The sequence below is a fragment of the Octopus sinensis genome, unplaced genomic scaffold (genome assembly GCF_006345805.1).
Source record: "Octopus sinensis unplaced genomic scaffold, ASM634580v1 Contig12302, whole genome shotgun sequence".
Lineage (NCBI taxonomy): Eukaryota > Metazoa > Mollusca > Cephalopoda > Octopoda > Octopodidae > Octopus > Octopus sinensis.
The window spans coordinates 138,875-203,717 of record NW_021832590.1 but is presented as its reverse complement, the minus strand read 5'-3'; the positions used below and the strand labels follow the sequence as shown (position 1 = coordinate 203,717).

Genomic DNA, 64,843 nt, shown 5'->3' with positions numbered 1-64,843 from the left:
AAAGTCGAGGATTCAACTCTTGCTTATGTTCAGACGATCGAGATTAAAGAATGCGTCCGGTATACAAAGTCTCAGCGACGAATCACGTAACAAGTATTTCAATGAATGTTGGGGCAAGCAATGAACGACTGAATGGAGAAAGTAGCCATCATAAGACATCAATAGAACCTGTCGAGGACACGGACGCTTTATCCCGGTCCATGAGTCTGGCAGAGGAAAGCGGATTGGAGGGGAACAGTAGGAAGCTGGAACCAATATTTTCTGGATAAGATACTTCTTCACTTTAATTAATTTACGTTTCTTTGATGTGAATTTAGGTATCCAATTCGAATCACCACGTAACAGCAAGAAATCCAAATAAAAGATTCCAGACTGATCATATTGATGTTAGAACAAATAAAGACGTATTTTTGGGATTAACACGTGATTCATGAAATACCAGGTTTATCTTACTTATAATTTAAATGAAAATAATGAGGCATCGTTTCTTTAAGATTAACTCAGTGATTCTCAAGCTTTTTTGCTCAGGGGCCGCAAATTAAAAAAAAAAATTTACAGGGGCCGCAAATAATTTTTAAGAATTATTTATTAACCAAATAATCAAAATTAGGTTTAATTCTACTTGTTGAAGTACGTAACAAATCACTCAGATGAGTATCAGTCAATCTGCTGCGAAACTTTGTTTTAATTCGAACGAGTTTACTAAATGTCGATTCGCAGACATATGTTGATCCAAACATTGCTAAATTTTTCTTTGCATTATTGACTAAATTCGGAAATCGGTTCTCTGGAATTCTCGAATAAAAGTCAATTATTGAAATGTTGTTGAACAAACTTTTCAGTTCAACATCATTTTGCAAATCAATCAATTCCAGTTGGTAAATCCCGGAAACCTCCTCACTTTTCATAATTAATGGAGATGCAAATAATCTCATTGAATTTGCACCTTCTTTAAAGCTCTGTCAGCTTAAATTAAATACTAAAAACCTGAAATCTTGCATCAAATTGCAAATTTAAATCTTCAATTATTTTTAAATATTTATCAGTTGAGCCACTTTCGGAATTTTCTGACAAATAAGGAAAATGTGTGTAATCATTATTTGATATCTGCGCTTTCCATAAAATTAATTTCTTAACGAAGGCATTTATATATCCATAAATTTGATAATTTAGCTTATTTTCCCCTTGTAGTTCGACATTTAGGGCAGACAGATGCACCGATAGATCCACATAAAATGCTAAATCTGCTACCCATCTATTGTCTTTCAATAATGCATTGTCCACTTTATTTTCAGTGAATAAAATAATTTCAGGGAGAAGTTGATAAAATCTAAATATAAAAGAAATTAACCTTTTGAGACAAGAGCTACGGCTTAACCATCTTACTACTGAGAAAAGAAGGACATCGCCATAATCCGAATCGGTTTCAGTTAAAAATGTTTTAATTTTCGGTGATTCAAGGCGTTCGCCCGAATCCAATTGATAATTTTTATCACTACTTCAGAAACATTTTCCATTTTAATATTTTTGGAAATTAGGTTTTCCTGATGAATAATGCAATGATGCCATAATACTGGAGTCCAGTTATTATCACACCTCCATTTATTCATACGTCCACGAAAACCAGTTTTACTGCCAATCATATAAGGGGCTCCATCAGTTGAAATTGAAACTAATTTTTTTGGATCCAGTTGATAATCTTCAATTAATTTCACAATTGGAGAAAAAATCTGTGTTCCTTTAGTTTCTCCGTGAAGTGAATTCAATGAAAAAAATTCTTCGTATACTCGAAAGTCAGATGTTACTCCCCTTATAAACACTACTAATTGTTCGATATCTGAAATATCTTTGGAACAATCAAGCGCAAAAGAATTTTCGTCCGAGAAACACCAGTGAATTTGTCATAAAGAATAGAGTGGAAACGGTAGTGCCGTTCGATTGTATACGTTTTTAGAGTTGCAATAATAGAATGGCATATTAGGCAAAGAGCCTTTCCATTGATCTCAATAATGAAATATTTTTCTTCCCAGATGTGTTGAAAAATCCTATTTTCCTCGGAAAGTTTTCGACAACGTTTAGAATCAGACATCACAACAACAAATAAAAAACGTGACATTTTTTTATTCATAAAATTTAAAAATATTAAATTAAAAAATAAAACATTTATAAAACCTAGGGGCCGCAAATTAAATCCTAGGGGCCGCATGCGGCCCCAGGGGCCGCACTTGAGAATCACTGGATTAACTTAATAAATATACGATATATTTGTTTTTAGAAATTAATAAATATGAATTTTTGTTTTAAATGAATGAAAAATGGGAATACAGAAGTCAGAATATGATTTGGAAATAGGAAAAGAAATATAATTAAATATTAAAATTTAGGCTTGAATTAAATTATCAAGGAACTAATTGAATTCCCATATGAGGAAAAAGGAAAAGTAAAAAAGATTAATTTTTAGTTGTCTTTAATAACATTTAAATCAAATTCTTAAAAGAAACTAAAATATTACTATGAATAAAGTTAAAAATGTTAAGTTTTTTTAAATGCTAGTAATTATCGTTTGTCAAATTGATAAAATGGACATATTAAGGTGAATTCGGTTCACCCCGTAAAGTTTGTAGGTCATCTTAGTTGCCAGCGTAGGTCATATATAATAAAAAGTTCTCAAAATTTTCTGTAGGTTTACCATATCTAAAAAAATAATTTGAATACAAAATTTAATAAAAAGTATAAAATAAAAAAAATTTAACATGAAATAAATAGATAATCTCTTTAAAGGATTACCTAAAATGAGCCAAGATGGAATCACAAAAGTGGCTATTGTATGCCAAAACAGGAACACACTTTTCCTTGGAATTAATGACGTACATAATTAGCATTTACTTCTGATTTAGAATCAGCAGATCAATGAACTAAAACGAGACGTCTCTCGAAAGTTGTCATTTTTGTTTAAACTGTGTAGTTGGTCCATTGAAAATTACAAATCCTACGAATTTTTTCTCATGGGAAAGACCAAAACTCTCATAACCGAAAAAGTAGGTCAATTTGCTAATTCCCGATAAATTCAAATATAAATATGAGTAGAACAGAGAAATGGTCCAAAACGGAGATATCATCCACTTTGAGATTCCGATGGTCCTTTTATTTCTTATTCCAAGGAAGAACAAATCAGCCAAAACCTTGAAACCCTCAAAAAAAACGACAAAAATATAAAACTTGCAGCACTCGAAAACATTTCGGCTTACCTTGAGAACGCCGAGTCTGTCAAATATTTCCTTAAAGTCGGAGGATTTGCTGAAATCCTTAACGTCCTGAAAAGCCTAGAAATGTGTAATTTCTTTAAATAATGGCAGTGTTCAAGAAGAGTATAGAATCTGTCTTCGAATCATCTCAGACGTACTCGAAGTGGACTTTAAATTATGCGAAAAAATAAATAAAAATATTATAACCAAAGTGACCAACTCTTCTCCTGAACTATAGATCGCCGGGACTTTAAAATCAAGGACCTGTCTGACCAATTTGTCGCTGATGAAATACAGCGTCGAGATCTTGACGGTCTTTACTAATTAGTAAGAACATTGCTATATTTAGTCCTGCTCGAATTATGGAGGTGAACTGCTCGGATTTTATTCAAGACGCGTTTTCGGTAGCCCAAAAGTATTATTTTCATAGTCAGTTATAGATGTCTGAAACTGGGACTTGCAGATAAAAATAATGCCTTTTCAGGTTTAGAACACATTCTGACTCTGATCATTACATTTGTCAAGAATTTGCTGATAAAGTCAAATCAAGAAGACCGAAAAGTGTGATTGTAAATTGAGTTTAGACGATCGTTGATTTGTCCAAAGAAAACTTGATTCGAAGTTTGGTTTGTTCTCTGTTGCGTGAGGAATGACAGGTCGTGATCACCGATAACCTCAACATATCCAGCGAGACCGCGGACGTACTGGTTTTTCTTCAAAAGTTCTATTTCGAATCAGAATTGGAACTCGCAGAACTTACTCTCGACGGAAACGTTTTATGAAGAAAAATTGTTTTAGACTTTAAAAGAGAAATTTGAGAAAATCAAAAAAGTGGTTTCAGACTCTCTGGAAAACTCGTCGTATTCTAAAAACTCCACAAATCTGAGCAACATAAACCTGGTTTTGTCAGTCTTTTTATTGCAGGACGATTACTTTGACATTGTGACTTTCAAAGACGCCCCATATGGAGGACTGGCACTGGAGTGTCTCACAAGATATGCGCGGATGCATCCAATTCCTCTAATCAAGGCACTCCTCCAACCCAAAAATAGTAGTATTTGTACGACTACTCACCAAAAACCGACGACTTGTCATTCTCGAATTATGTCGTCGATATCGTAGTAGTCATTTTTGAGTTTCTCAATCTTGATAAAAGAGGTTGGTTGTAAATAAATCAAAAATCAGACAATTCACAAGAGGCATTTTTGGCAATAGCCTTCAGTGAGTTTTCGATATATTCGCTCTTTAATGTCTGCCTCCACGTGTATTTACGGAACTGGAAAGACATGAAAGCCACCAGCAGTGAGTCAAAAAATGTCTTTTTTGTCTTTTAATTTAAGGTCATGCGGGTCTTTAAGGAACAACTGACGAGATCCTGTCAAAACGTGAACTCGTTTGAAACCATAAAAAGAAAACTCAATGCATTTCCGTACTCAGAAATTGCAAAAATTTGGAATGCGGAAGAACAGGCTTTGGCAGAGATACAAACCTCGGCCTTTCCAGTCAAGTGTTTTTTGTTTTTGAATGTTTGAGAGAATTGAGGACCATAATTGCTCCAAAAATAACAAGAGTCATAGAGGACAATCGAATCTCCCATATGCATAAGGGAGCCCAATTTACAAGAAATGCGAAAAATAGATTAAAAGGTTAATTATTATATATTTTTTGTTTAGAAAAAAATCTTTTTATTCGGTTATCCATGAATAAAAAAATTCTTCATTATGTATACAGTGCACAAGTATTGACCGACTGGTCTTATGAACAACTTTCAAAAAAAGGTATTCTATACATATACAATTTAGCTTATATATCTAATATTAAAAATCTAATGATTGGAAAAGAATGCTTCCCACAAGACTTCAAAAAAGTATAAAAATAATAAAAAAATTAGTTTCCGCCAAATTTCCACTTATATATAACATTAATTGTTGACGACGATGAAGGGGAAATTTCTTTTGTTGCTCCAAGTAAGAAAGAGCACGATTTGTGGACCGATGGAATAAGAATACTTATGGGAAAGAAAGTTAATTCTAAATAGATTAAAATAGATGGAAAGTGACGAGTACAATCAGGACTTAGAGGCGTGGACGGATATTGAAATACAGGTTCGATTGGTAGAGTATTCCAACATTACTTTTCCGACGAAAACACCTCCAATACCAGAAGAGCCCCAGAACTTGCCAATTTGAACTTCATTTAATTCATAATTATGGATTTTTAAGGAATTAATTAATTTTTGATTTATTTGCTAAAATAGCCTAAAAAGTTTAAAAATATTTTAAAGAAACTACAAATTCAATGTTGACGTTCGACATAATTTCCAGTTTAGAAAATGATAAAAATGGTGACGATCAACTAGAAGAAAGTGAAAAAAATATTTTATTTTGTTGTAAATAATAATAGTAAACCACAAAATTTATTTTTTTGGATTCTCGTTTCGGCTATTAACAAGACTTCGTGAGGTCTACAATAAAAGGACGCTCATTTGGACATACATTTCACTTTTTGAGATGACAATTTTTCTTTGAGAACTCCCCTTTATATGACTTTTAGTTCTAAAACCCTTGTTCCATTCCGCTAGTTAAAACAATGACTTGATTAATTACTCCGAATTAACTCTATGTGATTTTTTTGAGCTGACCTCTAGGCTCTTTATAAACTCGTGTTAACTTTTTCACCTTTTGGGAATTATATTTGTTCTTCTAAAAAAATTAATTAAAAATAGCTTGATAATGGAATTAAGTCGATTTATTCAATTTTTTATCAATTTTTTGATTAAATGAATTTTTCCAAGAGTCGGCAAAAACCGGCATCACCAATTTTTCCGAATCAATAACGTATTTTATTTTTTTTATTTTTTTTTTCATTTTTTTTATTAAACTAAAATAATTGTTAATTAAGTAAATTAATGATGTTAATTCTTTGATTGAGAGGATGCGCGAATAGATAGGCAGTTTCCGCGCAATATCGCGAGCGAAATGCGCTGAAAAAGCCAACTAGACTCACGTCTCTCGTGACTCTTCCTTGAGATCATCAAGCCGATTTCCGAAAGGAACTCAAGAGCTTTTGGGCCGATTATCCCGCTCGTTTCGAAAGCCAGGGGGACGAAAAGGCAGGTGTTCTCCAATGAGGCATACTTTGTTATTTTTTTTGTTTCGGCATGTGCGGAGGCTGAGCCAGGGCGGGAGGCAGAGTCCATGAGAGATGACGAGGAAAACGAGTCGACACAGGTCACGTCCCAAACGAGAGCGAGTCCCCCCTTGAACGGGAATAGCGTGGACCCGTCGGGACGTTTTCCGTCGCCACGGTCTAAACCAGCGGTTCTCAAATGCGGCCCCCGGGGCCGCATGTGGCCCCCAGGATTTTTTTTGCGGCCCCTCTAGAGTAACTAACTTTTTTAATTTTTTAATAATGTTTATTCTTAAGGTTAAACATATCCATAATTGGTGATTTAATTAATCAATTTGAAGCACGTTTTGGGGTACATTTATATAAATTTAATTTTTAGAATTTTAAAGAATTCCTTCCTTTAATGAAAATATTCGCAACTCTATTCAGCATGGAAATTAAGGATGCGCCTGCAAAGTTTCAACTAGAACTCATTAATTTACAACATGATATAGAACTGGCGGCATTGTTCAAAAATGCGTCCATTATTAATTTTTACGAATTAATTCCTCAAGACAAATTCAAAAATATAACCACAATGCATATATTACATCAATGTTTGGATCTACATATTTATGCGAATCAATATTTAGTAAAATGATTCGAATAAAAATAAATATCGTAACAAACTCACGGATAATCACTCGAGTCAGCTTTTACGAACTTCTTCGACTTTACTTATTCCGGATTTCAAAAACTTAATAAACAAATAATACTTTCTTTTTAGTTACAACGCCTTTTGTAGATTTTTTAACTTTTATTTCTTTATAAAGGAAATGGAAATTAAAAAAAAAGAAAAAAGAGTCCAAAAAACTCATTACGCATCAGCAGTGGCTGCACTTCGGATTGCAAGCGAGTTACCGGCTTGGAAAATATAAAAATATTTTTTGTGCGGCCCGCGAAGCTAATCTTAATTATCGATTTGGCCCTTGAGCTAAAAAGGTTGAGAACCCCTGGTCTAAACCAACCGGCTCTAGGACCGAAGGGAATCCAGCGGCGTTGAGCGCGCGCTTGACAATATCATTCAAGGCGGCACGTATTTTATTATAATTACTCTCTGTTTTCTTTTAAGAAATAAAAACATTTCAGGATAAAAAAAAAATTATAATTATACAATTTTTTAGGTCTACCATTTAAAAACAAATATTAAAAATTCATGAATTTTTATTATATAAAAATTTTTTATAAGAGTCATATTTTTTATACGACTTTTGTGTACATGTTTGGATGATTCGTCATTCAGATCTTAGAGTCCACTTATGTCTATGATTTTCAAATCATTACAATTGTTTTCATACATTTGTTCTTAAAATCTTTCCCATTGGACAGAAAATAACCGTCTGTAGAATAAATGTATGACCAATCATGTAAAAAATATTCTTTAATCTTCTATTAATTTCCTCCGCTGATTTCCGCTTGGCAAGTTTTACAACTGCAAATTTAGAAAATGAGTCTATAACCACAACCAACTACAATTTATACAAAAAAATACCCATCCATTATCGCTATTAAGGCTAGCATACCTTTTTAAATCCACTAAATCTGCAATATAGCGATCTTTAGGCCCTTTTGCAATAATAGGAGTGATTGTTGGCTTAGTCGCCATCAACTTTTTTGACTAAAAATAATTCAATACATATGCACCTGACAGTGAACGCATTTTGAGATCACAGCAGTAATTTCGTCTCGGGTTACTGCATAAATTTCCTTTCTCAATATCGAAAGCAACTTATCTCTTCCAAAATGTGTCCTCATATGTTCAATCTATAATAATTATGTAACGATCACCTCGATAGTTTTTAGTTTAAGTTCCTTTTCTTCTTTGGGAAAAAGCGTAACCTCTGGTTTTTGTATTTTATGTATACTATCTCTTCCTCCTCGAAAATTAACTGTTCTGCTAATTTTCTGTATCTTTTTTTCAGATTTCTGAAATCGGTCAATATAAAAACATCTATTTGAATATTTTTGATTACTTCAAGTTCATCTTTGGTAACCAGCCGGTGACATAAAATACGAAGGATTCTTATTTATTGAAAAATTCTTTTAACAAATTTTTAAATGTTGCCATTTAAAAATTTTGAATTCCAATCTTTAAATAATTAGATAATCGAATTAAAAACATCCACAATGCAAGTAGACAAAACACTTAGGTTTTTTGGTGCTGATTATAGAAAAATTTTCAATTCGTATTGAATTTTTAAAACTATTGATGGACCCATTGGAAGAAGTAAAAAATTAATATCATTTAAATAACTTATTTATTGATTAAAAAATTAAAATATTAAAAAATTACCAAGTGAATATCTTAAAAAATTGAGCAATCTAAATTTATAATTCATTGACCGTAACTTTGTTTAAATAATTTAATTCTTTTCCATTTCTAAATCTATTAAAATGAAAAACGTTTTGAATATTAATAAGAAAGTAGAAAGTATTCAAAGGGCAGGTTTTAAAAAAGGTATTCAGGTAAAAGAAATTAAAACGAAATTTTTTTAATACGTCTGTAAATAATATATTAAATGACATATATGCTGAAAATAATTGACAAAATGTTAAAATTGTTAATGACAAGATGATACCAACAATTGACAAGTCGTGAAAATGTGGTAAAAATTATTTTAAGTATTGATTAAACGTTAAAATAAGAAATCAAATATGTAACACCACAATATTTTATTTTGCACATTTATGATTATGCGATAATTGTGGAAAAACTGCGCAAAAATTTCAATTATTTTTTAGAGAATGTAAAATGCCATTTCCTAACGCGCAATATTTTTATCTGATCTGTAGGATTTTTGCACGAATTATACAGAAAATTTAGTGCGCAGAAAATGTATTTTGATTTAGATTTTTAACTTTTTAATAGTTTTTTGTATTTTTTTAATTAAAGATATTTTTTTATGTATTTGAAACGTGGATAAAGATTTTTTATCAATGATATTTGCTCCCGGCATTACTCTCGGTTAACTAAAAATAAGTTTTTTGACCATATCTGAATTATTTTTTCCATTTGATTTTTGGTCGTGAATAATTCAGAAATTTCATAAATTGCATCAGTCGTAAATTTACCACGATATGTAAGCCTAATAAAAATAAAAAATATTTCCTGGTTTATGTAACAGTTAAAATTGAATATTAAAATCGAAATTTGGATGTCTGACACGTGTCTATAACAAAAATATTGTTTTAAACTTAAGAGTGTTTATTCTTTTGTATTAAGCTCAAAAGTCACCAACAACCAGTTAATCAGCCATCTTGGGAAAAAATCAATTAGGCAGCATACTGTTGATCAGATCCACTTATTATAACTTCAAGTTTGGTGAAGAGCTGTCTTAGCTACTTAAAAAAAATTCAATATTTACAAATTTAAAAAATTTCAATTCAATTTTTCCATAAAATTACAGTTTATTTGGATTTTACAGCAGAACCAAATGAGTTAAATTTGTAGTGTCCAAAAATTTATTTTTTAGATTAAAAGAGCTCAATTCAAATAATCTTGTTTGAGTACAAGCAAGCTCGTTAAAAAAAATTTTTCATCGAAATTAGTTTGCTATTAGTTAAAGTCCTTGGGATGATGATTAAAGCAAAAATCATTAAAAAAATTTAGTTTACTTAATTATACGAGTTTTTATTCCTGAAATGATTTATTTTAAACCACTAACCTGTCTCCACAGGTCATCTCAGCGAATGACAGAAGTAGCCTCAGTGACAACTAAGATGCAATTTGTCAACCCCAAAACAAGGAATCATTGAATAAGTTATAATCCATTAAAATACTCAAAGAAGAAAGAAGAGACTAGTCAGAAATTATCCACAAATCTTGATGGAACACGCTGGACAGAAAATATTGAAAATCGTGAGTAACGTCCATGTAGCGCTTTTTCCTCAGTATTAAAATGCCGTATTTCGATGTCTAACAATACAGAGTATTCCGAGTGGCTGACGAGAGGTCTCAAGATATAATGTCTATAAGTCCTCGAAACATGTACTACTCAAATCCAAATGATTCAAACAAAGACAACGACACTTCAAACCACTCGCATTTCCTTGAAAGTGGATTTCAAAGTTCGACAAATGCATTATGCTACCCTCCGCTCTTACAATCCACTCCAAGCCAGCTCCGCTTAGAATATCCAACAAATCCAGGAAATCCAGCAAATTTGTTATCCAATTATTACCCTTCGTTCAACATGGGAAATACCTACTACAATGATATCAACGTCCCATACTACGGGCCACGAGGGACTAATGTTTACGCTCAAAACTATTTCTTTGAACCATGGAGAACATGTATGATTTTACTAATCTAGCGTAGATTCCGAAGCTAGACTTCCACAAAGAACCGGTTTTATGGGCTTCCCGGCAACTTATGCGGGTAGTTTTGGAAATGTATATTTCGTAGATTTTGCTAGTCATGGGAATAACGAAACCTTTTTTTACGACCCAACTACTCAGTTACCAACACACAAACGAAAGCGACGCAATTTGTTCACTCCTGCTCAAAATTCAGAACTTGAAAACCGATTTAAAGTCCAGAGATATCTGTCGGCTACCGAAAGAGACGAATTCGCACGGAAAATCAACCTGACTCCAACTCAAATAAAAATATGGTTCCAAAATCATCGCTATAAACACAAAAAAATGATTCAAGAAAGAGAAAAATCAATCGACGATTCCAAAAGTAAAAATTTTAAAATAACCATAAGATACAGAAGACAATTTCCTCTTAAAAACTGAGGTCGAATCGTCTTTCGAAGTAAAAGACTCGTCAAGGGAGATTGAGGAGTTTAAGATGCCAGAGTCGCTCAAAATAAGCCACGAATTAGACTACGAAACTATAGAATATATACAAAAATATAATAATTGGTGATTTTATATTTTATCCGGTCAACAAAGTTTATTACAGACATATTATAATCTTATAAGGAGATTTATTGAGATAGAATTTTAGACTTTGAAGATGCTTTTGCTGATTTGTGAAATCAATGTGCAGGTGCGAATCAATTTCAGCATTATCCGAGGCTGTTATAATCAATCCTGTTGAAAATAATCTGTATTAGATCTGGCTACTTGACATAAACGCGTTTCTTTTTGTCGAAAATTGACCACAAGGGGTATTTAAGACAGTTAGTTGTAGATAAAGCTTATATGCAGTCAACTGTTCTTTAAAGAACTCTGGTGAGTATCTCGTTTGATGATAGACGATCTCGTCCTTTCAGCCATTTTTTCAGCAAGAGGCGCTGGACTGCACCTTCTCCAAAGTCTATAGTGCCAGAGAAAAGGATGAAAAAGGGAAGGAGGTGCACGGAGTGTAATCCTCTGTTCACTTCAAAGGCTCTGTACTTAGTTAGGCGATAAATTAATTGGTTTTTTTTATTTTATAATCTAAAAAAACATGCTGCTTTATTGTATAAAAGTTAATTGAGTAACAAGGCCGTAATGCACTTAAATAATATTAATTTCTAACATTTTTAAAGTAAATATCGACCTTGTTTAATTCAAAAATAACATTTAATTTGAATTTTTTGACATGAATGTTATATATCGAAGAAACCTCCAAAATCCACGTTTTTTATTTGCAAACTTGTATTTAAGTAGAAACAAAAAACAAATACATTTTAGAAAAAATTCTGTATTTATTTGGTAACTACAAAATTCACGAATTCAAAACTGTATGTTTTCTATCTGTTTATACATGTCGTCTTAGCCTATAAAATGTATTAGTTTCCGGACTATTTTCTAAAGTTTGTTGGCTTGCTTCAATTTGGCTGATCGTAAAACCGATATTGAAAAAAATGATAATAACCGACTTACACTCAACCACTATAAATGTTCTATATTTAGATAGAACATACATATTGAGATGTCAGTTTTACGAGCAGCTCTCTGTTAGAAATTCTTTTAGATAACCCAAAAAGCATTCGAAAGTAGAAACATGCCCTATGAGAAAAGCCACATTAAACGTTAGTTAATATAGTCAAAATTTTGTTCCTGTTGCACGTTGTTGATTTCTCAATGTTTCAATTTGGTATATACATCTTATTAAATTGTTTCAATCTATTAAATCTATATTTTATATCCTTTTCATTGTCTTATCATTAGGACGAACATTTTTAGCCTTAAAAATTAAAAAATTATCATTAAAAAGTTAACTTTATTAACCTGTAAACCCAAATTTGTAACTTTAAAATTAAAAAAGTTAAATTTATTTTTTCTCAACTTAAACTTGAAAGGTTCTCAGTTTAAACTTTTATACGAGACAATAGAAGGAAAAAGTTATTTTAAAAAACTATTTATTAAAAATTTAACGTAATTTTCAGAATTTTGGGTATTAAAGTTTCTATTTGACCTCAAGAAACTCCTGAATTGCAAAAAGCATCTTTCAATATATGCTGAGGATGCCTGATAGTTTTGAAAAAACAAATAATATTCAGGAGAGATATTTTTATATTCCATATTAATAATTTTAGTTAAATCGCTTTTCAAAATTCTCTTCTCCAAATATTTTAATTCCTGTTTCACCTTTCCCGAAATCTACTACACTAATCGTCGATTATGCAGTGTATTGTAAATTTTTTGATAAAAACAAAAAAATGATTCAAGAAAGAGAAAAATCAATTAATAATTCCAAAAGTAAAACTTTCAAAATTATAAATTAATTTTTTGATTTTGACTTTATTTAATTTTCTGCCTTGAAATAAATATAATTAATAATAGTTTCATGGTTTGTTCTTGTGTGCCACTTTAACATCAATGTAGACATCTGTTCTACGGACTATCACTCAGCGAAGCACTGCCTTTCTTAAGCCAATAGCCACCAAATCTCTTACTCTGGCATGTGCCGGCGTACAAAAAGTTCAGGCAGTTGCAACTGAGGCTCTCAAACCAACACTTGACAGTAAACTAGGGAGGGCGGTAATTGGCGTTTTGAGGTCTCCGAAAATTACAAACTCATGGAATTGTGCCAGGACAGAGCTAAGACCTCCAAACTTTTCAGAAATTTCTAGATTTGGAAAAGAATTGTCAGAATTTGTCTTTTATATGAGATCTGGGCAGTACAAGGAGTTGACCGTCACCCAATTTTTTGTTGGATTTTTAGTTTTCCTTGAAGTTATTTGCTGGTTTTTTGTGGGTGAAGTAATCGGACGTAAATCACTTATTGGCTACGACATTCCTGGTTGTAAAATCGTCGGTCACTAATTTAAAAAATACTAATTCTTTCTTGATTGCATTAATACGAATTAATTTCTTAATAATTATAGATAAAAATACTTTTTTTAATTTTATTGAAACCAACTTGTCTAAAAAAGCTCGTAAAATATATTTTTTTTAATTTAAAGATACTATTCAAAAAAATTAATGGATAAGTTAAGCGAGAATTTTTAGGCTCAGCGAATTGCAGTGCAGTTTCAGCTACAATTCCAAAGAGACAAACTGAAACAACCTGCTGGTCTCTACTGGCATAAGTGTCAACCAGAAGTTTTCACTCTCGCTGAGAATAGGCAGATTTTACTAGATTAGATTTTCAAAGTTCCCATACAGGTGATATCCCAGACGAGATATTTGTTTTGTTTAAAAGGAAATAGCCTCATCATTTCTGGGTTTTTTTTCCCATTGAAACTCGAAAACTCTAAATTAGAATCAAAGCCTTCTGAATCTAAGGCTTTCGTGATAATGCCGTTATATGTGGAGTGCCTGGGAAATCTACCCGTTTCAGTTTCAATAGATAGGGTGAAAACACTAAGAATCGACAATTTTCCCTTATCGACAGTCATGAGACTGGTTCATCTTAAGGGCCAGACGAAGGCAAATCCCGATCCAGATGACCAAAAGAACTAAAATCATTGATTGACTATACCATTTTCTGTTCAATTTTGACAATTTTATATCAATTTTGACAATGCGATGTTCAATTTTGACACCTTTTGCATCAATTAGATTGCGGGAATCGTAAAAAAGGCCAGTAAGAACAAAAGACCCAAGTCTTTAGACATTGGATACCAATTCCTCCAACCGACAAAACCGTTCTGTTCGTACAAGGCCATCTCCAATTGGAGATTCAGCAGAGAACTAAGACCAAAAGAAATTACATCATCAATTCTAAACAAAACCTCAAAGACAACAAAAAAGCAAACGATTGCAACAGAAAAGTGACTAAAAAATAATTTTTAGAAAAAAAGTCAACTGAGCCTCCAGAGAGGAGATCCTATTGAGAATACAATCCAGAACGAGTTTCTTTTTAACAAGGAGTATTTTGATTCCTTTCATGTGAATTGGAGAACCAAGAATAGTAAGATCTTCGGTCTTTATAAATGGAAGTTTTTGATGCTACTAGAAAAAGCAAAAAAAATTTGTTAAAATTAGAAATGTTTTCGCTAACCCTGCTTACCTCAGACATATTCTTAGTTAATTAATAAAAATAAATCCATAAATCTGGAAATGACCTTGGAAAAGTCGCTCAAACCACGTCATGTGAGCTCTCCCAAACAGTGACGTTGTCGAAATAAAAAAATCCATTATTAGATCAAATAATACTATCCCTAAATAAAAAGTAGTTGGGGGTGGAGTAGGAGAGTGGGGGATGGGATATAAGAAAGAAATGAATGTGAACAACTTCAAGGAAATTATTAAGGAGGACTGAGTTAAACACATTTGAGAAATCAAAAAAATGAATTTTATTTTAAAAAACATTCTGACGGGTTTAATTTTCCGATTTTGGTAGAAAGTTTTCCGAAAATGTTGACAGCCTCAACAGAAAAAAGCAAGGTCAATTTTCTGGACTGAATTTTATTGAGCCCGTTGATCCTTCACTGCTGTTAAAGAAAAAAACGTTAAAGCGGTGAGAAAATCTCTAAATGAAATCACAAAACCGTCTGAGGGTGCAACGAAGCTACATTGCTATTAATATAATTACTGTTATAACTAGATTTCGCGAATATTTCATTTTGTTGTTTTTTTATTTTAAATAATAAATTCTTAGCTAGATAATAAAAATAAATTTTAAATTAATGCCTCGTTGATCTCCAGAAAATGGAAAATATATCTGAGACTAGGTCCCTTGGTTTTGAATTTAATCCCAATTGTGAGGCAGCCAAGACATTCCACTCAAAATACGAGATCAAGAACACTCTCGGATAGTAAATCCACCTCCTCATATTCCTTAGTGGAGCAAGCAGTAGTGTGATCCGAGTACTTGAAAGATCCTCTGGGAGATTTTTTGCTGCAAAAATCGTTGATTTGAGCATGGAAAGACACGACAAAGAAGAATCAGAGTACTACCGCCAAGCAGCCCTGTCTGAAGTAAAAATCCTTAAAAAATGTCAGAATGCCCCACACATAAGTAAGCCGATGATTGATTGTAGTACAACTCGAGGACTATTTTGAGTCTGATACATATGCCTACATAGTCCTACAACTGTATGTGTGGCATTTAGTATTAGTTTAGCTGTTCTGGTGGAGAGTTATTCGACTTTCACACTCGGCAAGTCACTTTTTCGGAAAAACGAACTCGGTTGACTGTAATTTATATTTTTAGTAATTTTATGGAGCAAATATTGGGAGGGGTTAAGTATATGCACTCGATTGGCCTTATTCACAGGGATTTGAAGGTTATCGTGTTTTTAGACCAGACAGTTGGAGAACATTTTGCTTGATGATAATTTGGAATTGGTGATCTCAGATTTTGGGTTTGCCAAAATGTTGTCTTCTACGGACCGACTATTCGGTATCCCCAAAGCTTTAATGTCAGAGACATGTGGGACTGTAATGTACATGGCCCCCGAACTGATCAGGTGCAGTATGGACGATGACCCTGAAGGATATTCCTTCCAAGTCGATTTGTTAGTATTCCTCCCTTCTTAACCCTCCAGATGGGCGTGTGGTGTGATTTGTTATACTCTGTGGGATGTTTGGTTACTATTTCTAGACTGTTCGGACAGCCTCCCTTCACTTCGGAAGCATCCCCTCACCGTCCTCGTCGGAGACTGAACCCTCAAATGAGTCTTATTTGTCGAATTATGGACGGAGAATATGAATTTCCGTCCCATTCAGCTGTGAGTGAGACTGCACGTGATTTTGTATGAGTTGTGTGTACTCAGGCACAGATCAGTCGACTGCTGGTTGTTGATCCTCGTGAAAGGATCAGTGCAGCAGAGGCTCTGGAACATCCGTTTATTCGATCCTCTTCTCAGGGAATTGGGAGAAGTCATAGAATTTCTCATTTTAAGGTGTTTGATGGTTTTTGAGTGTAGAGATGTGGATTGGTTGTGTTGGCAGTAGTTCGGTTTACGGGCTTGCTAAGGCTGGGATTGCTTCATTCTGAATTGGTGAGGGATCCCTACCGGACGAGGATGTTGAGGCAAATCATTGATAATGCGTCTTTCGACGTGTATAGACATTGGGTTAAAATTGGTGATGCACAGAGTTCTGCTTCTCTTTTTAACGATATTCCTTGATATTTTATATGTCACTTTTGTGTTGAACCTGATAGATTGAGTATTAGGAAACCAACATTAGAGGAGATCATATCAAGTCACAACTTATCTATTTATTGTCACTTACGGGACCAATAAAAATAATGGAAAAAAAGCGATGTGGTAAAAAAAGGAAATTTATCTTTTTTTAACTATTAATTATATTAATCTCGGAGCCCCGGTCGCTGGCAACTCTATCGATGTGGCCCTACGCAAAAAAGAACTTTTCCTCGAAGAATCTTTTGATCGTATCAGACAGCTGGACTCGCACACTGCATTATTCCTCCTACGGAATTGCTTTTCGATCCAAAAGCTCTCCTATTTGCTTCGCTCTTCTCCGTGCTTTGATTTTCCAGAGAGGCTTTCAGCCATTGACCTCCTTTTCCGCACTTGCACTCAGAACGTATGCAATTCCCCTTTCGACGACATGGGTTGGAGACAGGCAACCCTCCCGTTATCTTTTGGAGGGCTCGGCATCCGCTCATGTTCCGACCTATCGTTACCTGCTTATCTCTCTTCCGTCTCCGCGAGCCACACACTTGTCATGGAAATTCTACGCTCCTTTTCTGAATTTTCCTTGGACACAAAAGTGGCTCATTTCAGCGAAGTCTGAAGAGAACATAGTCTTGACTTTCCGGAAAATCATATGTCTCAACGAGCCTGGGATCGAATTAGATGCAAGCAAACTTTCAATCTGCTGCTCGAGTCGTCCAACCAGCACCGCCGCGCTTGCCTTCTGTCGCCAGCATCCCCGGCTAGCGGAGCTTGGCTTTGTGCATTCCCGAACGCCTCATCTGGCACTCTGCTTGACGATGAAACGGTAAGGATCGGAGTCTCTCTGCGACTCAGACTAAGGCAATGTGTCCCGCACACGTGCCGCTGTGGCTGCACTGTTGACCCTTTCGGTCTGCACCCTTTATCGTGCAAGAGGAGTGCCGGACGTTTCCCGAGGCACTCTGCTATGAATGACATCATACGGAGGGCCCTCGACTCGGCGGGATTTCCTTCGGTTCTCGAACCACCGGGCCTTGATCGCGGCGACGGGAAACGTCCTGACGGGATGACCCTTTTTCCCTTTGAAGGCGGAAAAGGCCTCGTCTGGGACGCAACCTGCTGCGACACCTTTTCTGCTTCTCACTTAACTTCGTGTGCTCTGGAGGCCAAATCTGCAGCTAAGAAGGCTGAAGATTTAAAGCTTTTAAAATATTCTGCCCTCTCGGAGAAGTTTTCCGTGGTGCCAATCGCGGCGGAGACGTCGGGTGCTCTCGGTCCAAAAACAGAAAAGTTTCTTCGCAAGCTCGGAGCCAAAATCTCAATGCGCACCCATGATCCTCGGGAGGCGAACTGGCTAATGCAACGGTTCTCGATTGCCATCATCCGGGGAAACAGTTTGGCAATCCGCCAGGCTACATATCTACCATAAACATAATCCTATTGGGGAATTAATTATCGATTTTTCTCAACTTTTAATAAATTATATTAATGAATTAAAGGACTAATGCTTTACTGGGCGAGAGGCTGACGCGATTGAGAAAGAGTTCGAGCGTACCATCGCGAGGGATATCCGCTCAAAAAACCATTTCGATTCGCGGGCGTCGCCTGTGAGTGTCAACATCCGAAACCCGATCTTCTGAACGAAGCTGATTGCCTTTTCGAAGAACCAGACGTCTCAACTGCGAATGCAAGGAATTGATACTTCTCCACGAGTGAAGAGTACTTTCGCATCTTTTTGAAGAGTACTTTCGCATCATCTCTCACCTTCCTTCCGGTCTTAACGTGGCGTTATAGGGTCCACCATGTCAGTTGGAACTTCTAATCTGATATGGAAACGCTCAGGAAGCACTTAATGCCTACCGAAAAAGGACTTCTAGAACTCTGACCCTGAGACATCGTCGTCTCAGTCCGATCATTGTGGGCAGGATTGAACCTTTCAGAAGGATCTCCCTCGCTTGAATCGGGGATCACGGGGGATTATAATTAACTGGCTTAGCCTGGCTGGTCCCTTGGTCAATAAAGTATTTTTTTAGATTCGGCAGTAGTAACGATTGATTCAGGGGCGAATGCGGACAATGTCATCTTGCAATGTTTTTTTAATTAGTTTGCTATTTTTTTGTTTCCAAGATCAATAATATTTTTCCTTTCAACTTCACATCTATATTCATCAACCATAAATTGAATTCTTTTGAAGTCATTCACAAAGTTTTATTGTATAAATGACTACAAAATGCTGAGTAATTGAGGTTTTTGAATTTTCTGGGTTTTTTGAATTTTCCAATTATAAAGGGCATTAGTTTTTCATCCCATCGCTATTACAGCAAATAGAACTGTTATTCTTTCCTTGAATTTTTAATCCCAGATCTGATTTTTGAAACAATACTCTTTAAAAGAGCAATTTTATAAAAAATGGTGCGGTTTCATCACAGTTAAATATGTCTGAAGGCGTATTCGCCATTACATACTCTCATATGAATATTGTGACGTTTTTAAATTTCGACACCCAGCCATTTGATGCTTTAAATACATCAGTTTCATTTGAAATACAAAACACATTTCCATATAATGACTTTGCTTTTTCCTTAAGGATTGCATCATTATAAAAGCCACCACCGACTTCAACCATATCGAGCCATTTCTTTAACTTGGAGTCAATAGTTTTGAATTTCAGATTTCGTGGTATAGAATTCAAATTTTTATTTACAGCAAAAGCGTTTTTTAGCTCTACTTCATTATCAAAATAATTTTTAATATATCGACGTTTTATTTCCTTCTTGAATAGTAAGGCAAATATTTCGGAAACTCTAGTATGTTTTACATGTATTTTTTTTGCAGTATTCAATAATATCGATTTTTTCTTTTAAATTTAGAAATTTAGAACGATTGTTAATTATCAGCGACATAGTTTCAATGGAAATAACTTTTATTTTGATAAACTTATTAAAAAACACAATGATTCACCAAAACACGAGACAAAAACAGGTGATGATTTAAAATTTAAATAAGTCTTACTAAAAAAAATTAAATAAACCTGAAAAAGTGGTCAAATATAGAAAAATGATAAAAAATAGAAAAACATAAGGGAAAACAGAATTTTAATTTCTTGGTAAAAAAAGGAGAGTGGCAAATCATAGAGATGGTAAATTAGAGAGGTTTTACTTACTTATTATGAATATCAATGCCACATTAATTAAGCGACAGTATTCTGTGCATCACGCAGAGCGATTGCGAGCACAGTTGCTTTGTCTACAATCGATTAGTTACGCATACGGAATATGTGATTAATATGCCAGTTTATATTTTAAATGATTATTTTGTCGTCTGACGCTTTTACCCGTTGTGTTTAAATCCTTCCCAAAAGGTTATAATTGAGTAGTCTCCGACATATTTTTTGTCGGCTGGCAACTATAAGTACTCTTAATTTATAATATTTATCGATTATATCAATTATTTATATAATCGCTTCACCATATTATTGTCTAGTCATGAAAGATTCAACTTGGCAGAGGCCTCCTCCTTCCAAAGAGCATTTCATGATCCTAAAGCCACTCAAAAAATCGCCTTGTTTTGCTACGACCAAACCACAAACAAATGTAAGACAAGAAGAAACACGTCCTCTCAAACAATGTGAGATCAATCACATTTCAACGACAGTTCGTCCAATTACTCCAACAGTCCTGTATTTCTTTATATTCTTATTATCTTGCCAGGCCTCAATCAAGACCAGCGACTATCCACCAAGGAGTGACCAAAGCTGAAGACAGTCCAAAAACCCACTTTATCGACATATGCGACGCAGTGGACCATTTGTTCAACCCCAATGATGAGGAAAAGCTCCGAGCCTTACAGTACCTTGAGGAATCGACAAGCCAAAATGCCCTTTCCTCAAATGAACTAAGGCAACTTTGAATATTATGATTTAAAGACTTTTTGGAGGAATTGATAGACTTTTTAGTCTTTTAAAAAGTCCGGTTCCTGAAATGGTGCCTTTTTTGGTGCGTGTCTTGATCAACATCACCTCTGGGTCATGTCAGGCAATTGAAAAGAACAGAGTTAATTTCCTTTGAAGCATTGCAGGTTGTCATCTTAGAATCTAAGTTGAACATGGCATGTATCTACAGATATTTGATTGACAGCAGACTTTCCGATGATTTTAAAGAAAAATTCGTCCGCGTTATACGCAACCTCTCGTTTTCTCAGGTACAAAAACTGTCTCAAACAAGAATTCTTGTAATCAAATGTTTTCGATGGTTGTCGAACCATTTGAGCGAATCATCAGCAGATTTTGTCAATCTTGGGCAAGAGATAAGGGAAGGACCGCTTTTTGTGACCAAGGAAATCTATCGGGAATGGTTGGTCTCATTGCGGAATGTTTTTTGTATTTATTTCTCGACTTAAATTTAGAAACTTTTTAAAAAATGACAATTTAGCAAAATTTTACATCCTCGGTCGCATCTCCGTGCCGACATTGCTGTTGGAGACGTTGAAAATCTCTTCTTATTTCGACGGAATAGACCAGTCCACGGTTTCCGTGACGTTAGATGTGTTGAAACTCTTGTCGACGGATTTCAGCCCGGAAGTATTTCAACCTGAATCCAAAAACGACTTGTTTTGTATTAAAATCATATTTCATGTCCAGCTTGCTCCAACCTGAAGAAACGGAAATTGATCAAATTCGCAGAAAATCCGTGAGATTTTATCAATAACGTTCAGACAAGCCTTGTTCTGGTTAGAAGAAGTACACGACTTAATCATGTCAATGTTAAAAAACAGCTATGACACGTTATATGTGCTGAACATTCTTCAAATCTACATAAATCTGACTTGTAAAGATACTGCGGTTTGACAAAATTAAAATTTTTAGTTTTCAAAATGCTATAAAAATGTCATCAGGAAAAACGACGGGATCCTCCTCATCCTTTCTCAATTGGAGACGGGCCGTGTAGAAATCTTATTGAAGACTCTTGTCTTGCTGAATATTCTTATGGACATCAACTCAAACAGAAATGTAATATCATTTTGTGGCGCAAAATACATTGTTCACTGCATGGAAAGATTTTTGTCGTCAGCAGAGCTTTTAGCAGTGAATGAAGGCCTAAATTTAGTTTTCAAACTGATGAAGGATATTTTAAAACGCCAACACGACATCCATTTTGAAAGGTAATCCCAGATCCCTAATGGTCCAAATAGATCTTTTGTACAATTTGGAGGTATACGCGTTCTTCTCCGTTTTCGGTCTTTGAATAATAGTTTTCTAAAAGAGATCAGTTGGGTTAGTCATTTTTAACTTTGGGTAGATTTTGTCGGTTTTTTGGAACAACAAAGCCACGAGGGAAGAGGCGATTCTCAGTGGTTTGAAAGTCGAGCACATCAAGGAAAAAAAGAGATTTTTTAGCAGAATACATGAAAATGGAATTTTAGAAAATAAACTCGGGTCCCAGGATAATATCGTTGGGCAGAAAGTATGTGAGATTTCTCCAGGCATCCAGTGGAGGGGTCAGTCTATGAGGGACCGTGAGAGAAAGTTCATACTACCGAGTGGATAATGATTCATACTTTATACAGTTTTAGAATAATAAAATTTATAAGATATTTAATTAAGACTTTAATAATTGTGTGATTAAAATGGCAAACCTGATTTACATGGACGTTCAGTGTGGTTACTTGTCTTACTCGCTGTTCTACGTGAATTTATCTCCACCATTTAAACAAAATCATTTTTATTAAATCAAAGACAAAAAAATAAAATTAAGTGCAATACACACCGTTTTGTTGACAAAATCCACATGGTGGATTCTGGTTACTTGATACGGAAAACCAAATAAACCGCAATATTCCACATAAATTATGCTTAAGAGAATTTAATATATAATTATTATTTCATATTAATTATTCAAGATTTATATCACTAATTAGACTTGTGGCATTAATGAATTATTCTTTTCTCGAAATTAATCTCCTAAATTCATTGATTATTATTCTGTGTCTCGTTGTCATTTTTAAATTCTACAAAATTCTGAGTAGAAATATGCCAGAGACCAAACCCACCAGCGGATCTCTCAACCTTGACTTTACCTCTTTGGACTTATCTCTTCAAGAACTGAAAAAATACGACGGAGAATGCAATCCCAGGATACTGACCAGCATCAAAGGGACAGTTTATGACGTTACAAAATCAGCAACATTTTACGGACCTGGTTATTTGGTGTGTCTTTAATTATACAGGTGGTTCATACCACAGTTTTGCCGGGAGGGAGATTGGAAGGGCCTTGGCGACATCTAATTTGAATCCCGACTGTCTTTCAGACGTTTTTGATGACCTGGAAGATCTCAGCGAGGACGAAAAACAGGTCCTTGAAGGCTGGATTCAAACATTTAAAGGTCACCCCTTTTGAGGTTATGTCCAGACAAATACAGCGTTGTGGGGGTTATCAAATATTAATTAATTTAACTGCATTCCTAACTAAATTTTCGTTAATAAAGGGAATTATTTGTTAAAAGGAAAGTAAATTAATTAATCATAACTCGTCATTGGAGGACTTGTCTTGACTGTCGTCGTCCCCAGCGTCTATAATAAGGAAAAGACAAACTCCAGAGGACGAGATTGTCCTTGATGAGTTGAGTAATGTTAGCGGACTCGTCACTCATTGTGTGACCATCCTCGTCGTATTTGGCATATGCCCCAGCAAACGCCTCATTGGCTATTTGAATGGCCTGCTTCTTGTCGTTCATAATTTCGTAGAAAAACACAGAACGGTTAAGCGCAAGTCCCAGCTTTCCAACATGGTCTGCGGGCAAATCCTCAGCCAGGTCACTCGCTGCGGAATATGCCTCCAAACTCTCGGCCACAAATTCGTCATTGGGAGAGGAGACCTCAGCCATGTACCGACTGTAGTCCGCGACCCTACGAATTACGGAATGAAATGACATCTTTTTAGAGAACAGACGAGTCTCCACTGAGGCTGCTGGCATACTGGCAAACAGATCGGCATATCGGCAGACGAATTCCTTGGCCTGTTTTATTTTCTCAACGCACTGTTAGTTTCCTAGCAACATAACATACTTTTTGGCGAATTTCATTAATTATGCTGACAGAATTGCTGTGTGAATTTTCCTCTCTGACAATTAACACGTCCAAAGCTCGCACTGCATTGCGATATTCAGACATTTTATTCTTGCAACAGGAGGAAAAACAGTTTCGAATGTATTCAGGGATATCTTTTGAGTTATTCTTAGAGAATGCTTCAAACAGAATGCATGTGTCTAGAGAGGTTAATGTTTAGTGATCCACCGTTGAAACGGAATATCTGATCGCTTAAATATATCGCGAATTCTAAGGACGACCAGTTGAGCTTATCGACCATTTATAATTAGAATATTTTGTATATTTTATTTGAAATTAATCATTTATGAAAATATTTTTATTTAATATTAAATTAATATCAGCTCATAAGAAATTATTTTTTAGATGTTAGTTATTGATCTATATTTTTACATTCTTCGAATTCCTGTTCTTGGAATTCACTTTTAAGCCTAATTAAAAATCTAATAAATTATTTTTTGGGAAAAAAACAATTCGAGTTATAAAAATAGATGTATATTAAATGTTCTATTTAATAAAATAAATTATTTTAAATTGATTATTAGTTTTCGATGTGGGGTGCAATCAAACAATCAAAAATCGAAGACTTTAAGCAAGCAATTCCACTTATTTACAAAGATTTCCTTTCAAATCAGAACACTGACATAATGGACACACTCTGCCTATGTATGGCAGACTACAACATTGACCATATACTTGAAATGCTCATTTTCGACCAATCATTGCTTAACTTGTCTAAAGTAGAAAACTCACTTAATCCAACTAATATTCCATCCTGCTCTTCCAAAGATCGAATTCACATTATTTCCCGCCAACTAATCGACTTAATCGAAAATACGTCCAATCTGGCCACATGTGAGTACCACGTCCTCGATATTCCTATTTTTGCCGAGTCGTATTATTTCCAGGTGGTGGTGGACACAGTGAACTGCATAATCCACAGAGGTAACCCCAAAGAGTCACTTTCAGAGTTTTTTGAAGCACTTTCCTTAGAGAGAGTGGTTGAGGCCTGCTGCTTCCTTAGAAGTGGCCCGTCAATAGTCAGTTCAATTGCTCTCAACAACCCTCACTCATTCCTGTCTTTGATTGGTCGTATTATGGCTCGCTTTGAGCACACAAATCCACATTTTCAGCGACATATTGAACAGATTTTGATCACATTGTGCAGAGAAGAATCCACGTTGGAAACCCATGTGCTTGATTTGGCGGTATTTTGCCCTTTCTGGTGATTTTTAGATTTTTCTCAGGCGTTTTCCATCCCTTGTGGTCGAATTGATTGAAAGAAGTGGCCAAGATTGGATTTCGAGGATTACACAAGTATTTTGTCACGACACAACCACAAGTGAATGGCTGATAAGTGAATTGACCCATTCGGGTGGAATATCCTCTTTAATAAACAAAATTGTGGACAAAATGCAAGATTTTTCTTGTTATCGACATGTTTTAATACAAGTTTTGACTGCACTGGGTGGTTCAGTTGATGACCGACTGTTCTCCTTAATACTGGCCCGTGTTGTAGACAGTCATGACTGTGTCATCTCAGTCCTCGGGTGGGTTCATGCCAATGCTGTTATAATCAGGTTATATACTCGGGTGACTATCAAACAGTGATTCGGAGAGTTATTCGGCCATGTTTGTCGAGTGGCTGAACATGCAAACAATTTACTATGAGAGAATTCAGACTGTTCTTCTCCTTTGGAGTCTCGTGGTGAGTAGTAGACATTTGGAGTCTTTTCAAAAAAATGTTTCTTCTGTTTTGGGAATTTCTCCGTCCAGAAAAACGAGGAAAATGCGAGTCCTCATGTTTGGCCAATTCAACGTGATAAATTGCTCTCCTACTGCTAGAAAGCCCCTGAATCGGTTATCAAAATACTGGAAAAACTGAAGGATAAATCATGGGGGAGTCTTTCAAACGTGTCCCCACTTTTGGTTTGTCTTCACTGTGTGGCGTCCCCCCAATCAGGAGATTTGCCGTCTTTGGGAGTTATATTTGTCTGTCATTGCAGAGATGTCTTCTTTTGGCCATAAGCAGTGCAGATTTCAAGGACGGGGCAGATATTGTCGAACTTGTTGAGTTTTTTGTGGAACTTGAGTTCAAACAGATTCCTTTGAAGAGACAACTTATCCCTTCTCCACAGGTTTCCTAGTTTTTTTAGTGGAAGGTGTTCATTGAGTTGTTCGATGTGCTCAGAGTATGGACTGGTCATCAGGACATGGAAATACATTTATTCCGCCAACTTCTCGTTTTATATTTCACAGTCCTGGTTTATGGCTATTCCAGGGAGTCTGCATGTCCTCCTGATTTCCTTCAATTCCAATCAGTTGTCGATTCTATGCCAGTCCGGATGCTTTTATGGCATGCTGCTAGTCGACAACAACAATATGGGACTTTGTATTCTTCGTTGTTGAGGTTGGTTGGATATTTGTTGACTGAGGAAGGTTGATGGTCGTACATTTGCCTTATTATTGTTGTGTTGACGACTGGCTGAGAGGGAGATCTCGTCATGATATATTCGCTCAAGTTTTTGACAGATTTTGTGATTTGGGGACTCCGCGTAAGTTTGATGAACAGAAAATATTGTTTTTTGTGGAAGAAATGCTGCGCTGTGAGGATTCCGACTTGCCCCAATTGGCCTGTCTGTGGTGGGATCTTTATTTTGTATGTCCGAAATTGTCCAGCCTCACAGTGGAGGTGTGGCTGAGAGAGAAGGATGTCAAGAATCCACTCCAATTGTTCGAGGCACCTCCTTCGGTGTTCAGGTTGTCTTAATGACTTGATTTTGGTTCAGCAAATCTCCTCTTCTGAAAATTTTTATTAATATTTTGGACGTGTCTCTTAAAAAGGCAAGTCTGGAAATAATTCAGGAGATTCAAAACAAGACCCGCATATCACAAATCAGGCCTCTGACGGACACATTTTTGTTTGCCCAGGACTGTGCAGCATACATTCGACTCCTGGGACTGGCTTCGTCTGATGCTGATGAAAAGTCTCAGTTGATTTGTTCATATCTCCACCGAGTCTTTTTGAGGAACAGAGATATTCTCCAAATAATTCACTACCAGACATATTCCTTGAAATTAGTTTCTTTGACCTGTCGATTGATTCCTTCAATGCATGTTTGTTTTGATTTCCTCCCTGGACTGCTCAGTCATGTCCAAATTGAAAGACACGTTTTTTTGGGAGTTATAATTCTCAGGTGTTTGGAGTTCATTTGTTGGCTGAGCTGAGTCGGAAGTATCGGATTGGAGTGGCTCTCAAAGTGGGGAAACTTGCATTGGAGATTGTGGCTGCGAATTACTCTGATTTGAGTCCAGTCGAGCGTACTTGTTATGTCCTGACTGTGCTTGATCCGCTTTGTATGCTTGCAGTGGCCCAGAAGGAATTGATGTCTTTAGTTGTCGACTTTCTTGTGTTCGTGGCCAGAGGATGTCATTCCACGGTAGTTTCGAGGCCGTTCATGTTCAGTGATGGTGTGTTTTTTGCTTTATATCGGAATAGTTAGTGGCTGGCTTAATGTTGGGAAAAAAATTCCGAGGATCACCACCGACAGGATTTCGGGACTTTTATACTGTCGGATACTTTCAAGTATATCAAATTTGGTAGCAAATTGTGACTTTAACGCTCTCGCTACTGGATTTATTTGAACACATTTTTTATTGACGTTTTATAAAACTACATGCTTTTTATTATTTTATTCCCATCTAAGAAATCTTTTTATTCTTTCCCCCCTTTCTAAAAATACGCTTCTTCAGTTACCAATATTTTAGTTTCTGCTCATTTCGAGTGTAAAGGGAGAAAATGAAATGAAGATTAAACGTAAACAAAAAATCAAAAAGGAACGTGAAAAGCGACAATCACTTCAAATATTTATCTGCGTTCATAGCAAGGCGTTGCGCAGAGGTTTTCGCATTAAGGAAAAGCCCACCGACTTGAGTGACTTCCTGCTCCCCAATTTGATCACTCCCATTCACCCTAGCCAAAACACTGCACGTGGTCATCAACTGAAGTGCATATCTGTCCATAGAACGTCCTCTACCAACCTTAGAGTACTTTTGACTCCACAATGCCCCAACATTTCAACTGCATCGTCGCCAATTAGCAAGTTCTCAACACGTGCCCTTATTCGAATAATCTAGGAATATCTCCAAGCCCCAACCTCCATAATCTCAGGAAGGGCGTATGGCATAGTTCGAATTATCATAATCCGGTCAAGAAAGTCGTTCGGAATTCCATGCGTGGAGGAAAAGTCCGTGCCACGGATATTACAACGTCCGCGATTGGTGGCAAACACGACGATGGGGGCAATCGAACTCTCCAGGGCTCGGTGAAGGTAGGTGAAGCACTCAATGTCCAACATGTGAACTTCGTCCAAAAAGAGCACACCGGGGACCAATTCCGCGATTCCTTGATCGATGTACTTATTGACAATGACGTTGATTTCCTTCCGCAGTTTGTCGGTGATTTCCGTCTTTTTAGGCTTCATAAGCTGACCCATCATGGACATTATGTCGTGTCCTCCCTGCGGACGGGCATTGGCCACATCCAGATCATGAAGAGTCACATCCTGCACCACATCCTTCTTCTTATGAACATCCCCCTTGGGAAGTGGCACATACTGGTCTGCCTCCAAGTCATATTCGGTGGCATACACGTCCGACCTTCCCTGTCTCTGCAAAATGGCCACAACACCCACAACCTTCACGGCGCCGTTGTTGGACTCGATGTAAATCACGTCCCCCACCTCGACCTTCTCTTTCTGGAGGGCATCGTAGATCGAGGGATCTAATTTAAGCTGTTTTGTCCCCTTCGCCGTTTTGAGGGTGATGATCACGTGACTGATTGTCTTGGAATAACCCCCCGAGGCACTCTCAGTCTCCACCGGCTTGAGTTCGACCACTTCTCCTTCGTAGACTTCTTTTACTTCTTTTATTCGGAGACCAATCGACCGGCGGAAATTCTCCATCAAAACTTCGGTTTTTTTAATTTCGGCTGAATAGACTTCACTGCCCACCATTGGACAGAAGGGCACTTTGTTGCCGAGTTCCTGAGCTATGGCCATGGCGATTGCCGTCTTCCCAGTCCCGGGGGGTCCTGCCAGAAGGATTGCTCGTCCAGCCATTTTTTTGCTTTTTATTATGTCGACAATTATTCCACAGGCCTGGTTTTAGTTAAGACAGTACTTCTCGGGCTTGGGTTTGGCCGACCAATCCCTGGGCACATGAAAGGGCGTTTCCTTCTCCGTCGAGTCCAAGTCCCTTGATGTGACTGTGGGAGGCTATTCGCTGTGTTTTTACTGTGCTTGTTACTTCCTCAATCTTCATTCTATTGCCTGGCAACTAAACACGAGGTTTGTTTTTTAAATTATATTAATTATATATTGGATTATAAATTTTATTAAAACTTTTGGCAAACATCAACAATTTTGAATATAAGATCCACGTCGTAAAATGTCTTTCCGGTCTTTGGAAGTTTGGAAAAGTTTATACAAGAGCCTTTACAAAGCGCTGGACTAGATAAATTTCGTTAGCTTTTATGAACATGAAAGCCCTCATGCTGTTATAATGACAAAGATATAATGCAATCGCGGAAACCAGACTACACGTCTAAGACGCACTTACGCGGACTCACGTGAGGAAAATTGAGAAAAGATAAGGACCCTTTCTCGGGATTACGTCATTTTATTTGTTCCGTTTCTTGTGTTCCATTTGAGAAATAATAAAATATTGAAAATAGAGATTATGAAATGTCACAAACTAGGTAGAGGAAATTTGTAATAACATTCACTCATACTAATAAATTCGGCTTTCTACTAGGAAACACCGAAGATGTACTTAAAAGGAAAATACTGGCAAACGCGACAATGCCCACACCGAAAAAAAATGGCTAAGAACGAAAGGACTTGGAATTGAATCTAGATGAAGGATTTAGAACGCGTTCGTGAAACCAATCCTACTGTACAATGATGGGGAACTTCCTCTAACAAACTATTGAACTGGATTAGTTTCATAGAAGGCAACTAAAAAGCTTACTCGGAATGGAGTGGCCACAAAGAATATCAACCATTGGTATCTACAACAAGTGTATGTGTTCCTACATCAGAGGGGATGTGATAGATGTCCGATGGAGGCTATTTGGAGATGTACTAAGAATGAGCCCGGATCCATCCGCTAACAAAGCAGTGGAAAATTACTTTGACAGTTGCGATAAACTCTTCTGCGGACGACCTAGATCGACACTTTCGACTATTTAAAACAGAGCTAAATCGTGTGAGGAAAAATCTCGCATTCGACAAGAAAAGGCGGAAAAATTAACCACTAATATTGTCTTTTTGAGTGTTGCACAAAAACTATGGCTTTCGTGAAAGTGCTAATAATTATTATTCACTCAGTCTTTAAAATGTTAGAATCATAGTGACCAGTTTATTGTGACAGGCCTCTAATCGTTTTTTATTGATGTCATAAAACTAATTGTTGGAAGAGATACCTTTGAGTCATAGACGATAGGAAAACCAGCAGTTACATTATACAATTATTATATCATGTTGATTGACACCTAACTACGTGAAAACATTTTGACAAATTCTTGCATAGACTTGCTTATAATCACCATTTATGGTTTTTGTCATTTTGTGGTTTCAACTGTTTCAGAGTGCTGAGAAATGGAAAAAAAACAAACAAATGATCTCTAAGTATGTGCTAGTTGTGTAATTTGAATATTAGAATTGAATTTATTGGGATTAAATAGACGTATAAATATAAAACTATATTTCTCAAGCCTTTCTAATTAAATTTGGTCCAGAAGGGCCGTGTGTCAAATCCGTGGTAGTACTCTGGACGAATGACTTGATTTGAAGGGATCTCAATTGTGGGCATTGCTAAACATGAGACATTCTCACAAACAAGAAGCATTCATTGTATTTGCCAAAGAAAATTCGTTGTCGCTTGGCATGTATTTACCGATTGAGGAGACATCTTGTAAGTTGTAATTTTTTAAAGCTTCATGTGACTCGGTCTCGTTTTTTGTCCAGTAATTAAAATTATAACGAGTATTAAGAGGTGGAACTAAAAGTGAGTGACAAGTGAAGTACCTGTAACGAATTGGTTGAAATAATCAGGGACTAGACCATCTCTACTCTGCATTGACAAGTCCGGAATATAGTTGTATGGCTGGTACATATTTCTACATTATTCAATAAGTGTTACTGAGAAAATGACCCGAAATTAGTTTGGAATGGCTGAGACATTTCAGACGGTATTTTTTCATTAATTTCGACTTTGTAGTTTCTTTGGGTAGATTCGTTTCCTCTGTCTTCATTTAGTTTTTCCTCACGTCTCCACTTTGCCCGTCGATTGGAAAACCAAACCTTTTTGTTAAAAGTGTTCTTTAACCTGAATCCGGGCCTCGGGAATATTGAGCTTCTCTGAGATTTTTTCTCTGATCGAGATATCCGGGTAGTGAGACTGTTGGAAGTCTAAAATTAAAATTCCACGTTTTACGTTCATCCATCGTCTTTAATTGTTCTGCGGAAAAGGAAGTTCTATTTCTTTGACTCTTCTTTTTCACTGGAGTATCTTGAAGGGCGTTGCACTATAAAATAGTCATACATGTCTGTGCTACCATGGTGGATTGCTCAGCCGAGGAATTAGACAAGTTCTGAGTAAACATTTGCTGAGAAAATGCCCAATTCGTTCCGTAACCGATCTCATGTCTGGGCTGATAGTCAGTTGTATATGTGGAATGAGAATTCATGTCTTTGATGTTCCCTGTTTGTAGGTTTCTCAAAACTCTGTTTATCGAAGATATCTACTGGTAATTATTTAGTTTACAACACTGGGGACGTTTTCTTGTGTACAGACCGCGTTATTCAACAATCGGTCTCGGATTTCCCAAGCAAATATTGAGGGGCATTCTCGCTTGTATTGGGCAATGTACTGAATTACATGATTTGTAGCAACACGTGGCTTGCTCCCACCAATCGTCCTTGGTTCGAAACATCCAGTTTCGTTGTAGCGACATAAAATCTTGGACACACACCCGTTTGAGACTTGGAGAATCCTTGAAATGTCGCATGCCCTCGCTCCACTATAAGCCAGCTTTATTATTTCCTGACGAGTCTGGTTTGGCAAGGGTCTCCCGTTTACAAAATTTCCTCCCAATTGGTTTGTTCCGCTATGTTTATTACTTTTTCTCATTCTCCGGAGAAATCTCTCACCTAAAATTATAATTAGAAACGACTACCTTTTTCCATTTCCTCGATTTTTGATTCCATTATTTTTTCGTTGGTAGAATTTCTGTCTTTTTCGTGTCTTTCCATTTCGTACCTGAAAATAGAATTTATATTGATAAGGAGTTGCATCAAATGCCATCTCTCCTAACTACGTAGGCGCTCTTTCATCAGTTTAAACTAAACTCTATGAAGCAGCAACGAATTAACATAATCAGTTTTACAGTGATCTTCCAATCGAATGGTTTTTTCTTAGTTTCGATGTTTTATGTCAGTGTGGGAAATGCGCTTTTCGCTCGATTTGACATTTAATTTAACAGAAATTGAGGAAATCAAAGACTTTATCTCCCAATTGGCAAAGACGGACGAGGTCTGTAATGGAAAACAATGTTGGAGTACACTGACTAATCTGATAATTTCTTTAATTTAATGAGTACTTAAAGTCAGATTAACCAGTGAACAATTGTTACAACTGAATTAGCGATTTAACGCCCCAGGAGGCAAAATGTGATGACAGGACCAATGACATGCTTTATTCTCTACGTCAATGTAAAGCACTCGGTAACTATAGTTTATTCGTTCACAACATAATTTCACTACTTTACGCTATTCTTAGACGTCCTATATTAAGAACTATGTCACAGTCTTTCTATAATACCAAATAACCCTGGTCACTAAATTATTCTTATACATCCTGAAGATTTATTTTTATTTGGCTTTTTCTGAAGAGTCAGTTATAGAACGGTAAAAAATTAAATATGAGATTTTTAAGAACAATATTTAAAAACTAAAAACCCATAATCATGTAAGTTGGCTCTCGCTAAATCGACTATCAACGAGTCCAGAAAAATTGGTCACCAAGCTTATGACTTCAGCAAGGAAGCTTGGGAAAACGGTGGTGAACCTGTATCTAAATAACATGGAAATCCCGTTTAAAAAATCCCAGAAAATCCTCGGGGTGACTTACGACAGTCATATGTGTTTCTCTCAACAAGTCGATAATATTACTACTAGCTGCATGAAGAAACTGAACATCTTGAAAGTGTTTCTCCGAAAATGCAAAAAGTGGATCAGCTTCCCCGCACGCCAAGCATTATACCGGCAATTCATCGAACCCTCTTTTAGCTATGCTTGTGAGGCGTGGGGAGGGTTTATCAATGGAACGAACCGCGTTAAAATCGAGAAAACTCAAGAACGCTTTCGAAAAGCACTACAAGGACTGAATGAACATCTACCCATCGCCCCATTTAATGAAATCTTGAGAAGAAACCTCGGGGCTACAGGCCCTAAAACACCACCACCGCGCACTCACAGAAATCGTGCCGGGACAAGGGAGGAGCACCGGGCAAAGTTGAGGACCCTCCTCAGAGAAGCCGGGATCACCTGATTAATTAGTTTTATGGTTTGGACTGTGATCTTGGTTCTAATAATAATAATAATCATGTAACAAATTCAGGTTCATTCTAGCAGCTTAATTTTTTATATCGTACAAAAAGATAGTTTAAAGAAGTTTCTAACTCGTGGTTTTACTTATAATTTACCACAGATTAATCATTAAGGAAAATTAAAAAATCTTTGTCTTTTCCTTCAACCAAATTCGACTTGAGAATCCATTTTGTTTTAATTAACTTGAAAAGTGTTCAACATACATTTGACGATTAAAAATTGTTGAGACACTAATTTTTTGAATAACAAAGTACAATAGTCTTAAGTCCAATAATTTTTAATGATTGTCTGTAAAAATACACTATAAGTAAAATATGAGACGTTTAAATTATTTTGATCGCATTTCGCTCTAAAATGATTGTTTTGCTTGCTAGAAAACCAGAACCAGGAATCGTGTTTTATTCAATGATATACACATAGAATCCCTTGTTTTTTAAAGTTTTATTCTGTTCTTATAAGGTCTTTTAAAAAGACAAGGTAACGAAAATTTCAAATAAACTCGATTTTTTGTAAGCTAAAATCAAGTCAATCTTCACACCATTCAAATATTAATCGTAGTTTATAATACTAAGGTCAATTTTTTGCATTTCAGATTTTCGTAACTTGTAGCGTATTAAACAATAGGAGGGTTAACCTTATTAAAAATTATTATAATACCATTTTAATAAAACAAAATGTTAAATTGTTAAAAAGAATTAATATCCTATCATATTTGACTCGGTTTAAAAAAGAAATTCAAAAGTTTCAAAAGTGCCACCCATGGCACGCGTGCCAGTATTTTGCCATCCCTGGTCTACAAACATAAGTATCTTTCTTTGTTTTCGTTTGAAAGTTTTATTCCAATTATACAACCATTCATTAAATATTTCCACCTTCATCCAAGCCTTTGAAGAACTATAATATTGTAAATACTCATCAACGTTCATGTTCCAGTAACAAAACCTCCCCCTCGCTTGCTTCGACCGTCAAACATGAACTGTCCTCGTACGACGGGAACTGTTTTTCTCTTTGCTGGCTCCAGGCCTATCTCGCCAACTCAGAGCCTCCTTTCGACTCAACCTGCCCAAATTTTACTGCACCCCCGTACGATGACGACTACCTTTACAGAAAAGTAAATTGCAAAATCATGGACGGCGATGTTCGCGATGCTGTCAGGCTTGTTGCCTCGTAGAGTTCCCTTTTGTCATCAACACCCGCCGTTCTGAATTCTCTCAGAGAAAAACATCCCTCTCAGCCGTCTTTAAAAAACGTTTTTGGGAATTTCCAAATATGTAGTTAAAAATTATAGAAGCACTAATTTTAGGTGAAAAACAACAACTGATGTTAGCACCATCGGATCAGGTGGTAAATATGTGATGAACCATTTAGACAAAAATTTTAAAATAAGTGGAATAAACACTGTCTAAGGCTTCGCTTATCCCACACTCTCAGCTATCCTCCCAGTCATTCTTTTCCACCCAGCCTTGTTTTTCGCGTGTTTGCGAATGTCCTCAAAACCAAAAATAAGTAGATGCATGACTATTTAATGTAGTGCATTTAAATACAAAAAGCACAATAGTGTAGCATCATTGGGAAACTACCATTGTATGGTAGTACTATGACATGTGCACAACATAAGAAAATATAAAGCAGAGAAGATAAACAAATTAAAACAATTAATAAGGATATAATGATGATTCGATACAGGGACTAATTAATGAACATTTAATAATTTTGGAAAACAAAATGGATGTTTATTTTCCAGACTTAGAAATTGAAAAATTCGATTGGATTATTAGTTTTTTAATATATTTAAGATACGAAATCCTTTTCTTGTCTCTGAATCAAAAAACTTGTCTATTAAAGAAAATGAAGAACTTACTGCGCTATTTAATGATCGATCCTTAAGATTAAAGATGACGGAGTTAGACATTGGAGAATTCTGGATATATATTCGAAACATATATCCCAGTTTATCAAAACAAGCACTGACCATAATTTTACAGTTTTCAACGACCTATTTATGCGAAACAGGTTTTTCTAAGCTGCATAATATAAAATATAACAAACGCGAAAGTTTGAGAAACATTGATGCTGAAATGCTGGTGGCTTTGTCAACCATACGACCTGATATTGATGATATATGCAACAACAATAATAATTAAGATTTCATTTTCATTATTAATAAAAATTTGGGCATTAAATTACCAATTTTTGTACTTAGTTTTACATATCTTAAAAATTTATTTATTTTATTTTTAATGTGTGCCGTGGATTATTTTTTGAAAAGCTCTGATATAGGTTCTCTTTAGAATATTTAGGAAATCCCTCGGCGAAGAAAATTCAATGTGGGTATCGATATAGCCTAGCTTTTCGGGAGGCTAAAGAACTTTAAAACCTTAGCCTCTGTGACAGGTTAGGCCTCCTTCATAGAAATAGAAAATACAAAGAATATCTTAATTTTGATAAAATTTTTTAATTAAATGATGTTTTACAATTTTTCAAACGTATAAAATTAATTAAATGCAGGAAAATTCCAAAAATCGCCTACTTCTTGTAACATTATTTTTTTACAATTTCCATTAGAAAGTTTGAAAATAGTTAAATTCAATGGTGCCACATGGGTGGATGTGCCCAAAATAAGAGTTGATATAGTCTGTCAGATGGATTTGCAATAAATCTTGAAGGCACGATTTTAATATTTTTTTTCATAAAGTTTTCTCTATCAATTTAATTTCATGATTTACTAAATGACAAAATATTCAGTTACAGTGTTATATATATTGTTTTTCGAAATAAAATTATTTGACGTACATATTCACTTAAATATTTAATTTTTTGCGAATTGGTTAAAAATTATGGGACTAAAAGAATCACAAAATTCAGAAAATCAATTTTCCGATGACAATAACTCTCCATTTCAAACACAAAATATGAATGAATCAGACGACTCTCTAAAGCCACTTGATTGGTTGAAGGACATGGAAACATTTCCAAATATTACTCCCTTAGATTTTGATGACAGCAACTCTCCGTTTCAAACACAAAATATGAATGAATCAGACGACTCTCTAAAGCCACTTGATTGGTTGAAGGACATGAAAACATTTCCAAATATTACTCCTTTTATGGATACTCCTCCATCAGAAGAGAATCAAGACAGATTCTCTCCTTAAATGTCTCAAATACTGAAATACTAACACTACTAAAATACTAACACTACTAACCATGTCTCTCTCGTTAATTAACAATAATGAAGCTGTTGAATTTTATTAGTTAAATCTGGTCTTCTATTACAGAATTAGAATTAAAAAGACGAAAATAACAGTTCGAATAAAATACACGCCGAATAATCTACACTTGTCACAAATGGCTGAAAAAATTAGAAATCTAAAAATTAGTATGAAAAAAATCAATAATTGATTATTATTTTAGTAGAATCACATTATTATTTTTTATTTAAAAAAGCGTGAAACATGCGTGTAGTGAGATTATTTAAGGAAACACTGGACAAAATCAAAGAAATGAAAGACTCCAACTTTGATACATTGTCAATCGAGCGGCATGAGCGATACAGGCTCACAAAATTGGAAAGAATTTCCATTTTGAAAATGGAAAACATATTTTCGAAAAAATGGGCTTAAATTGCGTTTTTTCTGTGAAGATGAAATCGAATTAAAGCTTAAGTGCGTTGAGGTCCAACTTAATAAATAAAATTTAGGCGGAACATAACTATAACCACTTTGGGAGAGACCGGCTTTTTTCGAAATTAAGAAATCTCTATTATGGATTGAATAGAGAAGAAATCTCTAAGGTGATTCCGAATTGTGCTTTCTGTCAGGTAATAACTCTTTTTAGTAATATATCTTAGTCGAAAAAATTATTGTCTACGAAGCCTCCGATTACGCCAATCATTGCAAGGAGATGTAGGGACAGATACATTGCGGATTTAATTGACCTCAGAAGATATTCGGCGTTGAATGATGGCTTTAGCTGGGTATGAATTTAATGTTAATAAATAGATTTTGGTAATTGTGGATTCTTTTTCCAAATATGTAATGCTTGAACTGTCGGTGACCAAATCTTCTGAAGAAATCGCAGATTTATTCCAAAGAATTTTTATTATGTCGGGCCTCCGCTTATTCTACACACTGATAATGGAAGGGAATTTTGCAATTCGCAAATGGATGCTCTATGTACGAAATATGGTATAAAACATGTACGTGGGAGGCCTCGTGCTCCTTGGGTACAAGGGCAAGTCGAAAGGTTAATGATTTAAAATCGATTTGTAGATTTAATCAAAGCATAAAACGCTGGATATCGTCGGCAAGTTCTTCTCAAAATTGTTTTGGACGATATCGCGAATGCATAAAGGACATCGTGTATGATTACAATAACAGCATTCATTCTTCGACAAAAAAAATCCCTTTTTATATATTCATGGGTGTTGAAAATCCTGGAAGGATTGATGAAGGGGGAATGGAGCAACTTTTAGCCTATGATTCAACTGGATTATCAGAGGCACGAGAAAGTGCATTAGAAAACTTAATTATTGCTGGCGAAAAAATGATTGAAAAAAGAAAATGGAGATACGACGAAGAAAATATCAATGTCGGAACGACTGTGCTTTTAAGGTCTCAAGCGTCAAATTAATTTTTAGACAGGACAACGATGCCAATGTTCGGCAGTATCCGCTGTACGATGGACTTGAGTTAATAAGTATATTTTGTCGAGCGAAGAAATGATCTCTATGTTATCGAAAAGGAGGACGGTGAGCGGTTACACGGAATTCATATTTCTCGATTAGCTAAAATTGATTAATTTTCATAAATCCATAATAAAAATAATTTTTTATTTAAATTAACGATAAATTTTATCTGAAAATTTTATTAGGATAACCTAAAATGGAATAACAATATTCAAACAACTGCGTAAAATGAGTGTGGTTGGTTTTTTTATACAAATTAGTAGAAAAATTAATGAATTTTACATTAAAAATCATATTTTTAATAATAATTAAACATTTTGTTGTGTAAATTTTTAATTTCAGTAAAATTAAAGAATGTAATTATTCGGCGTGTATTTTATTCGGACTGTGACATAATATTTCCCAAGTCTGGAAAAATGAAGGACCATGCAGAGAACTATCAGACAATAAGCCTAATATGCTCCGTCTCTAAAATTATGGAACGGATTGTCTTCATAAGGCTTTCGAACTTTGTACAGGAATCAGGTGCACTTGCAGCGGAGCAGTGGGGATTCCGACGAAAAAGATCCTGCGGAGATTGTTTCGGAGAACTCGAGAAAATTATCTCGCTTAGTCTTGCAAACAATATAGCGACTATTGCTATCTGCCTCGATGTCTCAAAAGCTTTTGACAGCGTATGGCACCTGGGCCTCTTGGAAAGTGTCGCCAAAATCAAACCCGGGTCTAGAACGGTCAATTGGCTGAAGAGCTATTTATCAATGAGGAGGTCATACCTACGATGCGGAAACAGTTTGTCGGAATCGATCTCAAAAGAGGGGTACCTCAAGCAGTGTTCCCTCTAAGCTGCGCGCGTGCGCGGCCGCGCAGCAGTTTGCACCTTGCTGCGCAGCAAAATTTTTTTCTGCGCAGTAGAAAGTATAATATTAAAAATTGCTATTTTTTTTAATTTTTTATATGAATTTATATATTCTTATTTTCATTTCAAAACGAAAACGTGTCTATAATATTGATATGAGACTTAAGAAAATTCTCCTTCTTTTAAGCCGGAATGGTTGATAGAGTACGTCGAAACCTTAACACCAGATTCAAAAATCCCCAACATGTGCAACTGGGTGATATTTTTAGTTTTTCCGAAGACTGCGGAGTTGTTTGTAAAATATGTGGCGACGCTAAAGCGACTTGTGATTTTGCGAGTGGAAAAACCTGGGATATATGGAAATTGGATTATCTGAAGAGACATATTACCCATAAAATTCATCAGATTCAATAATAAAATTAAGAAGAATTCGAGCAGGAACTGGAATCAGCTGCTTGCTCACAGAGTCTAAGGATGACCGACAGATGAGATTCAAAATGAGTGATCGTGCACGAAGTAAAATTGAAAAAGTGAAAATTCTCATTGACAATGTTATTTTGGCTCTCTCCATGAATGCTTCATTACTTTCTGTTATGAAATACATGATCATATGGCAAAATATGTAGAACTTCCTGATAGCTGGCGAAGTAAAAATTATGCATTTGAGTTTGTTGAATGCATCGACTACGTGGTCAAAGAGATATGTATGCAGGAAATTAGAGAGTCTCGGTTCCATACACTCATTGTGGACGAAAGCACAGATATATCCGTAACCAAAATGCTTATTACAGTCCGACCCCCAAATGGGGCACCAAGTGCCCCAAAATGCGGGGGTGCCCCAAAAACAGGGGTTTGTTATTTTTTTAAAAATTAAACCATTAATAAACATCAAAAAACATTTTTACTAAAATATTCAGTTATTTTCTTTTTATTTGTAGAGTTTTGTCTGATATTGTTCGTCAATTTCAGCCGAAAATCAAAAAAATCTCGGAGCATACTTGGTGCAACATTAGAAATTTTTTCTTCTAAATTGTTAAGCAGATCTTTTGTTTTTGCTACGACATTTTCACTATTTTCGGTTTCTGAATATGTATCATAAACATTATTGTTCATGTCTTCGCATTCTCCATCAATTGTTTCGTTAACAACTTGATCTAAATGTTCATCTGTTAGACAGTTTTTTGTTGCATAGAATCACGGTTCCTGTCGATTTTCTTCCAACAATTAACAATACTTTTAGCATCTATTTTCTCCCATCCTTTTGAAATTAGCATCATAACCTGACGCAAATTTAATTTACCAATAGAATGTGTAAAATCGTTTTCGAAATCTTGAAAACATAAAAATTCCATTAAGAAAGAGGAATAATAATCTTTAAAAATCTTGATTATTCCCATATCCAAAGGTTGTAAATAGGGCGTTGTATTTTTCGGCAAAAATAAAAATTCGATGTTCGAACATTCGGCAGTTTTATGGCATCCCGCATTGTCAAGTATTAATAATATTTTTCTGTTGTTTTTGCAAAACGATTCATTTATAAGTGTAAGCCAACTCATAAAAGTCTTTCCAGTCATCCATGCATTTTGAGAAGATGAATACAATAACCCAAAATCTTGAACATCAAAATTTTTTAGACACCGAGGTTTTTTATATTTTCCAATAATCAATGGATAAGTTTTTCCCCGATTAAACTGCAGCATAGAAGAACAGTGAGTCTTTTTCCCTTGTTTATAACCAAACACGGTTCGCCTTGTTCAACAAATGATTTTTGAGGAGTTCTTTTTATAAAAAGCGCAGTTTCATCACAATTAAATATATTCTCAGGTCCATATTTTAATACTTTCTGGTCATATTTTTCAAAATAATTTTTCACATAAGATAAATCACATGAAGCTTTTTCACCACATATTGACTTGAATTGAAGTTCATGCCGCAATTTAAATCTATCAAGCCACCCATTGGAAGCTTAAAAGAAGTAAATCCAATTTTTGAAGCTGTAACTAAGGCAATTTTTTTCAAAATAGGGCCTGAAATCGGAATTTTATCTACGCGTAGTCTTTGAAATATTTCAAAGACTTGATCATCAAATTTATCTTTATCGGCTTTAAATGTGTCATATTCCTCAGAAATAGTATTGCCGTGTTGCAAGAAAGGTACAATATTTCGTTTTATTCTTGATATTGTTCCTTTACTTGTGTTGTACTTTTTCATTAGTTGCCTCTCAGATAAATTTTTCTTCAAAATTTCTTTAGCAATCTTCAATTTAGTTTCGTAATCCATAACCACAACAATAAAAATATAAATTGAAAATAAAACAAAAATAATTAATTTATTATAATTTTATTTTATATTTTAATTCCTTATAAATGATTTTATGGTGCCCCAAAAATTCCATAATTTTTTATCGATTTTTATTTTTTTTCTGCCAAAATGTACTTTTGGAATAAAGTGCCCCAAATTGCGGGGGTGCCCCAAAATCCGAGGGTGCCCCACCCCTGGGGTCTGCCCCATTTTGGGGTCGGACTGTATATATATTAAATATCGTCCTACGGGGACAAATTATCACAAAACAGTTTTTGCTAGCATAATGAAACTTACAAGTTGTGACAGTAAATCTATTTTCATTGCAATCAAGAAATTCTACATGACAAACAATCTTGATTTTCAAAAGATGGTAATGTTTACATCAGATGGGGCATCCGTTATGCTAGGGAGAAGAAATGGCGTGGCATCACTGATCCGTGCTGAGGTTCCTCATCTTACTGAACAACATTGCGTCGTTCACAGACAAGATCTAGGGATCGATGATGCATGGAAAAAAAATAATCTTGTGAAAAATATTGAAATATTACTCCGGACTGTTTATACTGTTTTCAGTCGATCAAGTATAAAAAAAAGCTGCATTTCAGGACCTGGCTAATGTTGTTGTTGAAGATGTCGTTTCATTTAAGCCACTAAATGAAGTGAGATGGATGTCTCGGCATTTTGCTGTTAAAGCTTTGATAAAAAACTACACAATTTTAATTGAATATTTCAAGAAACAGGTTGAAGATGATAATGATCCGATTGCAAATATTGCTTAAAACAACTTCAAAATCCTCTTATTCATGTTGCTTTAACTGTCTTAAATGAAATTTTGGCTGAATTAGCAGATTTGTGCACAGTTTTCCAAAGAAGCTGTATATCGACCATAGAAGCTGTACAGTTTGCCAGAGCAAAAATTTCGAAGCTGAAATCTCAATATTTGGATGGAAATGAAATTTACTGGAGTGACAGTGTGAAGATGTTGTTATCAACAACTGGTTATGGAGATACAAATACAGATGAAATCCTATGCTTTATCAGCATGTTTATCTGCATTTACAAGAAAGATTTCCAGCTGACGAATTAAGAGAATGGGTAGCATTTGACACTCAAGCAATTCAAAATCAGACAAACTTTGAATTTGGAAAAGAGGAGATAATTAAATTAGCGAAAAAATATGAAAATTTACTCTCTTCAGAAGTCCCACTCATAAAACTGCAGTCGGAATATACAGATCTCAAGTTTATTTTAAAAGAAAAACTGCACTCTGGTGCTTTGAAAACATTTGAAGATGTAATTTACTATATACTAGCGGAGAAAAAATTTTCAGCCACTGCAACATTTGTGGATATTTGTGGCACATTTCAAGCGTCGAGTGCTGATGCTGAACGTGGATTTAGTTTGATGAACTGTATCAAAACTAAACTACGTAATAGACTTGAGATTGACCATTTGGAGATGATCATGCGAATCAAGTTCTATTTAACAAGTGGGAATACAGTGGATCTTGATCGAGTATACAAATTTTGGATACAAAATAAAAACAGAAGAGAATATCCAATTTACTAGACCTATTTTTTTAACCATTGGTTTTTTAATTGTAAAATTTTCCCCCCCCCCAAAATTTTTTGCACACGTCACTTTATGACGCTGCACAATGCAATGTGCCCAGCGCGCATAGCTACCACTCGCTTAGAGGGAACACTGACCTCAAGGCTCGGTCTTGAGCCCTCTGCTTTTTAATATTTATGTTGCTGATATTCAAAAACCGAAAGATCCAACAAGTCGTCTCATGTGCTACGCGGACGACATACTAATAACGGATGCTTCGTGGAGAAAAGACATCTCGTGGAGGAAATTAAAAGGATACGTGACAAGAGTGGAAGAGTGGTGCATATCAAAAGGACTGACGCTCGCAAAAGAAAAGTGCATCGCCACTTGGATTGCAAAACAGGGAGCTAAACGAAAATCGTCGAGAAATCTTTATGGGTTTACAGTAACGGAGAACCTGAAATACCTTGGGGTTGAAGTTGGATCCAAGAGTTCTTACTTCAGATACATCGACTCAAGGAGAAGGAAATGCGCTCAAATTCACTTTCACCTTTGTCCGGAAACTTTTTTATATGCTTATAAAACGTGCGTCGAATCATTGTTTACCTACGGGTTCGAGGGATGGTACCCTACTGCTGAGAGGGATGGCATTATCGCTAAGCTCTAGAAGACGAGACGATATGCCATCAAATTGGCAAATGGACTCCAGCTGGACCAACCCATCTCTCAAAAGATGAAAGACGCAACGGAAACGGTTGGAAGTATTCTTGAGAGAGCCTTTTCCTCTCGAATTTCTAATTAAACATAAAAAAGAGGGAAACAACGGAGAAGAGGCATATACGTGGTCTCATTAACTATCTCTCTCTTTTTTGGCTTCTTCGTTTTATAAAAAATTCATTTATTTAATTGCAAGAGAAGTTTTTATTCCAAATATCGTGACCTTTTTAAGTAATTTAAATCTACGCGATGGTTTCTTTTTTGTCTATTTTTGTAAAAAAACATATAAATCCGCTGAGACTAGAGGAATCGGGAACCAAAGCCCTGATTTTATAGAATAAATTCCACCAATTGAAAAACCAAGTATTCTCTTTATAAAGCCATCGCCATAATTTTTTTATGTAAATGGATTGTTTTTGGAAATGTTTTTTTAAGTCTATTTGTTCATTTTTTTCTATATTAATTTCTAGGTTTCTTGTATCACCCACAATACTAACTTTTTTCTTTTTTCAGAATTTCTTTCTTTTATTGAGTGTTTTTTTCGCACATAAAAACCCAATGCAACTTGCATATTGATTTATGAATCTAATTTGCCGTTCGTCGTTTGGGAAATCTAAATTTCTGTAAGAACGTCTCCATTCTGCTCAACTTGAAAGGTCAATGTGTCCCAAATTTTGATTTATAACAACAAAAACTTTTTTCTACTCTGTTCACATTTAAAATGAACTAAGCCGGTATTACAACTGAATCACCTAAGAAAAGTAGCCTAAATTCAAAAATAAATCGTCAACTTGCAAGTGTAAGAGTTTTCCCATTTTTAATTCATCGATTGATCTTAAATTTGTATTGTATCTGTGTCTTGAAATAATTACACAAATTAGTTCATAACCAAACAAAAATTTTGCATGATAATAATCAACAGTTTACCTTATTTTGTTATTTAGCAAATAACTCAAAGTTATAAAAACCAGAGTTCGTACAATTTTTGTTTGTATCGATAGAATTACAGGTGAAAACCGGCCATAGACTTTCTATATATTGAAGCCTTTTACAAATGTGATTGTAAAATTGAATTTAAGAATGGGATTTTAAAAACAAAAAATCACAGCATAAATAACGTAAACATCTTATTAAAAATTAGATTTGTAAGAAATTCCACCAGTATTGCTGGTTATGTCTAATTCACGAAAACCATACAAATCAAGAATTATCTCAACATAATTAATGATATTTTTAAAATATTTTTTAACATCAAATAATAATGTTTAATAAAGAAACACTAAAAACAAATATTGAAATAAAAAGCGACATGCCAGATATTTTTTGATCAAACAAAAAATGAAAAAATTAATTTAGGTAGAAATTGCATCTTATAAAATGTCAAAACAGCTGCAAGTCAAGAAATTCTACAAGCATTATATTAAATGTAATAATAAGTGATCGGAATGTGTATTTTCTATGAAAAATACACGTATTTAAATAAAAATAAGACCCAATGATATTCAGGCTGACGTTAATTTTTATGTATACGAATAGTTTTCAATCTAACAAGTCTACTGTCATGCAGACTTGCATTGAGGAAATATTACAGACGTTTGAAAATGGAGTTCTGAGAGGGAAAAACAGTTTCCCAGGTTCCGAATCTAATCCAAGTCAGTGTCTGGTTTCGGAATTTGTTCAAAGTTCGGAAATTCTTCCTAAAAATAAATATGAAATTCAGGAAGAAATGAAAAAGTAGTTTTTAGGTTTTAAATTGACAGAGTTAAGTGCAAGATTGCTGAGAGGAGAAGGTAGACTATCTTAGCTAATCAAATAGGAGGGCCGCAATAAAATACAACGTGAGGTCTTTACAACGTTTAATAACTGGAAATGATTTGACTAAACTATCTTTATGCAGTTTACTGGAAGAGACGCGAGTCCAAATAATTGTAAGAGTTGGTCATAAACGTAGAGTTGCGCAGAGGTCTCGTGACACTTACAATCAACTTAAAATGAAAAGCGTAGAATTGATGGATACATATACCCAAATTTGCATATTTATAATAAACACCATCAGGATTACACGACTGGTATCTGAAGACTATTAATTAGTTTAGGATTTCGACACGAGGTATATGCTCTACGTTTACTTACTTAACTGGTATCGCAGTTAAAGACTCGTCGTGTTACTTTACTCGTATAACTCTATTCAAATAAATTTCTCCATCTTTACTACGTTCATAACGAATTTAGTGATTTCTCGTATTTAGAAGCATTTTTATAGAAGATGTCTTGTTTGAAAACATTAGAAATAATGTCCTAAACAAAAGTAACAAAAATTTATAAGCAAAAATGCATGCACATTCTTATATCTCCAAAGACGCTAATAGATAACTTACAAACTAAATTATCGATAAAAGAATAAAATCAATGTAATTTAATTGTTGTACTTATAATATTGTGATAAATCTCAGAAGACATAATGAAGTGCTAAAGTCTATCCATCTTCAGCTACGTCGAATATATTGGAATTAGACAAACCAGACAATTGAAAGGAAATTGGGTTGTGTCAATAATGTCAACCCAAAATGTCGAAATCAGAGTTGACACGTCATTTATGACTGAAACGAAAGTCCAATTCAATAAAACTGACATTTTTGTGTATAAAAAGAGGAAAAAAAGAAATAAATTTAATCAAAGTGGGCAGTACCTCACAAGATCTTTTAAACCAAGTTGAAGTGGAAAAATTTCACAATAGATCTTTAAAAGTCATATGGATAAATAAGTTATCGATTGAAGAAAGAACTAGGACATTCATCCAGTCGACTGATCTTAGCTTAGTCAAACTGAAAAGGACGCTTGAGAGAATGCTCATTGAACACAGGCACAGAATGAAAGTAGACAACGAAGCGCACGTATCCGCCTTAAATCATTTTCACGGGGACACACAGCTGAAAAAAACTTAAGACAGAAATGGAAAATGAAAATAAGTTTGTGGCAAACTCTTCTTCCAAGCGAAGAAAAGAAATCAGTGACGAACTGGATTCGGTCCTCTATGAAGAAAAAGTAAAGATTATTCCAATTGTATTGACATGAGATGGAATTGTCACAAAGATCTTTAAAAGTCATATGGATAAGTTATCGATTGAAGAAAAAACTAAGACATACATCCAGTCAATTGTGCTAAAGAGAACACTGGAAGGTATTCTGAATTGAACAAAGAAACAAAGTGAAAGTAGACAACGAAGCGCACGTATCTGCCACTAATCAATTTGCGGAGCAGTCATGTCGCGAGGACACTCAGCTGAACGAAAACCTTGACGCAGAAATGGAAAATGAAAATAAGTTTGTGGCAAATTCATCAACCAAGCGAAGAAGAGAAATCACTGATGAACTGAATTCTTATTAAAATAGAATTGGCATTTATTAAATATAGAATTAATATTTGCATTCCTCAAGTCAGAATTACCTGATATGCCACATAAACAAAGTCAAATTTAATATTCGTGAATCAGCAACAATTAGTAAACTTAGGATTAATGAAGTTTCCTCCTCTTTGTATCTGCAGGTTCACTTTCTCGACTTCCAAAATTAAAGCGTCTTGACAAATAGTTATATCGAAGTCGAGAAGCGGCAGTTGAATTAGAAGACAACGCAGAACTCGGAGATATCGCCTGCGAACGTTGACTCCTCGTAGCCATTGATTCAGAAACCGAGGAAATCGGCCTCGGAATACTTGTTTGAACTGTCGGAGTGACCTTCTCTACATTCTCCAAAGCTTCCTCATTCCCAGGCACATTTATCTCATCCAAATTGCAATCCAAAGAACTCGGAGATCTGTAAATCAAATCCGCCATTTCCGTCTCCGCAAGAATATCAGAATTACCATCGGATAACTCAAATTCGCTCGAAAAAGAAGGCACATCACCCAACGAGCTCATATCCCCACGATCCCCAACCTCACTAAACTCAGGAGAAGCATGCACAAATTCCACAGGCTCGTAAGCCTCAACTTCAGAAGCAGGCCCACTCGACACCTCTGAATTACTGGGAACATGAGTAATTCTAGTCCAGAGTGGGTAACTGTCACTCTGCCCAAAAAATGTATCAATATTTCGTCTGAGGGACAACAAACGGTCATGAAGGAGTTGAATGTCTCCCAATTGGTCATTAGTGTAGTCATTTCTCCCTAATCTTATATTTTCTATTCTACGCCGACGGTGTTCTATATCCGCATATATCACTGACATCATTGACACAATCCGGTCCTCGGTTATAAAGTCGTCCGCCCTTTCTTTTTTGAGTCTTTCGTGGTTTATGGTCTTTGATAAGTCAGGGACTTGTCTTCCTTCTGCTTCAATCCTTCCATGGTTGTGTAAGCCGTATTCTGCGGACTTTAGGCACTGAGAAAGTTCAACCTGACAGTTTCCCCACCCAAGGACATTCATTGGCCATACATGCTGTGGGGTGATTCTCGAGTTCTGACTTGATTTTGGAGTCTTCGAGGAACGGACCAACATCTCGGCAGACCGGACATTCAAGGCTTCGCTTGTTGTCGGTCATGATCCAGTTATGTAGGCATGACTTGCAAAATAGATGATTGTTCTGACATTTGTACGGGTCACGCAAAACAAGATAACTAAAATAAAAAATTTTATTAAAAAAAAATATAATTAAAATAATATTATTTACTAATTAATAAATATATATAATCGAGTAATTTATTAGCATACCAGATACTGCAACTGTACTGATCTTGATAAAATGGAGATATTTCTGGCATGAAAAGCTCCCAAAAATACCCTCCAGGAATCACTTTGGGTATTTCGTTCTCAAGTAAGGATGAATTTTGGCTTGGGTCATCATTCAACATGAAAATCGAACTAAGCGATGCCTAACAACCTTACGTTCGATATTATCTATTCAATAATGTTGGTTGACCATTATTTTATTAAAATTGTTTAAAAAAAATATTAGTCAAACAAAAAATAAGGTTTTAATTTCACTCCTTATTGTTGGAAATCATTCTTCTCTTTTTAGGGGGAGAATAGCTGCTTGTCCCTCGCTCTCCTCGCTCTCTATCTTTTTGTCAGACAAAGTTGTTATATGTCCTATAGTCGTGTTCCGATAGTATGCCAGTTCCAGAAGTTGGTCGGTAGCGAAGGCGTATTTTTACCAGACACCCTCATCTAATGCTTGTGTTCAATTAACATATTTTTGAGAGTTATTTTTAATAAAACGGATTGGATGTATGTTCTTGTTGCTTTTTTAATGGTTATTTTATTCATGTAATATTTAAATCATTTCGAGACAACTTCGTCCTACGTCAAAACATACCGGAATAGTTTTCATCTGGGCTTAATAGAGTATCGAATTTTCATTTGCTTTTCGGAGGCGGTCTTGCGATGTGATGCCCACTTTGATTATTTTCTTAGATAAAAATATTAGGTTTGTTGTATTGGAATCTTGTCTCTGTCATAATTGACATATCAGCTCGGATTTCAACATTTTCCGTCGATATTATAAACTGAGCCGAGTGAGCCTCTATCCTTCTTCCACTTTAAATACCGTAGGCTCGGCAAAAATGTAGATGGATGCACATTACAGTTTTGTTGTGTCTTTGGAGGTACTCGCTGTTTAACTATCTGTTTTTACCTTGATTTATTCAATTTTCATTCATATTTTAATTAAATAAAAAACCACAAATGAGTCATAATCATCATCTGCGAACCACAATGAGCGAGACTTCGGGGGTCATTGGGGAAAAGTCTTTGACTTTCCTCTATAAGCTCGGACGTCTGATCTCTCTGAAGAGAAATGACACACGCGAGTTTCGACAGGAGCCATAGTAATTTATAGTCACAGACGAGACACACACTTTATTTTTAAGTAAAGAACAGTTCATGTTGGGACCGGGATATCTAGAAGGCCTCTAAAAGGCTCCAAGCTAACTTGGATCGGCTGAACTTATGGCTGACGGACGCGGCAAGTCCGCCACGTCCCTTTTCACTTCCGAAAAAAGATTGGAAAGAACTTCAGTCGACTTAAAGCTGAAGAACGTGTCCGTACCCTTCTACAGGAGTCAGACGGTCCTAGGGGTAACCCTCGACATGCATCTCTGCTTCTCCCCGCACGCAGACAATTTCATTCGAAAATGCAAAAAAATTGTACATCCTTAGAATCCGGCATATGGAAAAACGGGTCGCACCCGGTACTGGCGAATATCTACAGTCAATACTTCGAACTGTCAATTGCCTACGCCTGCGGATCATGGGGTCCGCGGTTATGGTGGTCCAACAGGAGGCGAATCGAGGAGGCCCAAAAAAGGGCCCACAGATTAACCGATTGTTGGTTACACGATAACGAACGCTCCGGCCCAGCTCCTCTTGAGAACCTTATCAAGCTGAACCTCTGTCCGCCTGCAAATGCCCCGTCAAAAACGGCCTGCCGCGCAGTGCGATCCTTTGTGAGCTCTTTGAAGGATCACTGAGCGAGGATAAGGTTTCTGGTTGAGTGCATCGGGATCACGTGACGTTTGTTTGATTTTTACCGTGGCCTTGGCGGTTAAATAAAATAAATTACAATTAATTTTTAATCATGTTCGGATTTTTGTTTATTTTTTTCCTTTTACCTTTACCTTTTATGATTTTAAACTACGATACAAATTTGAAATTGCTAAACTTCTCTTAAAAAAAGCATTCAATTCGAAAACTCGCTAGAATGTTTCACAAAAGTATTTGAACAATCTCTAGAACAGTGCTTCCCGATTTGTTTTGAGTTCGCACCCCCGTTTTTAAATCTAACAGAGAATTTCATGAAAAAAATCATTAAAAAAATATCTAGGTTCCTTGGGATTTTTCTTTCCTTTTAGTCTTAATTAATTCTTCGAAACGCGATTTTTTGTTTGCTAGTGCAATTCTGAGATCGTTTTCAGGGCTAAAAGAGTTCTGTTCTTATTTTTTATATATAATAGAGATGAAACTCCAGATTCACATAGCCAAGTCGTTGCAAATGATATCAGAACTTCCAGTGCTTTCTTTGCAAGTTTCGGGAACCCTGCTTGCAAACTGCACAAAAAAATCTTCAAAGAATTTAAGTCGTACAACATTTTCAGTGATGTTGATGCTTGCAATTGAATCAAATCGTTTTTATCTTCGTTTCTATCATCCATCTTTTCCATTTTGAAAACAAATGGATTAACGATCCAGGTATCAGAATCTTCGATACACGACCTCTTGAAAGCCATGACCTCTTGAAAGCCAATATGATACAAAAGAACAGTGGCGTCAGCATCATAATCAATACATAATGCTTTGAATAATCTATGATTGAAAGCTCTTCCTCGAATAAAATTCACAATGTTGACGCATGAATTTAAAACATTTTTCAACTTAATAGGCAAAGACTTTGATACGAGTGCATGTCGATTAAGAATACAGTGAGTAACTTTTACATATGGAACATGTTTTCTTAAAAGGGCTGGAAAGTCCGACCTGTTTCCCAGCATAACTAAAGCACCGTCCGTGCAAACTGATCCGATAATTTCCAATGGAATATCACGTTCATTAAAAAAAGTCTCAAGTATATGGAAAACATTTTTTGCAGAGGCTTCTTTTTCGAGAGGTTTACAAAAAAGAAACTTTTCAGCAATTAAATTTTCTTGCGCATAACAAACAAAAGCAATTAGTTGACTGCAATTATCAACATCAGTGGACTCATCCAACTGGATTGAAATTTTGATGGAAGAATTCTTTATGTCCGAAACAACTTGATTAAGAATATCATCATTGATACAAATAATTCTATCCCGTTAGAGAAACCTTTTTTTCCATAGCCCTCCAGGTAACTTAGAATAATATTTTTCATTCTTTCATCTAAATAATTAATCTCATCAAGATTTAGTATTTTCAATTTTTGAGTATTTGCCAATTTTATAGACATAAAACTTCATTTATTTGAAAAGTCCAGATAAAATTGATTTTTAATTATTGCGTCTGCTTTCAGTCAATTCTCCTCCTCTTTGAGCCCGAGCAAATGTCTCCGACGGGTACACTTATCCATTTTATATGGCTGTTCTCGATGTTGTTCTTGAGTCTGATTTAATTGCATGCCTCGCTGCTGTAGAGAGGAGTTTAAACTCCGGGCGCATGCTTTCCAATGTTCTCTTGATCACGATTGACTAGACATAAGCTCGCGTAGATTTATGGACTTTTAAGGAGTTCTAGTAGTGCTTATAGAATTTGGATGTTATTTCATCCCACGTGAGAACCAACGGTACGACATTCACCTTTGCATTATGGATTAACCTCAATTCGCTTGCCAAAAGGTCGTATTTATGTAATTTCTTAACTTCCACATGCTTCAAAGATTGTTGAGAAGTAATCCCAATTTCGATCAGCGTAATGATGTTCCGAACTTTGTCGTAAACTTATAGACATACAAAAATTGAAATAATTCAAATCAAAGTTGCTGATATAATAACCAAGAAATATATACTTAGTGAAAACTGTTCCGTTAGTAATTTTATCGGGAAGATGGTCACTCACCACATCATTTTCAACATAAGGCGAATCACACAAACCACTTGAGACATTTGAAACAATAAACAACTCTTCAGACGTTAAAATTTGATGATTTTTTGATCTCAAAATTTACATTCTGATTTGACTTCACGCACCCATAGCCAGTATGCTTCGCTTTTAAGTCTCCAACAAGAATTGGATTTTCATTTTTTATAAAACTTTTGACAATCGACAAATATTTTTTAACCTTTTGCAGTATATATACCTTCAACGGTTATCCATCCAGTTGAAATCTTTAAATCAATAGATGCTAATTTAGATACATTCTGTTCAATTATTCTTGGATCACGAATATCAATAGACTTTGTCTAAAATATTGATGTTTATGTGGAAGCGTCAGCACTTAAATACCGAAGGATATCAATTAATACTTCCAGTCTCGTAATGATAAATACATCTAAATATGAAGCAAAAACAATTATATTTATTTAAAATTCATGAATATAATTAGCACGAAATGGGTTCAAAAGAATGCAAGATTTTATTGTGTAGCATGATGAACTAAATCGAAAAAGTTATCATTGTAAAAATATATTGAATTAAAAAAAATGATAGGTGTGCCATGACTTATTTGCCCCACTGTATCTGAGCTGTGCTGATAAGAGCTATTAGCTCTGCTGCCCGCTTTCAAAGGGAACGGGCATTAACCAGGGTAATCCTGGTTAAATATGATTTATTTGGTCTCTGTGATGCATCAAAACGAGCGAATGCTTCTCGAGTTCTCAAGGACCTATTGTTTGAGGAGAGATGGAATTTTGAAGGCCGTCAGATCTAAGAAAACAAACATGGCCACTATCAAAGAATTCCTATGCAGAAAGTATCAATTTTCAACTCCGGAAAGCGTCTATGTCCTCGATAGATTTTTCTGATGTCTCGTGGTGCTGTTTCCTCCACTCAGTAATTCATTAATTGCATGATTCGCCTCCGTAGCTAAGAGTTTGTACACATGCTCTCTAGTGTGCGTTCTAAAGGATTTGCAAATAAAGCACTTAATTGAACAGATACGGAAAAAATCGCTTTACTCGATTTGTTCATTTGCTACGATTTAGTTGTGAATCTAAGGGAATCGTCCTGGTGGTTATCTCATGGGAACAACTCTCCAAGGTCGGAGGGAATGCTGTGCATGGTTCAGGACCGCAACTTATTCTTTGACAACGGTGGTAGTTGTTTCAACCATTGCAACGCCGCCAAAAAGACTGTGGATCATCTTGCTACAAAATGTGGCAGAATGTTGAACAGTGATTACCTACGTCGCCACAATGAGGTTGTAAGGTGCATGAATCTGCACATCTGCCGAAAATATGGGATAAAACAGTCTAGGAAGTTGAAGACCCACTCCGTTCAGTCGACTGTCTCGAATGAAGTGGTCGAAATACGGGTTGAAACGACGATAAAGACGGATACTTTAGTCAATAATAATAAACCAGACATTTTTATCTACGACAAAGTTCTGAACATCATTACGTTCATCGAAGTTGGGATTATTTTTAACAATCTTTTAAGCATGCGGAAGTCAAGAAATTACACAAATACAATCTCTTGGGAAGCGAATTGAAGTTAATTTACAATTCAAATGTGAACGTCGTATCACTGGTTCTCACATGAAATGGAATAGTATACAAATTTTACAAGCACTACCAAAACTCCCTACAAGTCTAAAATTCGACTCGTGCTTATGTCCAGACGATCGTAATTAAAAAGACAGTAGAGAGCATGCGTCCTGAATACAAACTCTTGGCTACGGCTACAAATCATGCAATCAATGAACGACTGAGTGGAGGAAGCACCACCAGGAGACATTAGAGAAACCTGTCGAGGACATAAATGCTGCATCCCGGCCCATGAATCTGGCTGAAGGAAGCGGATCAAAAGCAAAGAGGAGGAAGCTGAAATCAAAATTATCATGATGAGAAATATCTTCATTTTTATCAACTTACTAATTTGGATTTAATAATATTTTATTAAGTTAAATATTATTTAAATTAATTTTTTTATGTTGGACAACCGTTTTGATTTTCATAAAATAATATTTTACAAGATGGCACACTTCCTCCTAAATGTTTAACATTCCTCTTATCTGAACAAAAACGTAGGAACAGTTCAATTTCTTCAGTGGAAGCACTAGTGCGGCAACTAATAGACATTGAATCGATTCAATTCGGAGATTTCACTCTCGGGAACCAAGAACAAACTTCAGTGTACTTTGACTTACGTCTTATCCCATCTCACACAATTGTGATGGTATTATCATAATTCATACAATTTACAAAGAAACAAACAATTGATTTACTCTGTTCAAAAATATTGGAGAGTGCTCTTGAATTCGATATCATTTGCGGAGTGCCCTTTGCAGCCATCAGTTTTGCCACAGTCAGTTATATATCTTATTAAAGTGTGTCTCCCTCGGGCTTAATAAGGGAATGATACTCAAAAGAAAGGAATTAAAGAAATATGGCACACAAAAATTAATCGAGGGGACGTGGACAAAGGGAATGAGGTGTCTCGTTGTTGAAGATGTTGTTGTCAGGGGGGATTCGATTAATCAAGTCGTCCAAGTAATTTTTGATCACAGTTTTTAAGGACCTGAGGAATAATGGACTGATTGTTGAAGACGCAATTACAATCTTGGACAGAGAACAGGGCGGGGCTGCCAATTTACTGGCAAATAATGTCAAATTACATTCGTATTGCCTCACCAGTCATTTGATAGAGTACTCACGTGTAGTGGAGTCTATAAGGCAATCAGGAAGGAACCAGAGTTTGAGGGGATGGCCTCAAAATTATTTGAATTTATGCAGAACAGCTGTGTGGGGCTGACCTTGGTTGGTTAATAGTGATTTAGTCTCAAGGGCAATGGAGACTGCAAAAATAATGGAAAAAAGTCTTTGTTTTAGTTAATTTTCTAATTGTTTGATTTCAGCTTTCTTTTTTTTTATCTATTTTCTAATTAAGTTGCTTTTATAAGCAATACAGACACTAGAATCATCTAAAACTCCAGCAAATCTAGTAACGTCAGGGATCTCAGCTATATCTAATTCTTTAATTAATATTGACTGTTTCCATTACTTAAAATTAAATACAGAAACACAAGTATATCTAATTATCGCAGCGTCTAATTCTCATGTTAAAAAATATTTTTCAATCCAAATATATCGTAAACATAATAGTATTTGTAGTATTAATTTTTTCAGAATATTCATATGGCAGTTTGAATAAATTCTAAATAATATGATAACAATCATCATTTAAAATCAAATTTGTTAATAAATTGTGAGAACAAAAATATACCTTTGTTTTTTCATCGCTTAAAACTTTTTTTCAAATAATAGACCTATTCGGAAGCATAAGTAACAACCCACAACATCTGTTTTATGCTTATTGAACATCTTCAAATTAAAAGTTCAATAAACATTCTTTTTCCCGGCCTTAAATCAATACATGTTCTCATGTTGATAATTTAAGTTAAGTGGCGTAAAATTGACGTGTCGCCAGAATAAAATATTCTAATATTGATTGTTAGATGACAGATCAAAAAATGTATTAACTTGTTTGGCTACAAATAAAAAAACGCTACACTGTCCTTGTCGATTTCCAGCACGACTGACGTATTATCTTACATTTAGTGTGTGATTACCCGGAAAACATTAGAGAAGGTGTCTACAGAACATGAGTTTAGAATGATCCCGCTGGAATAATGCCAAAAGTCTGGTTTACAAATGGAACAACGAAGGAAACGTTACCGAGTGCGACCATTAAGTTGAACTTGAGAACGTCCAAAGAAGAGGCCGGGGCTGTAAGATGGAGGAATGTTTCCATTGAAGAGATTAGCTTTAATTAGAAGAGAAGAACAAATTGACTGACAGAAAACGCATTGATTAAAAACTAAAGTAATGTCTCTCAGAAACGCTAATTTTGGTTCCTAGGCAAAAATCGGTGGATTCCCTCCATACTTGAACCAACTGAGATCGATCAGGGGGATGTGAAGAGACCGGACGGGATCACTGTATTTTTCCTCAACAGAAGAAAGCCACTCACCTGAGACGCGTGTGGACTCATTCTCGCCTCAGAACCTGCTGATGTCCCCATCCGCCCCTGGATCAATCGTCACAGTGCAAAAAGATGAGGAAGTACTCTTTGCTTATGGAGAAATACAAATTCCTTTCATTCGCTGTTGAGTCTTCCGGTTCCTTGAAAAAAGGCCAATTAGCTTCGTGCAGGAGATCGGATCTCGGATGTCTACATTCACAGGCAATGCCTGCGATTCGAAATGCTTATTTGGCGGATATCCCTTGCGATAGTACACTCTAAGTCATCTTCGATCGCGTCAGTCTCAGCCTGGCAAACTACAGACACGACAAATAGATTAACATATTTTATTCAATGAATTTTGATCTAAAACTATCAATGATCGAGAAGACGTTGCCCCTCAGAATTTGAAATGAGATTCTTTGGAACAGCCATTGCTTCTCCCGAGGTTCTTGTCTTCTGGAGATCAGTTTCCCGATTCTTCTAACGAGTTTAGAAGATTTGTTGCTCATGGCTCTGGATGTTTCTACAGACATTGGGAAAAGATCACGTTGTCCTACAGGTTGGAGTATTTCAAGATTTTATGTTCATCAGCCTTTTTAGCGGCTGACCCTGGACTGATTGCCCAGTCGACTATATTCGTTTTCGAGAAAGTGTCCGTGCATGTAGAATCCCATCCGAGGCATTTCAGATTAATCCACGGAAAAAAGGTGACTCCATCTGGGCGTTTCCCGTCTGCACGCTAAAGCCTAACAGGCTCAAGTTCGGAAGGGAATCCTGCAGCTTGTAACGCAGTCGAAATAATCTCGTTGATAACGGAATATCTGGGTACACGCCCAGCACTCCTTCTCCATGAAAAGGGGTGTAGTCCTTTGGTATCGACTTTACTCTCACATCGGCATTGGCCCTCCGAACAAACATTAATTCCCAAGTGCATTGATATGTCAATCCTCACACAGTAATCATCGAGAAAAGTTCCAGACTGGGACTTCTTTGATGAAAGAAGTCGTTAGAGGGGCGGTTACCCCCGCGATAGGAATGAAGCGATGCTTGCAGAGCGTAAGCAGGCAAGGCGATGCTGTTCGAGCCTCAATGCAAGGTTGTCTGAGATGGATTTGCAGTTTGATTGCTACCAAGGATGAATTATTTATGATAAAAACAAGAGCCAATGTTACAGATTTGGTTAACATTAAATACACCACAACAATGTGTCAGAATTTGTTAAAATCCTTTTTTTCACCTAACTTTTTTTCACTTGTCACAAGACACTCCCAAATACCTTTGCAGTGATGCTGGATTTCTCTAATGGGTCCAACAATCTGAGGAGAAACTGTATGTTGGAATCATACTCGCAGCGTACGCCTGAGATCATGACTGGCTCACCTTGCTTACGGGTCCAAAAGTTCGCTTTTCTTTGACAAACACAATGTCCGTTCCCTGACTGGAGTCCAAAAAATTGAGAATATAGATTCTGTAAGAATCAGGAGAGGGGTGTCATTTTTGGAGAAGGATACGATCTTAAATCATGTCCTTTGCAGAAGGAGTCCAAAATGAAGTGTGTAAACTTTAGTTCCGACGAGCACCTTTCCTGGTTTTCTAGGTGTCTATATTCAAGAGAAGCACAAAACAAGCATACACCGAAGGCTACTTCTTCCACAAGTGCTTTAAGGGTTCAGTCAGTGTGGAATCATTCGGATTTAGGTAGAGGAGATCTAATTCCATGTTCATTGCTTTATAAATCCCCAATATTTGTGAAATGAAGTAATAATATCAATTTTATTCTTTAAAATATAATTTATGGATCAAATCGAATGCAAGCCTTTTTCCACTTGCACTGGTTACACCAAGAATCCCTCTGATGAATTCCGTAAAATTTGCGACATTTTCCTGTTTTTTGAGCTTTTCTTGGCTGTTTAGGTGAAATTACTGCCTTTTTAACTTTATAAAAATGAAATTTCTTGTATATAAGGATTACGTCAAGAAACCGATTTATTCAACGAATTTATTTTCCCTTTTCCGGAAAGTAAAAATTCTGAGATTTTAGATACGTTCAACTTTCGTTTTAATTTTTTACGTTCTCTTGGGTTTATGTGGCAGTAAATCGACGATTCCAAATGCACGTAGCTATATCTAAAAATAAATACCACTAATTGTTCCAATATTTATTCAAATTAAAATGAATCTTACAATGGCAAACTTTCTGGTACTTGGTTTTCATCACTTACGTCACTGTCAGAACAGTTTTGCAGTTCAAAAAAACCTTCTTTCAAAAAAGACACGTTTTCGCTTTCCAAAGACTTCTAAAAATTGTAGTTAAGAGGATTAATCTATTCTTAAAAAATCGACAAAGTTGTATCAATCATTCTAAGTTCTGTCTATTAAATCAGCAGGCATTTTAAAAGAATATTTCCTATCTAAAATGCTCAAAGCGCAATCGACTTGTCAGAAACCATCTGACAGCAATGACGTAGTCATACCGGCATATTCGAATCCTTGTTCGAGAGCATTTTGATGGTTTCATTGAGGCGTCGAAAAACAGAATTGTCACTATCATTCGATGAGAGATTTGCTTGTAGTTAAAATTATGTAAAAATACTCCCAAAAGTATCCTTAAAGTCCATGACGTATTGTTCCATGATTGAAAGTCCATTTGATCCACATTGGGTTGATCTAAATTAGAAAACATCGTTTTAAAACTACCTCGAAAGACTATTGTTAATCATCTTAATGCGGCAAATAGTTTTGTAAATATCAATTATGCATGTATAGTTATTTAGGTTTGCCTTTGTGAAAGTACTTTTTATATAATTTCAATAAAAGCAAAGTTTCATTAAAATTAATTGTAATTAGTTCCTTATTTATTTCTTCTCTTAGCTCTCCTTCACTTGGTGCCTGGTCATCCTGTAGGTGTATGTTCTCTCGATCCTGTATTGTGATCCTCAAGTGAGAATTTTCAGCTATTTGAATCCAATCACAGTGCTTAAATTCATACTATCAAGATCTTTTTCAGAGAAACAGACCGGATATATACTCTCACCGAGACCTCAACTTTGAACGAATCCATGTGATGTCTGTAGTACTGTGAAACAATTCCGTCCCGGGATAGAACGAGCGGAACATTTTTACAGTTGCCTCATGGACTTCGAAATTTTAAAAATTGTTTAAAAATCGACCTAAAAATACAACTCGTATACAGATGCTGATTGATTAATTGTTCAGGAACATACAGACTTACGAGATCGGTAGCGCATTGAGCCAATCTGCCGAATGTGGTTGACAAGCGCGATGAATACTTGCCAACTGAAACTGGTTGGCGTGTGAGCAGATAATTTTTTAATTTAACAAAAAGTGTTTCGACACAAGCAATCAATTTTTTTGACTTGATAATTTACTTTTATTTAAGTGCATAATTATGCACTAAATGAGCAAAACATGTGATGTAGTATGGATCACAATATAATAATTTGAGAGTACTTCCTGCACAAACCATATATGAAGCAGCATCAGTGATATGGAGAGAAAAATTCTTTTTTTAATTAATTTTCCCTATAGTGTCATTAATAATTTTGACCTATGATAGAAGAATTTGGAAAAAAATCAAATGTTATATAATTTTCTAGATAATATCTTTGTAAATTTGCAAACGTTCCAAATAGACAGTTGACAAATTTGTTTCTTCCAACATCAGTTTCGTTCACAAACAAAAAACCTTAACAATTAAATAATTCAAAATAACTTTTTTTTGTTGAGCTAAAATTTCTACTATATTGCGGCAAGTAAACTTAAAAAAATAGATGCCCAGCACTTTCAAATAAGGCTCAATTCCTCAATTTATCGAGTTCGTTTACAAAAAAGCATTACATTCGGTATAATTATAAAATTCTTTGGGATATTTTTCACGAATATTTTTAGCTTTTATAAAATCTGAAAGCTCATTTTTATGCATATACACTTTATAATTTAGAAGACTTTTACAATAAAAGGAAATGTCATTTATTTTAAATTTATTTTGATGCTTAAAATTATAATATAATTATAATATTTAAATTTTTATTAAAAAAATGGCCGATTAAAAAATTTACCTAAAAATTTAAAACAAATTGACCAGAGGAATGGTTAAAATTTAATAATAGACGTAGAACAATTTATTTTAACGATTTTGAATTGCCGGCACATAAGATGGCTTGTCTAAGACTCTTTGGAGAAGATGACGAGTCTAAGTTGGGGTTTTTGCTTTTCTTAGCGATCTTTGTCTCCAGCCGACGAAAAAAAGAAAGTGATTTCGGATTGATTACCCCTAATGTCTCGACGGCTATTGGCGCAAAAATTTGATTTCTAGCGAGGGACGAGTATTTTCTTGATTTTGTAAGCTCCGCAAGTTTTGCCGAGAGCCAGGCTCGGCAACTGACGAGAAATGAAAAATATCATAATAACAGACAATTTACCAGTAATTCAGTGAGATTTCTGATCATATTTTATTTTAAGAATATAAACACCATTAATATCCCAATTTAAATAGTTTTACCAGTTCCTACTTTTCTAAATTCCTATGTTTTATAAATATTAATTTAATAAAAAAAAGTGTATTTTTATGACGTGGTCCAGCAATGACAGTGGGGATAGCGATAGATATAAATCCCGTGATCGCTATCGAAACGATAGGCAAGAGTTGATATACATCAATATTTAGAGACCACAAATTATCTCACAGTCGAAAAAGGACGAGATATTCTGGTTCTTCCGACGAACATTCCTTCAGGCGATCCAAGCCACACGACATTGAGCAGAACTACAAACCACAAATACTTACATTCAAACAATTTCTGGCCACACAAGACGACGGAATTGACGATGCTGAAGCCAAAAGGAAATACACCATATTCAAAGACAACTTTCAGAACAAACTTATTTCAAACTTTTTTGAAAATCACAAAAATGAAGAATGGCAATTGTCCCATTCAACTTATTTTTAAGGTTCCGGAAAAAATATCACCCCAAAGACTCAGTCGCGGTTCAAGCTGAAAGGAAGAAGGCAATTGAGGAAAGACTGAGGATATTCCAGTGGCTGTGGGAAAATCGGAGACTCTCCCCCATCAGTTTAGAGATAAACAAGTCCTCTGACATTGAGAAATTCCTGGATGCTGGTATTGGGCTGCTTTGAGACTTTAGTTGTCATATTATTGGAGGGAGGTACACATGATGATCTCAATATTCTCGATTCAAGTCAAGGACAGGTCGAAGGTCTTGCAAAAAAGTGCCATTTCTAATTAATTACTCAGAAACTTGTCAAAAAATTCTGGAGAAGACGATTTGAATGGCAAAATGGAATCCCCAGGATGTGGACTTCACCGACACCAGGCACTGTCATTTCGGAGTATTACTCCTGATATAACCAAGAAAGAAGTCGAAGCGGTTGGATTGTGTTGAAATAGTGTCTAGTTGGGCAGACAGTACGAAGGATTTATTCGATGTGCTCTCCAAGACCCATCCCCCAACCGAAGGTGGCTCAGACGCACGTGGTTGACTTTCCAGTCATCGGTGAATATCAAAGATATTTGCTGGAATGTGAATCAACTGCGAGTAAGGCAGTGTTCTGCAGTGTTTAGTTGAAGGAGTGTGAATTGTCGGGTGTGATTGAGCACAATATGTATGGAGACCGAATTAAAGCAGTCACTCCCAATTCGTTCTGCAATCGTGTCGCTCGAGCTGATTTGTTGGCGTGTGCTCGACTTGTCACTGTACTGGACACTTATTGGGGTATGTGGAATCAGGATGAGGTTTTTGTATGTGTTCTGAGTACACAGACTAATCCATTTCTGCAGAACATTGAACAGTTTGTGGTAGATTCTGGTGATTTTGGAATGGTCGAGTGTCTAGGTGTCTAATTTTCTATAAAGTGGTAGGATTGACGACTAGCGAGTATTTGAGGAAAAGAGATGTGGCAAAAGTCACGGACACTTCTCTCTTAGAGTACTTGGACACACTCATTCTATACCTTCGAGTCGTCTACTCTGTCGACTTTTACAAGGGAGTGGAGTACGTCCTGGAAGACCAAATGCCCTGCAAGTGTCTCGTTCTTCACGTCCGGCCTTCGGACTTTACCTTGTCTGAGTCGTTTATTTCTGAACAGGGTTATGTGGTTGCCTGATTTTGTAGTATTAGAAGACTGGTTGGATGAAGGAAGGAAGCGGTTGGAGCCACTTTTCAAATGTTGTACTCCTTTGAGTGATGATGAGGCACGACAACTTGGATTGAGAGACGAGGAGAGGTGATTTAGATTATTTGACTGCTAGTGCTGTGGAGAAGTTCCTTGATGAGAATACACAGGAGCTGGCAGTAGAAAAGTTTTTGTGTCCTCTGAGTGGGAAAAAGTTCAAAGGCCCAGAATTTGTGCACAAACATATATTCAATAAGTATAGCGATAAAATAGCCGAGTGTAAGGAAGAGGTATTATATGTTTTTCAATTGTCAGGTTATTTACTTTAATAACTACATTCGTGATCCCCTCAGGCCCAGTCTTCCTCTTCACCCATCCTCGAATACCGCTTATAGACCTGCGAGGGAAGTAGAAAAAGGAATAAGACACAGAGAAGAACGTAGTTCTCGGCGATATCAGTTTGGAGTTTCTGACATTTTTGTAGAACTAACGATCCCCGAGCTTTAGTTGACTACAGTACTCTCGCTCCCAATGATTTGTTTGAATTTTGATTTTATTGTCAATTTTATTCTTCCTTATCATTCTTTCAATTTACATTGAATTAGGTCGAGCTAAATCTTATTGCGACTTTTATTGTCTCAGTTATAATTTGACGCGAACATTTAATTATTAAACACTCAATGAAAATTGTAGACATTTTTCAAGTCTTCCATCTATACCATTTTTAGTTCAATTTTGTGATCACTCTCCTTAGAAGTAGATCATGTTGCCAACTCTATTTTAGTCTTTATCTCCATAACAGGGTTAGTCACGATATCTCCATTAGAGTTTATTGGAATGTCTTTTAGCCATGTCAGTTACACAAGTCTTTCATTAAAACTCAATGATTCCATAAATATTCTAAAATTTTTTTGTAAGACTTTAATAACGTCGGCTCAGAGAACGAATCAACATGAATGGTGTCCCAAACCAGAGACTTGTCTCCACCAGAACGAAAGGTAGTCATCTTTTCGGGACGCTTTCCGTCACTCTGGCAGAGACCGACCGGCTCTAGAGTGGAAGGGAACCTACTGACTCTAGAGCCCTTTTAACGACGTACTTAAGTTGAGTATTATCAGGAATTCTAAAAGCATCTTTGTTCCATGACAAGGCGTGCAAGTCGTTTAGCAAAATTGTAGTCTTGCACCTGCACAAGTGGGATGCAAAGCGTAACATACTAATCTGTAAGGATCCATTGTCCGGTAGTAATCTCGTCCGAGGGATAGGGAGTGCTTTGAGTCAATCTCCCGTATATGGCTTAGTAAGGCAAGCTGAAGTTTGTTTGACTTTTAGTGAAATCTGCGTAATTTATTTAAGCAGAAAATTTTGCCAGCACTTTAGAACTGAAGTAATCGCAGGGAAACAAAGGCCAAGTGAGCACCAAACACGGCAGGCAGTAGAGTATTCCGAAACAAAATTCCTAAAAGCCGAGGTATGAAAAAGATAACAAGGTAGGGTCAGGTCCGCAAAAAGCGAATCCCAATCCCCCCGAAACGTTTAGGTAGGCGTCACGGGTAAAACCGTCACTAGTGAACCTTGAATTAAGACGGTATATTAAAGTTCAGTGAATGAAATTGTCGATTCTGGATAAGGAATAAACAGAAACAAAGCATGGGGAAAAAGATGTAAGTAAGCCACGGAACAAAACAATTTTTCAGCAAGAAAAAAGCCAGATTTAAGCCAAGCCCACAAATCCTATCAGTAAGCAGCCTAATTTCCCTCCTTTTAGACGGTAAAACTTTTACTATACCATGGTCAAAAATTGGCGAACCCAAGATAACTAGATCGCTGATAGATGTGAGCTTTAACTCATCGACCAGGCTGAAAGAGAAAAGAACGTGTGGGAGATATGGCCAGGAACAAGCGAAATATTGATAAGTTCGTATTTTCCGTCGTTTAAAGAAAGACTGATCTTAGAGAAACTAGAAGTGATTCTCTTAACGTCCTTCATAACGAATTCTGTGATTCTACCAATTGTTACGTCATGTAAGTATTAGAAATTAACATTATAGGAAAGGTTGCGTACGATATGGTCAACAGAGAAAGCAAACAGCAGTGGGCTCAGTTGGTCACCTTGCAGATATGATAATTAGATCATAAACCAAATCACGAAAATGAATGGGTTTAAGACGTCTATCTCACAGCTGCTGCTAGGCGCAAAAGACTTTAGAACGGTCGATTTCTCTGACAAGGTGATCGGGATAGGCGGAACCAAATCCTACGACGGTATTGCACGGAAGCTGGCAGGAGCCTGAGGGTGTTTGCTGGTGAGTTGATTTAGAGCAGTATC

General features: G+C 35.8%; 3 protein-coding genes and 1 pseudogene across 3 annotated transcripts; 1 reads left to right on the top strand and 3 right to left on the bottom strand.

The window, feature by feature from the left end:
- The first annotated feature begins 4,250 nt into the window (after positions 1–4,250).
- LOC118761334 lies at positions 4,251–5,434 on the top strand. Its single transcript, XM_036499160.1, has 4 exons — positions 4,251–4,305; positions 4,431–4,561; positions 5,137–5,268; positions 5,309–5,434. The coding sequence occupies exons 1-4, from the start codon at positions 4,251–4,253 to the stop codon at positions 5,432–5,434; spliced, it is 444 nt and encodes a 147-aa protein (XP_036355053.1).
- Positions 5,435–23,410: 17,976 nt separating this feature from the next.
- LOC115229276 (14-3-3 protein homolog 1-like) lies at positions 23,411–23,764 on the bottom strand. The gene has a single exon (XM_029799656.1). The coding sequence runs from the start codon at positions 23,762–23,764 to the stop codon at positions 23,411–23,413; it is 354 nt and encodes a 117-aa protein (XP_029655516.1).
- Positions 23,765–27,832: 4,068 nt separating this feature from the next.
- On the bottom strand, positions 27,833–29,319 carry LOC115229280 (annotated as a pseudogene).
- A 17,951-nt stretch (positions 29,320–47,270) lies between these two features.
- On the bottom strand, positions 47,271–48,631 carry LOC115229281. The gene is made up of 3 exons (XM_029799661.1): positions 48,483–48,631; positions 48,168–48,388; positions 47,271–48,136 (listed from the first exon to the last, which is right to left on the bottom strand). The coding sequence occupies exons 1-3, from the start codon at positions 48,620–48,622 to the stop codon at positions 47,286–47,288; spliced, it is 1,212 nt and encodes a 403-aa protein (XP_029655521.1). The 5' UTR covers positions 48,623–48,631; the 3' UTR covers positions 47,271–47,285.
- Between the last annotated feature and the right edge of the window lie 16,212 nt (positions 48,632–64,843).

Excerpts from the sequence above, each read along its gene's own strand:
- LOC115229281 (XM_029799661.1), bottom strand. The coding sequence starts at position 48,622 with ATGTTGAATGATGACCCAAGCCAAAATTCATCCTTACTTGAGAACGAA. Across the intron at positions 48,389-48,482 it reads CAGTACAGTTGCAGTATCTG|TTATCTTGTTTTGCGTGACC; the intron begins GTATGCTAATAA and ends TTTTTATTTTAG. Across the intron at positions 48,137-48,167 it reads TTGGGTGGGGAAACTGTCAG|AATACGGCTTACACAACCAT; the intron begins GTTGAACTTTCT and ends TAAAGTCCGCAG.
- LOC118761334 (XM_036499160.1), top strand. The coding sequence starts at position 4,251 with ATGCATCCAATTCCTCTAATCAAGGCACTCCTCCAACCCAAAAATAGT. Across the intron at positions 4,306-4,430 it reads ACCCAAAAATAGTAGTATTT|ACAATTCACAAGAGGCATTT; the intron begins GTACGACTACTC and ends ATCAAAAATCAG. Across the intron at positions 4,562-5,136 it reads CCAGCAGTGAGTCAAAAAAT|TTTCCGCCAAATTTCCACTT; the intron begins GTCTTTTTTGTC and ends TAAAAAAATTAG.
- LOC115229276 (XM_029799656.1), bottom strand. The coding sequence starts at position 23,764 with ATGGCTGAGGTCTCCTCTCCCAATGACGAATTTGTGGCCGAGAGTTTG.